Source organism: Erpetoichthys calabaricus, chromosome 11, assembly GCF_900747795.2.
Source record: "Erpetoichthys calabaricus chromosome 11, fErpCal1.3, whole genome shotgun sequence".
Taxonomy (NCBI): domain Eukaryota; kingdom Metazoa; phylum Chordata; class Cladistia; order Polypteriformes; family Polypteridae; genus Erpetoichthys; species Erpetoichthys calabaricus.
In genome coordinates, this window is record NC_041404.2 from 137,196,742 (window position 1) to 137,268,435 (window position 71,694).

At 43.9% G+C, this 71,694-nt stretch overlaps 3 protein-coding genes across 4 annotated transcripts; 1 reads left to right on the plus strand and 2 right to left on the minus strand.

The window, feature by feature from the left end:
- Window position 1: 1 nt before the first annotated feature.
- ndufb11 (NADH:ubiquinone oxidoreductase subunit B11) lies at window positions 2–9,847 on the plus strand. Its single transcript, XM_028814059.2, has 3 exons — window positions 2–246; window positions 3,344–3,477; window positions 9,638–9,847. The coding sequence occupies exons 1-3, from the start codon at window positions 61–63 to the stop codon at window positions 9,768–9,770; spliced, it is 453 nt and encodes a 150-aa protein (XP_028669892.1). The 5' UTR covers window positions 2–60; the 3' UTR covers window positions 9,771–9,847.
- Window positions 9,848–10,313: 466 nt separating this feature from the next.
- Window positions 10,314–21,241, minus strand: LOC114661393 (cytochrome P450 2K1-like). Its single transcript, XM_028814603.2, has 9 exons — window positions 20,989–21,241; window positions 16,486–16,648; window positions 16,141–16,290; window positions 15,783–15,943; window positions 14,905–15,078; window positions 11,759–11,900; window positions 11,467–11,651; window positions 11,234–11,375; window positions 10,314–10,602 (listed from the first exon to the last, which is right to left on the minus strand). The coding sequence occupies exons 1-9, from the start codon at window positions 21,184–21,186 to the stop codon at window positions 10,409–10,411; spliced, it is 1,509 nt and encodes a 502-aa protein (XP_028670436.2). The 5' UTR covers window positions 21,187–21,241; the 3' UTR covers window positions 10,314–10,408.
- Window positions 21,242–29,425: 8,184 nt separating this feature from the next.
- si:ch211-183d21.1 (uncharacterized) lies at window positions 29,426–59,315 on the minus strand. Of its 2 annotated transcripts, none has more exons than XM_051933367.1 (12): window positions 59,101–59,315; window positions 55,856–56,758; window positions 55,345–55,567; window positions 49,583–49,722; window positions 48,948–49,492; window positions 41,300–41,588; window positions 39,218–39,395; window positions 38,977–39,137; window positions 35,961–36,062; window positions 31,651–31,842; window positions 31,469–31,562; window positions 29,426–29,887 (listed from the first exon to the last, which is right to left on the minus strand). In XM_051933367.1, exons 2-12 carry the CDS (start codon window positions 56,715–56,717, stop codon window positions 29,824–29,826), a joined length of 2,850 nt encoding a protein of 949 aa, XP_051789327.1. In that variant the 5' UTR covers window positions 56,718–56,758; window positions 59,101–59,315; the 3' UTR covers window positions 29,426–29,823. The 2 variants fall into 2 exon arrangements, with proteins under 2 accessions (XP_051789327.1, XP_028669894.2); XM_028814061.2 differs by having other exon boundaries at window positions 55,345–55,570; window positions 59,101–59,307.
- Window positions 59,316–71,694: the final 12,379 nt, after the last annotated feature.

The window sequence follows — 71,694 nt, forward strand, 5'->3', positions numbered from 1 at the left end:
TGACATTTCCGGTTCCGGGGCCCGCTCGCCGTTCTGTTTAGCTTTCGCAGCCCGGCAGTGATGGCTGTGCGGTTGTTTCGAAATATTGGAGCCTTGCGAGCGTTTCGCAGCTGCCTGTATGGCGGGACCCGAATGGTTTCTCAGTCCCGGTCTCCAGCGGCAGCGGGCGCCTCTGCTGTCTCGAGCGTCGGCTCGGCGGGGCACAAGGACGACGACGGACACCTGGAGGTCAACGTCTTCGAGAAGGTAAGAGTGCGGCGCGTCATATAGCGCCTTTCACGAACTCGCTCGTGCATGTAGTGCCCCGTGTCGGGACCTCGCTCGTGCCATACTGAGATACCGAAAAGCTCGTGGGGTGGAGGAGCGGCGTAGGCTGACCGACCACTTAGCTGTGCGGCTTGACTCCTAATGTGAGCTCTGCAGCCGTAACTAGAAGAGAGAAGGCCCAGTGGACTCCACCGGCTGTCAGACTCCTCCCGAGAAGCCTGGCGCAAGTCAGGGCCATTTAATCCTGTTTAACACCAAATGAGCTGTCGGCGTGCAGGTACAAAGCATTCGTTTCTTTAATATAGCGCCTTTAACGAAGTCTGCACCATCGGAAGCAGCCCGGCAACTGATGCACTCTCTTGATTCCATACATCGGCCTCGTCTGCTGGGTACGCCTAGTGATGGACTGCTGGCCTGACCTTCAATTACTACTTTACCTTTACTTCTATTTATTTGTTTGGCTGATTCCAAGGCGATTTACAACATCGGGGATGCAATTGGTTCCATTTCTTTTGGTTTTCCAATCGGAGCACAGATAGGTGAAGTGACTTCCTCAGGGTCACAGAGTGTCAGTAGTGGGATGAGAACTAAACGGATGTTCTAGGCATACATCTGTCCATCTTCCTAACCTGATCATTCGGGGCCGCTGAAGCCTATGCCAGGCAGTGTTGGGCACAAGGAAGGAGCAATACCAGGACAAGGTGCCAGTCTATTGCAGATCAAACACACACATATACAGGCCAATTTAGCAATGCCAATTCACCAAGGGTTAAGTTTAGTGCAGATGTTTTGACGTTGGCAGAATGGTCGTGTGCCTTTATCTGTATGGAGCTTTACATGTTCTCCCTGTGCGTTTACAGATTGATTGGTGTTGGTGAGTTTTTGTCCTCCGTTCTTTTCTTACCCTGTCTTCAGCACAGGAATACTAAAGTCGAAGTCCTCAGTCAGAGCAGCTCATCATGCATTCAGAAATTCAGTAGTTGGTTTGTGGCACTTTAGTCTGCTCTTTGGCACACTCTACCTCCTTTGTTTTCTCAGTATTTCTTTTATAGTACATGTGAACGACACAACATGGGAAATGCTACATGTAGTTGGCTTGGCCCTTTCATAAATCGAAGGCTTTTATTAAAAGTACAATGCAGTGTAATCGTTTCAGCTCAGATTTATTGTCATGTGTATAAAGTGCAATCAAAGTCTTACATGCGCCCTTCACCGCGACTCTCACTCGATAGGCAGAATAATGAGATGGAATGTAACTGGTGAAGTGCAGAGCTCGGTGAGGGGACATCATCATCATCTGATCTGAGCACACGTATGTCTGTTATTACAAGCTATAGCAGGACATAATGGCTGAAAAAACAAAACGTAGGAGAATTAGCAGAACCGAGCTTAGAGAAATTGGGGTCTGCATGTCATTCAGTAATCCTACCCAAGGCACCTGCCACGAACAGACAAGCGAGCAAGAAACGTGTCCTTACCTCGAGAAATCCGTACCAAGAACCTGGGAATACGTGTATTGTTTCAGTTTACTTGTCACCAGCAGGCCTCCGAAACGCGGGAAGCGCCTCTTCTTCCTAAAACAGAAGCTTCTTCAATGTGGATGTGTTTGGTGGGTTTTAAGGCTTTTCCGTGCCCATTGGCTTCAGTATAAAGCACAAGAAAGGCAAGCTGTTCTGTTAAATGTATAAAATGTGCTTCACTTTGGGACACAATTTGAAGTGGCAAATTAAAATATATCCCTATTGTGACTTTGATACGAAAATTGCCAACCTTATCCTTTGATGTTCTTTTGTCACAATGGTGATTTCAAGTTTTGTCTGTCCTCGACATTGATGGGGAGTTAAACTGAATGCTGCGACGGATCTCGGAGGTTAAAGGTGGGTTTATACTTGACGTGTCCACATTGGGCGCGAGGGTCGTGTGGTCAAAAAGATGTCAGACTGGCAAACAGTATGTGATAATTCAGACATCATACCGTGTATCGAAAATGGCGAATTTCCCGGAGAGACCGGTTACATGGGTGTCAGAATGACAAACGAAGGGCTGTGTGTGACACAACAGGTCATCAGAATGCAAGGAAGACCTGCAAAAACATCTGAAATGCATCTGCTCGGCATGTTGGTCCCCCCACTCACAATAATATAACACTCACCCTTCCTTTGCCGGTTTTGGTCAGTTGAGTCTCCATCTTCTCCTTTTCTTCCTCTTAAAGTCAGGCTCAGCTCTTCTTCCATTAGCAGAGTCAAGCATCCTCTGCTGTGACATTGTTAGCTATGTGACACTGTCACTTACTGACTTGGAGACTGTCAACATGCCGATCGAGTGGCTCACAGCAAGTGTAGATGTGTTTTGGTCGCTCACCGTCTGTGCACTTTGCATTATGGTCCACGTACAGCCTTCATGTGGTAAGCATTACTCCGCCTTTGAACTGATTGGCCAGAAGAGCTGACAAAATGGGGTGATGGGGGGGTACAGCAGACGTTTCAGTCCAGCTGTTTGTCTGGGGCCCAGCATGTTGTCCTTCTGCTGATCAAGATATGGCCGTCTCGCTGTTGGTCAGCTTGGTAGACGCTGGAGTGTCTGTAGTAGCGTAAGCCTCATCAGACTGCACAAACACCTGAGGGGTTTGTTTTTCAAATGGAAACATCCAGATTGACGTCCGCACTGTCCACTTCCTGCGAATGTGAACAACACATGCAGAGCAGTTCAAGCCAGTGCTTGAGAGGGGACATGACTGAAGTGTTTAAAATTATGGAAGAATTGAGTCCGGTGGATCCTTTAAAACAAATTCAACAAGAACACAGGAGCCACAGTCAGAAACCTGCCAAGGGTTAATATCACACAAAAGGAGTTTTCTTCACTCAGAGAACCGCAGCTGCCTGGTAGGATTTTAGGGCCCTTTGAAACTTGATGTCGTTTGGGAGAAATTAGGTGATAGGATTGGCCAGCTTTGTTTGGCCCAGTGGCCTGCTCTTGTTAGAATTGTCCTTTCATGTGAATCCACCTCCACACCATATTCTCTCTTCACCTCCTGTTGTATTTCAATTTATTACATTTTTTTTTTCTCTTCTCCTAGAACCCAGACTTTCATGGCTTCAGCAGGGAAGACCCTAACGTGGATTCCTGGAATATGAAGTTGGCCTTTTTCTTCAGCATCTCCATCGCCATCGTGCTTGGGTCGACGTTTGTGCACTACCTCCCAGATCACGGGTACGAGTTTGTTTCAAGTTTGTGTTACATCCACACTAAGACATTAAAACAATCTGGATGAGAGCAGGCCATTCAACCCAACAAAGCTCGCCAGTCCTATCCACTTAATTCTTCTAAAGAAAATTAAGTTGAGTTTTGAAAGTCCTGAAAGTGTTACTGTCTACCACACTACTTGGTCACTTATTCCAAGACTCCCTAATGTTTGTGTGAAATTTCCCCTTAACAAGTTTCCAGCTGTGTCCCCGTGTTCTTGATGAACTCATTTTAAAGTCACCGTCTCGATCTACTGGACTCATTCCCTTCATAATTTCAAACAATTCAATCATGTCACCTCTTAATCTTCTTTTGCTTAAACTGTAAAGGCTCAGCTCTTTTAATCTTTCCTCATAATTCACCCCCTGTAGCCCTGGAATCAGCCCAGTCGCTCTTCTCTAGTCCTACTATGTCTTTTTGTAGCCCGGAGACGAAAACTGCACACACAACTCCAGCTGAGACCTCACCAGTGTGTTATAAAGCCTGAGCAGAACCTCCTGTGACTTATAATCCACACACTGTGCTATAGAACCTGACGCTCTGTTAGCCTTCTTAATGAATTCTGAATACTGTAAGGAAGTTGATAGCATAGAGTCCACTACGACTCCTAAGTCCTTCTCATGAGGTGGACTTTCAGTTTTCAAACCTCACATTTTGACTTCCTATGTGTAATTCTTTACATTTACTGACATTACATTTCATCTGCCCAAGCCTGTATGCTGTCCAAGTTCCTCTGTGATGATTCAGTGGATTCTCAATTATCTGCCAGTCCACCTATCTTGGTATCATCTGCAGACATAACCAGGTTTTTACTTACAGTATATATGATTTGGATAGGAATATATGTGTGTGTGTGTGTGTGTGTGTGTGTGTGTGTGTATATATATATATATATATATATATATATATATATATATCCATCCATCCATCCATCCATTTTCCAACCCGCTGAATCTGAACACAGGGGAGCCAATCCCAGTCAACACAGGGCACAAGGCAGGAACCAATCCCAGGCAGGGTGCCAACCCACCGCAGGAAACACACCCACACACCAAGCACACACTAGGGCCAATTTAGAATCGCCAATCCACCTAATGTGCATGTCTTTGGACTGTGGGAGGAAACCCACGCAGACACAGGGAGAACATGCAAACTCCACGCAGGGAGGACACGGGAAGCGAACCTGGGTCTCTGAACTGCAAGGCAGCAGCGCTACCCACTGTGCCACCGTGCCACCTCATACATATATATATATAAAATCAGTACGACTTCTGATTTCGAAGGGTAATAAGCTTGATGTGTCTTTCATCTGCTGCACTAAGTTTCCTTGGCCGACCACTGCGTCTACGATCTTCAACGTTGCCCGTTTCTTTGTGCTTCTTCAAAAGAGCTTGAACAGCACATCTTGAAACCCCAGTCTGCTTTGAAATCTTTGTCTGGGAGAGACCTTGCTGATAATAATAATAAATAATACATTTTATTTATATAGCGCCTTTCCCATGCTCAAGGCACTTACAGAATATAATAAAGAACGGCAGAATATACAGTATATAGCATTGTACAAACCAGAAAAATAAATAAATAAAGAAGATTAAGACAGTAAATTCTGAAGAAAAACAGACAACATAATTGATGGTCTCGCACACACACATACAGGTTACATTGGCATCTTGACAGAGAAGTAAACTGAGAGAAGGGTAATAAAGTCAAGTTGAGCTAAAAGCCTTCCTGAACAGATGAGTTTTGAGTTGTTTTTTAAAAGAAGTCATGGAGTCAGCTGACCTGATTAATTTTGGTAGGTCATTCCAGAGTCTGGGCGCTATACAGCTGAAGGCCCTGTCACCCATGAAGTGTAGATTAGTGAGGGGCACAACAAGATTACCAGAATCAGAGGACCTTAGTGGGCGGGCAGGCACATAGTGATGGAGAAGGTCACTGATGTAGTTTGGTGCGAGGTTATTTAAACCTTTGTAGGTTAATAAGTAGGATTTTATATTCGATTCTGTAGGACACAGGGAGCCAGTGGAGACGGAGCAGGATGGGTGTGATGTGCTCGCTGCTGCTGGTCCATGTCAGGACTCTTGCAGCTGAGTTTTGAATAAGCTGGAGCTGTGATGTAAGATTAGAAGGGGCACCTGCCAGTAGGGAATTACAATAATCGATGCGGGATGTGATAAAAGCAGGGACAAGTTTCTCAGCATTAGAGAAGGAGAGGAAGGAGCAAACACGGGATGTGTTACTGACGCAGTAGAACTACCTTGTGTCTTGTTGCTGTGCTCAATCTTGCCATGACATGAAACTGTCTTCCACAACCTCACCTTGGTACAGAGTTTGGCTGTTCCTCACCCAGTTTTAAGCTGTTTCTGTTTCAGTTCATGACTGTGTTTCAACCAACGTGTGACATTGATGATCATTATTAGCACCTGTTTGGTAGAATTGGTTGATCAAACACCTGACTAGAATCCTACAAAATCCCTGACTTTGTGCAAGTGGACCTATAAGAATTGATGCTGGTTTGAAGGCAAAAGGTAGTAACACCAAATATTGATTTGATTTAGATTTTTGTTTTGTTCGCTCACTTTGCATTTTGTAAATTGATAACAATAAACAATCATTATTTATATTTCTGAAAGCATTCTTTGTTTACAGCATTTTTTCACACCTTATATTATATATAATATACAGTACAGCCCCTCTTAACTGGCCTCGCATTAAATAGCTGACGGATTAACCGGCCTGTTAAAATAAAATAAAATTTAAAAAATGATTTTAATCCTGAGTTCTTCTTTATATTATATGTATGCACTTCCTTCTTTCCTGGAAGGTGAGAGGCTCCTACTTTCAGAGTGATTTCCGTTTATGTATTCCTTTATGAATTTTCAACGGTGCCTTCTTCTTTCTACCTGGTGGCTCCCCTGCTTCACAACAGGGGAGTCGCCCTACCTGCAGGTTCAGCTGCCTTCCACTGTGGTCCGGTAGCCCTTCGATCTCTGGCTACGTCAGGCTCCATCTGGACCGAGACTTGGGTTCTTTCCCCAGCGGCCAGGGTGCTCACGCTGGGGCTAAACCAGCCCAAATCCTCCATGATTGCTGCTGCCTTTTGATGGCCAGTCGTCTTCAATACCGGTCACTTCAGCTCCGTGATCGCTCAGCTGGAGCGACCGCTTTCTTCAGCCCCACCGAGTGTCGGTCAAACACTCATCTGCAGGGGTTCACCTCCCAGCTGCCTGCCTTTGCTCCATCGAATCTGCTCTCGCTCGCTCTTCTGCACCGGCTTTCCTCCGTCTGCTTCCTTCTCCATTAACCTCCCATTCTTTCCTGTTCTCCCCCTAGCCGCCTCGCGCTTCTGTTTATCACAGGGACATGGATCAGATGTGGCAATTAGCAGTTCCCGGGAACAATTACGGATGTGGACGACTCCTCACCTGTGCACTTAAGCTAGGATTGCCCGCATCACGAGTTCTATGGAAACTGATTGGCCACACATACTTGCTAAGCCACGAGTGCGGTGATTATTTATTTAAAAAGTGGCCTTTTTGACTTGAGCTGTGGACCCGTTACACCTCACTGTCCAGTTGTTGTACGAGAAAAAAACCCGTGTGCGAAATCGTGGATGAAGCCTTGTGCATATGGTTTATTCAGGAACGTCGAAGAGGTACAGTACATACCTTAGAAATATTTTTGTACATGAAAATAGGTATGCGTCGGATTAACCGGCCAAAACGGCAACCGGCCATGGGTCCAGTCCTGAGGTGGCCGGTTAAGAGGGATTGTACTGTGTATATGTGTTAAAAATAGCACTGACCCCTGCTGGACACCACTCTTAACGTCGGCCACTTCTGATGAGGTTACTCGCACCATCACCCTCTGCTTCTTGAGTGTGAGCCAATTCTGCACCCATCTACACACTACACCCTGAACTGCCACTTCTTTTAGTTTGATGCCCACCCTCTCATGTGGCACCTCATCAAATGCTTTCTGAAAGTCCAGATCAATAATATCTTAAGCTCCACTTTGATTGTATCTTTTTGTTGCTTCCTCACAGAATTGCAGCATGTTAGTAAAACATGACCTCCCTCTTCTGAACCCCTGCTGACTGTTCAGAAACACTCTTGTAATTGTACGTGTGCTGCTCAATCATCTCCTTAATAATTCCTTCCATTAATTTTCCTTTAACAATAGTGACATTAGTGTCTGTTTTTGCCTTCAGTCCACACTACCCTGCGATGAAACGTGTCACTTTCTATTGTCAAGTGTCGAGAGGTCGGGATGTGTTAAGTCCTGTCTTTTGATTGGTGAATGGATAGCATGGACACAAACCTTCGACCATCTTGTGGCACATTTATAGCAGACGTTCAGATGCAGACCCATGATGACAAGTTCAAGAGTTCTTGAATTAAAGTTGCCACTTTGCACAGAAATTCTAGGTAACTTTTTCTTAAGCTCATATCTGACGCACACAGTCAACATCTCTGAGCTGAAGTGTGAGCCGCAGGATTCCCAAGCCAAGCAAAGCACATATGGCCACTGTGGGAGATTCACCAATCAAAAAGCAACACTCGCTAGAGCCCGCCCTCTCGGCTTTGATGAGTGAAAGTGACAGCTTATTTCATGTTGCATGCAATGTCACCGAAACAAATAAAGAAAGAAATAATTACATTAAGTAACATTTATTTTGTGACACGTTTAATTTCTTTATCATCACATTTCATTTTACTATTACGTATTTATTTATTTGTCTGGTTTCTTTTGTTTTGTCCAAAAACTTCAGAGATCTTTTTTGTTTTTCATTTTTAAATGATATCCGCCAAACCTGCCTTCCTTGTTACCATGGCACCAGTCCACCCCGTCTAACAGTCGGTGACGTGGACATGCCACCCAAGGCACTACCGTGATCAAGGTGTCCATGACTGCTCCAGTCCTGTGTTCAGTGCCATTTGGTCCAGTCAGGTGGTCCTTGTAATTCATGCAAGAGTCTTTGACACTGTCTTCAGGTGTCGCAGTATATAGCGCCTTTCAAGGCATGCACTTAAGTGTGGTGTGCAGTGGGGATTGTACAGCACATTTGCTGCTCATGTCAGTCTTCAGATCTTATTGTGTATATATAGTGCCTTTCCAGCACTATATCTATCTAAACAACACGTGGCCTGCTGTGTACAGTACGGTTATGCAGTCGTTCTTCTACTGGACACATTATTGTAATTTATGGGTCTGTTTCTGATCACGGTCTTAAATGCTTTCCGTATATAGCGCCTTTTCAGGGCAGCACCCATTCCCATGAACTTGAAATGTAGTGAACAGTGCGGCTTGTGCAGCAAGGTAGGAATTTATCAAGCAGGAGCATTTCAAGTGAGGGTCTCGCTCCGTCTGTTTATAGTGCCTTTCACTACAGACACAGCACTTTGAATACTGTGTGGTTTTGGCTTTACCTGGCATCACTTTTAATTAAGATAAGGGTATGTTCCTTATCTCTGTCTTCATCTTAGTGTATATAGTGCCTTTCAAGGTGACAGCCATACCCCAGCAATTAAACTCCATTGGTACCACAAATAAAGTTATCTGTCTACCTGGGGCACTGCCGAAATTCGTATAACGCATGGCACCTTACTTCAGATCTTCAGGTATATAGCGCCTTTCTAGGTAACACACACACACACACAGTGCTTTGCATACTCTGTACAGTATGACTTTTATTTACAGTATTTAGTTATTTCTCTTATTGTAATTCATTCATGCAGGGGCCTGTTCATCACAGTCTTTAAATCCTATTGCCCATATAGCGCCTTACAAGCTCAGGTGCATGCAGTACAGGGGCCAGTTTATAAACCAACTGTGAAAGGCGCCACATATAAATAAACAGAGGTGTGTCACCTCACGACCAGCCTGGTCAGCAGTCTCTGTCTTTGAATTCTACTGCATATATAGCGCCTTTCAAGGTAGCACCCGTGCTGAACTGAATGCAGTACAGAGGCCAGTGTATCAGCTAACGGTGAAAGGCGCTCTATATATGAATAAATAAAGAGCAGGCTGCTCAGCTCCATATTGGAGTGTCCATCTTTATGTGAATTTCCTCTTCATGTTTCACTTTTGTTTGTTTGTTTATTTATTTATTTTATCTCCCCGGCAGGATGCGGCAGTGGGCCCGGCGGGAAGCCGAGAGGCTTATCAAGGATCGAGAAGCGCGGGGTCTGCCCGTCATGATGGAGAATTACTTTGACCCAAGCAAAATCATCCTGCCGGCGGAAAGCGAGGACGAGTGACCGCGCCAGATAATCGACTTCTGAGAACCTTCTAGAGAGACATAATAATAAATAAAAAAAAAAAGGATTTTGAAGCTGGAGTTTTTTAGTTTTTTTTTTAAATATTTAATAATGTGAAAAAAGAAATGGGCCCCTCCCCACTGAAAAAGGAACCAATGGAAGCCCTGTCCAATTGGAAAAAGTAGCCAATGAAATCCATGCCCCATTGAAAAACAGCCAATGAAAGGCGTCCACCCCTGGAAAGGAGCCAATGAAAGCCCAGTCCCATCAAAAATGGACCAAAGACCCCACCCTTACTGAAAAATGAGGCAATAAAAGTCCCACCCTAAAAGGGGCACCCCCCCCCCACCAAGTAGGAGCCAATGAAAACTCTACAGTCCCTGAAATAGAGCCCAATGAAGGCCCCACCCCCAGAGAAAAAGGAGCCAATGAAGCCCCTCCCTACCGGTGAAAGAAGCAAACAGAACTCCACCCCCAGCACTGGCAGCAACACAGAGACCCCCATTTCCCACCTAGGAACCAAAAGAACACGGAGGCCAACCACTGGGCACAATGCTGACCTTTATTTAACTAATCGGAGAAGGGATGGACCCAAGGGGCACAGATGGTACGGCGGGCGTCAGGCCACACTCTCATTTTCACTTCTGGCTGCGCCTGATGGCACACAGTTCCTGGGGCGTTGGGCTCAAGAGCAAACCAATGGCCGGTGTGAGGTCCAGCTGGTCAGTCGTGACCCCCTGCGGTGGCGTGAAGGTGAAGTTCTGTAGGAGGGCCGTCAAGGACAGGAAGAGTTCCATCCTGGTCAGAGTTTCACCCACGCAGACCCTTGGACCTGAGAGGACAAAGGATGAGGATTAAAACTCAATGAGTGGTCCTGTGGAATCGGTCACTTAAACCCACCCATGTGGCAGTTAAGTAGACACCACGAGGCTGTGAGTCGAGCCATCTGTGTGTGACTTCAGAAGGCAGTTGTCTCTCTAAATGTCGTGCCCTTCATGGCAAGCGGGCTCTCAGGGCTGACTGAAAACACCACAGGCCCTCGGAAGTGACATCCCAGCTGGTCAGCTGTTGGCATGGGATCTGACCAATCAACAAGGGCAAATGGACTCGGCCACAGAGCTGCTTTTGGGCACAGCCGGGGCCTGCTGGTCACTCGTTGAGATCGTTCACCCCGAGATGTCCACGCTGGTCAGGTGTGGTCATCAGAGAACCACTGAAAATCTGGATGTGTCCTTCAGCAAAGCAGCTACTGCTTGGTAACCGGTCACTGGAGCTGTCACTGGTGCTTATCTACAGCCAGTGGTACTGGGACATGCAAGAGGCCACTGCTGGGCTTTCAGAGAAGCACCTCTGGTCACATCTGAGACCACACATCTAAAGCAGAAGACAACCAAGACTGACTGGACTCGGCCCCCTAACTCTCATGAAAAACATTTGTGGTGGGCGCGGTGGGCAGTGGGTACCTGCAGAGAAGGGCAGGAAGGCCTCGTTTTCCACAAAGTTGCCGTCAGCATCGAGGAAGTGGCTGGGGTTGAACTCGTTTGGCGTCGCCCAGTGGGCTTCATCCCTCAGGACGGAGGTCAGCAGCGGGATGACTGTGGTGCCCTGCAATTAAAGAAAAAAAAAAAAGCCTGCCAGTTAAGCAGATGGCCAACCTGCCAGCCGGAAACAGGGCGCAGCACACAAAGAGCCTCACTTTAGAGATCAAGTAGCCTCGGAAGTGGACATCGGTGGTTGCTTGGTGAGGAAGGTTTAAGGGTACGATGTTGGAGAACCTCTGGATCTCATGGATCACCGCCTTGGCGTATGTCATCTCCTTCTGATCCTCCATCTTTGGTGGCCTTGTCCCAATCACGCTGTCGATCTCCTGCTGCAGTTGTACTGGTTGGGACAGAAGACAAGCTTGGTCATCAGTGGTCAAGGACAGAACTCTCGGACAAACTAAATGAGAATGGGAATCAAAACCCCCACCAGGCCACCCTCCTTACGTTGGACCTCAGGGTATTTCGCCATCAGAAGGAGACACCAGCAGATGGTCATCGCAGTCGTGTCCGTCCCGGCGACAAAGAGGTTCAGGACTGTAATCACCAGGTTTTCATCGTTGAACAGCGAGTTGGGATTGTGAGATTCCTGAGAATTCACAAAAGAACAAAAAAGCAGTTGGAGGCTCCTTAAACAAGAATGCAGGCTGTCCCCTGGTGGCCATGACTTGAATTACAACTTGACGTCCAAAGCCTACCTCTGGGAGCCCAGTTTGCCATCGACACCACATATTGGGTGCAAGGAGGCATTTCATTACAGGAGAACTTTTCATAGCATCTCCTGACAAAATGTAAAGTGCCCCTTAGTGGTAACATCTGGGACTACAGGTGAACAAGGTAGCTACCTCAAGCCTTGGGTACAGGAATACCTTATAAGAGAGCAGCAGCGTTCAAGTCACACACCTTCAAATACAAACTGTAGGGTGCCCCCTAGTGGCCATATCTTTACATGCATGTGAATAACACAACTGCACAATTCACACGAGGAAGGTCAGTATCTGAATGTCATGTCCAGTAAGCAGGGGTGCTGGTAGATGTTGAAATCGAATGAAAACCACAGTCCATCAGGTAAACTTCAAACATGATTTTAAAATGTTGTTGGGGTAGGTGCCAGCTTCCCAGTGATATACCTACAGGAACTAAAGCAGTAATACATGTGCTGCCCTCTTGTGGCAACATCTTGAATTAAAAGTGAACTAAATTTATATACAACTTAAAGCATTAACGTGTGCTGCCCTCAGGTAGCCACTTCTGGAACTACAGGTTGACTAAATTTATATAAGATGTAAGGCAATGACATGTGTGCTGCCCTCATGTGGCCACATCGGGAACTACACGTTAACTAAGTTTTATAGGATTTGAGGCAATGATATGTGTGCTGCCCTCAGGTGACAATACCTTGAATTTAAAGTGAACATTTTTTTTTTTATCGGACATAAAGTACAGTATTAACGTGTGTGCTGCCCTCATGTGGTCAAATTGGGAAGTACAAGTTAAATGTTTTATAGGATTTGAAGCAGGAATGTGTGAATTACCCTCATGTGGCAATATCTTGAATTAAACGTGAACTAAATTTATATAGGACTTAAAGTATTAATATGTTTGCTGCCCTCAGGTGGTCACATCTGGAACTACAGGTTGACTAAATTTAAATCTGGGACCACAGGTTAATTAAGTTATATTGGATTTGAGACAGTAATATATATGCTACTCTGAGATGTCCATACCTAGAACTGCAACTGGACTAAATTTATATATGACTTAAATCACTGATACATGTGCTGCCCTCAAGTGGCCACATCGGGAACTACAAGTTAACTAAGTTTTATAGCATTTGAGGCAATGATATGTGTGCTGCCCTCAGGTGACAATACCTTGAATTTAAAGTGAACATTATTTTATATCGGACATAAAGTATTAACGTGTGTGCTGCCCTCATGTGGTCAAATTGGGAACTACAAGTTAAATGTGTTTTGAAGCAGGCAAGTGTTCTACCCTCATGTGGCAATATCTTGAATTAAACGTGTAAATTTATATAGGACTTAAAGTATTAATATGTTTGCTGCCCTCAGGTGGTCACATCTGGAACTACAGGTTGACTAAATTTAAATAGGAATGTTAAGGCATTAATATGTGTGCTGCCCTCATGTGGCCACATCTAGGACCACAGATTAATTGTTATATTGGATTTGAGACAGTAATATATATGTGACTCTCAGATGTCCATACCTAGAACTGCAACTGGACTAAATTTATATATGACTTAAATCACTGATACATGTGCTGCCCTCAGGTGGTCACATCAGGAACTACAAATCAACTAAGTTTTATAGGATTTGAGGCAATAATATGTGTGTTCCCTCAGGTGACAATATCTTGAATTTAAAGTGAACATTATTATGTTGGACATAAAGTATGAACGTGTGTGCTGCCCTCATGTGGTCAAATTGGGAACTACAAGTTAACTAAGTTTTATAGCATTTGAGGCAGTAATATGTGTGCTGCCCTCAGATGGCCATATCTGGAACTGCAACTGGACTCAATTTATATAGGATTTAATAAAGCATTGGTACGTGTGCTGCCCTCATGTGGCCACATCGGGAACTACAAGTTAGCTAAAGTAAAGTTAGTTTAGGGTTAGGCGCTGGTTGCTACAAGCATAGACTCCACTGAGTTATAGAAAGTGCATGTTGTTATCTCTACCCAGTGGTCTACCTCATGAAGAGTAGCAAAGTGGCACAGTAGTTAGCACTGCTCTCTCACAGCCCCAGAAGCCCGGGTTCAAGCCACGGGCAGATCTCCATGGAGTTTGAATGTTCTCCCTGTGCCCGTGTGAATGATCTTGATGTCGCCATGTTGGCCATGTGTGTACTGGCACTCAGTTTAGGGTGGGCACCATTTCCGTGAACCCCTAAACATGGATGCAGAAAACTCAGTGCAGCGTATTTTGTATAGCGCCTTTCACTGAGAGCAGGCGCAGGGTGCTGTGACAAGTTCTCAGATGAAATGCCACTTCAATTGTCTAATCGCACAATGACTACACAAAATGGAAGGAAGGATGGTGTACACTGCACCCTAGTGGCAGCATCTGGAACTGCAAGCGGAGAGCCCATTCACTCTGTCATTCTCCCAAACCCCCCAAAGTGTGAGGTGTCCCCCCAGAATCATTGGGTGCAAAACAGGACCTGACCAGGACAGGACGCCAGTCTTTTGGAGGTCTTTGTCATTCTGTCCAGTCCCCCTCCTGACATATCCACATATACCCAATGTGCCAGATACTGAAGTTGGTAAGGGGTGCATTTGAGGGGGCTCTGGAGTTTTACTTCCATGTACTGTCCTGTATACATGTGACAATACTGACCTCGTCACCCTCCTGTATATCCGGTTATAACGATATGCTGCCTACTAGTGACTGTATGTGGAACTGCAGGTGTCAACAAAAGGGCATAAGACGGACCACCTCCCTCTGCTGGTGTGTCCCTGCACGTACATATAGCGCTCCAAGTTCACATCCCAGTCACTCGGTGGCCCCCCAATCCCCCCCCCTCCCATTGTCCCACTTGTCACAACACGTGAGGACGCCGCCAGCTCACCTGCTTCTGCTTCTGCAGGAAGGCGTCGATGAATCCTTTGACGTCATCTCCTTGCTGGCACCGCTGGCTCTCCCTGGCAAAGCTCAGGATCTCCGCCTTGTTCTGCTCCATGTTCTCCATGGCTTTCGCTCTCGATGAGATCAACGGGCCCAGAAAGGGGAAGCAGTTGTAGATCTGTGGGAGAAACGAGACGAGGAAGAAGCCGTTTAGATTAGTGCCAGGCTGTGCCACCTGCTGACAATAAAAAGCCCCTTGTGCTGGAGTCAATCAGCGTCATTCATTTTATATCGCGCCTTTATAAACAGTGGCAGGTGGTGTGGCACAGTGACCCTGAGCGACTCACTTCACCTGGTGGAGCACCTGAACATGGCGGTCAAGTCAGAAAGGCGCTATATGCACTACAGGCCTCGTGTTATTTCATAGTCATATTGACATTCAACTAAAAATAATCTAAAATGGGGGGCAAGGAGAAGGGGGTACCCAGATGACCTATGAACACATGCAGCTGGCACCAGGCCTGACCTCTGCACAGTACCCTGCAGGGGGCGCTGCTGGGTGGGCTCTCTGATTGGTCCCACTGGTGCAGAAGAAGCACCTTCAGAAAAATAAAGAGATGAAAAGGCGCATTTTTGAAATGACTTGACCTGCCGGTGTTGGCGTGTGGGCGAGTCGCAGCAAGTCGGGTCCCGGGGTGACGCACGTGTGAACATCATCTCCAGGCTGCCAGCTGCTCTGGGCGCCGAGTCGTCTCAGCTCTGGCACTAAGCATTGGTTTTGTGTTTCTGCCCAAACAGGCTGGCATGGCCTGGGCAGACTGGCATGAGGAAGGTCCGGTCTGGCTGGTAATGCCAAGGGGCTGGGAAAGAGGTACCCCTTACCTGGATGCCTGGCGTGCCAACTATCTTGGTGTTTTCTGCCGCCCTCTTGATCATCTTCACGAAGTTGGGGTCGTTGTACTCGAACCTCTTGCCGTAGACGATGGAGCAGATGATGTTGGAGACGGCCACGCTGATGTCCTGTCTTGCTTCAAATGGCTTACCTGTTAAGCAGAAAAAGGAGACGGGTGCTTTACGCCAAGCCAGCAGACCGGTGGTCCTGAGTTGGCATCCCACCTGCACCCTTCAGCTTGGGTTAGGGTCATCTCACAGGCTCGTTGGTCCTTTTGCCCATCAGAGGCTTAAAGGAACAACAATTGAAGGACCCCCTCAACCCCCCTGCCATCTTCAAGATGCCCACCATTCTGCTCTTGAAACACCTGCGTCAGGTGGCCGATCTCCTCCAGGATCTTCTCCTCCAGGATCCTCTTTCCCATTCCAAAGTCCTTCAGGGTGGACAGGGTGAACTTCCGCATGGTCCTCCAGCACTCGCCATTAGCAAAGGCAATGCCTGCAAGCAGCGGGGGTGACAAACAAAAAAAAGTGAGTGACACCGGGGGTCCCCTCTGCTTGTCCAACTCAGTTTGTCTTCCTGCTGACCCCAACAGAAATACACAGCTGGCACCTCACTGCTCTTCCCAGCTCCCTACCAAAATTCCAATTCCCCCCCTTGCTGCAGACCCCCCAGGATGGCCGGCTGCCTTACCGTGCTCCTTATTGGTGTCCCGGAAAATCGGCCAAATATCTCTGGCACCGAACTCCTCCGGGTAGTTCACCAGGGCGTCCATCACCGTCTCATATCCGGCCAGCACCACGACTCTCCTGGGGCCCAGGTACACCGTGAACACGCTGCCATATTGCTTAGAGAGCTGAAAGAAGGCAAACGTGGGCTTTGTTAGGCTGAGTGAGTCGCCTCATCACGGCGGAGCTCCGTACTCTTTGGTTTCACAACATCAACTTACGGTGATTCCTGTTTTTTAAATATCCCGTGGGGGCGAAGGAGGTGGGACCCCTGGAATCGAAGCAGACGTGACATCAGCAGATTGCGTCATCCGGGATGTCCATTGGCAACTCGGCCCCCCCCCCCCCCCACCAATGCTGGTGTCTGTGTCCTCAGCAATGCCATCGGGATGCTCCTGATTCGCTCGCGTCGGACCCCGTCATGAATGGTCGCTTACGACATAACGGAAAGTCACGATGTAAATATGGCGGCAATCGCTGCTGGGATGTCCTTCAATGGATGAACCTTCATTATTGTTGTTGTTGCGTTTCCCTCATTTAGTTGAGCTTCTAAAGTTCAAGTGCTGCGGCTCTTTTTGGGTGCTGACCTCGGCTCCATGTTCCCCTTTGGGTTCCTCGTTTTAGTTTGTTGCTCAGCCGTTCCCAGTTTCTGCCTGCCTGACGACGTCTCCTTCCAGTTCTTGGCTGATCATCTCTCGCTCTGTTTTCAGACTCACAGTCATCTTCGTCGTACCCTTTATCGCACTCACATCAGTTTTGGGACAAAGTCCATCCCACCGTCATGTCCAGCATATCGATGACGCCATCTTCTTTGCTGGATCTCCACCTCTTCATCCTGTTGTTGTTCACACATGATGGCCTGCTCCTCTTTGCCTGTGCTCATGTTGGTTTCTCGCTCCTGTTTGTCAACTACCCAGGACTCCATTTCTCTCTCTGGCTTTTTCTTGTCCCATCACCACCCATTCCTTTATCCTTCTTTACCCCTTTACTCCTTTGCTCTGTTGTAACATCCCAGTTGTTGATCTCGCTTTTCTTCCATAGATTTTCCACCACAACACCTTCCACATCCCATTGTTTGCCTGCTAATGGAGCAAATCTGCTCTCCAACTGTTCTGCCATGTAACTCCTGTCCTGGCGTCGTGACACTCGCTTCCGGTTAAGTTTAGGGCTGATTTCAAAATCCACCTCCTTGCATATAAGCCATTAAATCAGCGTTTCTCAACCTTTAAGTATTTGTGACCCGAGTTTTCATAACAGTTTAAATCGCACCCCGCTAAGGTTTTTTTGAAAGGAGCCCACTAATACCAATTTGTTCTTTTTTAATTAATGATATATCATAGATGAATATTTTATTATACCTACTTAACTTTTATCGACGTTTATCTAACTCCGTATTTATTTTTCTAGTATCAGAATGTAGTTTAAGTTAATTTGTTTTGGTTTCAATAGATGGATTTTTTATATTTTCGATTCACATCTTTGCGCCCCCCTTTTTGTTACTTTGTGCTCCCCCCCCCCCACAGATTGAGAACCACTGCCTTAAATGGCTGTGGCCCCCGCTTACCTACAGTACACGAACTTATCATTACTTACAAAATGGTGAGAGCATTATGGGAGTTTTCCTTCCAAAATGTTATTTTTTCATATGTCCTTATATTTCAATCAGGCTTCCTTCCCTGGCTGGGGTTCAAATTCCGTTTCTGTGTCTATTGTGTTCATTGTTTTTGTTTACACTGTTGATTATTTAGTTTCTTTATTGTGTTCCTTGTCTTTTGTGGGTGGTCCACCTGCCCATCACATCAAGGGTCTGGCCTCAGCCTTGTAAAGGTGGGGTCAGCCCACAGTCCCTTGCGGTTCATTGTGAATGCGCTCGTGGTGTGGTGAGTCCTCTTGTGCTTTTGTCAGTTTTTCTGGACTTTTGAACCTGTGCTCTGGTTTTTGACTTTGCCTCTTGGCCTCTGCTGGCAACTTCTTTTTTGTGCTTCATGTAATTATATAAATCTTTTCATTTTATAAAGATCTTGTGTTTGCTCTTATTACTAGCCGGTGTTTGATGCTTCCTGCTCATTCAAGCTGGGGCAGCCACAATCCACTTCAAGGGAAGAAACCCGAGGATGAAGGTGCCCTCGTGTGATGCTCTGAAGGTGCTTTGAGACCCCAATGCTAAATGGAGGGGCATTGATGACACAAGATTGTTTGTTTTACAGGGACAAGCGTCAAATGCAGAAATACGTCAGTTTCCTTCCTTTGATGGTGCAACTTAACACAGACAGCCTGGAATTTTCACAAAGCCGTTAAATCCAAAGTTGTGGGGCACAGAAATGAATTTGAAAGAAGATTCTAGAAGATCATTGTGGTGAGACAGCAGATGTCTTACGTGTCTTTATCCAAGGCGCCGTACAACATTGCAGACTTACAATTGGTGGGACTTCTCTTTTTGATTTTCCAGCTGAGGCTCAGGCAGGTGATGTGACTTGCACTGGTGTCAGTAGTGGGATTTGAACCAGCAAGCTCAGGTTTTGAAGTCCAACTACTGTGCCACACTGCCTGCGAGGTGCAGGGGACACAAACGACATTCTGAGGTCCAACCCGCAGGCTGAGCTTCTGGTTGAATTCCAAATTGAGGTGTGCTCCCAGTTTCACTGATCTCATAGGTGGTCTTTGTAAAATTCTGGACTGTCATGGCAGCCACCCTCAGGGTTTTGCGTTTTTCATACTGAGAGGCTTTGATTTCAGTCCTTGAACTAACATGACTAGAGTGCTGGTCAGTTTGTGGGGCATAGTGGCAAAACAGTGTGCCAAGGGGACGCCCTCACGAGCTGCAGAGGGGTTCTCTCCTAATATCTTGTAATGTCCCTCCTTCCCCCTTTCATGTTCTCTTCCAGTCAGTGATTTTGGGACAAATAACACTAAGCATTGTCTACTCTCTGGTGACACTTGTGGGGTCCTCTGCTCCTTCCCGCCCACTCAGGTGTGGTGATGTGGCACCAAATCTCAATCCAGACACTTTTCACATGTAGCTCTGGTGGAACGAGCTGCCCACCTCAACCCACCTCCATGTGTTTAAGAAGACCTTCTTGGTTGGAGGATTTCTGTCTAACTTAAGCTGCTACCTATTTGAACTCCCTGAACTCGTCACCTGGGACGCTCAATTTTGTCTCCTTGTCCCGTCACACTTGATCCCAGACTGATCATTACCCAGTTATGCTGACCTGTTTTGTAAGTCGCTTTGGATAAAAGCTAAGCAAATAAAAGTAAATGTCAGTCGCATATTTGATTTCTTCTTCTTCTTCCTCACGTTCATCACTCACTAATTCCTCCCCTGACTTCCTTGACCCCCCACCTTCTCTCACCCCATTCTGTATTAGTAAGCCTTTCCAGTTTCGGATTCTTTATCTAGAAAGGCCTTGTCCGTATCACCGACATTCCCTTCTCCATATATTTAAGTAATCCCTCCCACCTCCCTCACATTTTTTGGACTTTGCCCTGTCTGTGTATACCTTCTGAATATTTTGGCTCTCTTTCCATCGCTTCCCTGCCTTTTTAGGGGAGGCTGTCCTGTTCTTATTGTTCTACTAAGCACACACCTTGGCTTTGGAATTTGATGAGTTTTTGGAGCAATGGTGGCCCCAGCCAGTGTCCAGGGTTCAAATCCTGCACTCAGTCCCTCCGCTTGAGAAGGGTCTGTGAGCTTGTTGGGCTGAATGGCCGTCCTCATCTAATGATTTCCAATGTTCACCAGTTTTCCTTCCACATTGCATTCCAGTCATGCTGGTTCAATTGACTGCTGTTTCCAAATCGGACGTAATGCATGTGTTGGGGGGGCCCATCTTGTTAGAGGGTCCTGCTTTGTGTCTGGTGCTGCTGGCATGGAAGATCCTGAATTGGATTCATTAAGTTTGAAAACGCTTATATTAGTTTATGAAAATGTACGGATTAACTACTGGGTGGCACAAAGCTCTTCCCTATTCCACTCAAACCCTCTCCCTGAAACCAGACCCACGTGCCAATTTCATGCTAGGCAAGGCCACCCAAATAAAAATAAAAGGAAGAAGCCTTTTGTCCCATAGAGTGGTCACAAAGGGTGACAAAGACCAGCCACTGTGTCAATTATGGGGTCTGCTTCTCATACCAGTCAGTGGACCCTGTTCCTCTGGCTCAGCCACCACATGGCTGACTCTGAAAAGGACAGCAGATGCCCAATCATCACTTGGCACAGTACGGAGCACCCATCCCGTTCAGGGTCACGGCGAGCCCGAGGAGCTCCTGCGTGTACCACCGCACACCCTGGCGCTGGCGGTCCCGGAACCCGACGGTGAAACCTGGGACTTGTGGAAAGAAGCGGAGTTCCAGCTTCCGCCGACACCAACGCCCACCGACCCCCTCCCCACTCGCACCCACTCCTCAAATCGCCCTGTCCCTCCGTATTCACATCCAATACCATCTCCTCCCCGCCGACGTTTCTCACCTGCAGCAGAGACTCGTGCAGCCTGCGAGTGTTCAGCATGTGCAGGTTCCCGATGATGGGGAGCGCGCGGGGACCAGGTGGTGGCCGGGCTCCGGGAGGCGTGCGCCTGCTCCATGCCAGCAGCGCCAGCAGCAGCAGAAGGGGGACGACGAACGGCCAGAGCCCGTCGACTTGGAGGAAGGTGTCCAGCACTCCCATGGCAGTTCCTGTGCGCCCGCAACTCAACTGTCTTGTCGGGCAAGTTTCGGCGCGTTCTTGTGCGCGTCCCCGCGGGTCCTTCGTTGACGTCACGGCAGGGCACAAGGAGCCGGAACTGCGCGACTGAATCGTGAGCCGAAATACGGGCGGTGAGTGTCACCCGACCGCACTGATCTGGACACAGACAGTGGGCACTCCGCGCCGCCACACCGCAGCCGTGGCCATTACAGTAAGATCACGGCGGAGCTTCTGCAGGCTCCCGTTTCACGGTGACGAGCTTGACTGCCCAGTTGGGCAGGGCGGGCAACATTTTTTGGTGGCGGCAGATTGAAGTTTCAACAGTGCCTCGTTGAGCGGGTCGTATAAAGGGGACCAGTGTCTGAGAAGCCAGGCGGTCTGATGACAAACGTTTACTTAAAAAGTTACATTTAATTGTAAAACGTTCATTAAAACCTTCTAAGAGCAGACTCAGTGCGAGCCTTTTGAAAGCCAAGTAATTTCGCTCGACATGAAACTGCGGGCTTCTGCACGCGGCTGTGAACATCAGCAGATGTTCATTCCGATTTGGACCTGTTTGTCTGACCGCTTCCATACTTACGTTTAGGAATTTACCTTTCCAAAAAGTCCTGCCGGCCACCACTCTCCGTCGTGTAACGAAAGAAATCCCCCCGCCAGGCTGCTGTTCGGTCGCCTTTTAATTTAGACGCAGCCGAATGGGGGGCAGGAATAAGATGACAAGAAACAAACTGCCACCCTGCCCTCCTCAACCGAACTTGGCAAAGACTCAGAAGGTCTTCAGACCCCCCACTGTCTGAACGCTTTATTGGTGTTGTAGATTTCAACCGAAATGGAGGCGTCTGTGCACTCAATGACCCACAGTGAAGACATGTGACGTGAAAGGTTTGTAAATGTATTAAAAATAAAAAGCTGAAACCTCGCCTTCATTGAAGGTTTCAGATCCATCATTCAGTACTCTGTAGAAGCCCCTTTAGCAGGACATTCCAGCACTGAGTCTTCTTGGGTAAGTCTCTACAAGCTTTGCATACTTGGATTTGCTCCATTAGATTGGATGGGAAGTGTCGGTGAACAAGTGGGCGCATCACTAAGCCCCAAATCCTGTCACAACTACACACAGACAGATGGGGTTCAAGTGAAACAGAGTACCTTTCCACAAATCTTCTTTCCAAAATCACAATACAATCCTTCCTTCCTTTACTCTTCCAGTCGAGTGTTGTCTCCTTCCTCCCAACTCTGACCCCCTGAGTAAATGGAGGTGGCCCATTTTATGTCAGACCCAGGAGCACTTCCGGTGTTAGGACACTACATGCAGGTAGTACTCCAGGGTCAGCCAGGAGCCTCGAAACATGGTGGACAACCCTCCCTTGTAGGTCCCCCTGGTGACACCCACGGATGCTAACAGGGATGTCCCTGGGACTGCAATTTCCAGCATGCTCTGTGGGTGCATGAATGGGCATCCTGGCTTTGGACATCAGACCATGAGGTTGTTGATTCAAATCCCACTACTGACACAAGTGCAAGTCACTTCACCTGTCTGAGCTCCAACTGAAAAAAAACAAATCCCACCAATTGAATGTCTCGAATGTTGCAAGTCACCTTGGATAAAAACATCAGCCAAATAAATCATTGGCACGAGTCTGGAGTCCTGCCATGATCTCATGCAGCTCTCCCTGGTGGCACCTATGAAAGCCAGCAGGGCCGCCCCCCTGGGACTGCAGCTCTCAGCATGCCCAGTGGGTCCAGGAATGCCATCCAGTGTGTTGGGGGGGGGGGGGGGGGGGGGGGGTGGGGGGTTTCAGGGGGACCATCTTTGCCAGTGCGTCCCCGCCATCCATCACACCAGTCTCCCATACATACCTGACTGATGGACAGGCTCTGTCAGGTCCTCCCATCTCAGCAGAGAACTTCTGAAAGTCTATGATAGAGTGGCCATTGGGTCCTCAGTCACCTTCACACACCCCTGCCTTACAGTTTTTGGGGTGTCTAGACTTCTGCCATTTCACAGTGATTGAGGCTTAACTGTTTATCTTGCAGTGTCTTTGACGGGTATGTCCAGCTTGTACTCTCCACTTTACCCCGTTCTCTGACTTGACCCTTCCCAGCTTTCATGACAATGGTGTGGTGTCCAGTTTGTCACGTTCACAAATAGTAGTGCCCTCCAAGTCCAGGACCCTCCTAGCTCACTAGCATGTCCACCTTACTTTATTAATCTTTACTTCTCTCTGTTTTCTTTTCCAGTTCTTCTGTGGTGCCGTCCTGCACCACCTCCGCCTGTGTGTCCACCTGTGGTGCTCGAATGATTGAATGAAAGTGGAGACCCCAACCTGGCATGAGGCCCACTGGGTCAAAGTTTGGAAATAATGAGGGGCGACTTAAGGGTACTTATGTTGGGCAGAATGCCCAGTGGGGGTTCCTTTGGCCCCCCTTGAACTCCTGCAGATTTAGTTGTTTTTTTTTAGTCCACTCAGGCCAACTGACCTCATCACTGGACCGTCATTTAGAGACTTTTAACAACCCAACCCGACTCTGCTTCTCTTAATTGTCTACCTTATGTATGTCTGTTTTATTTATTTTTGTATTATTTTTCTTACCTAATTTGAGTTGCTTTTTCTTTGCACGTAGTGACGTCTTTGACACCTTTGAGCTTCATTGTTTGAATGAAGTTGTGCGACAGGAAGATCTTCTTCATGATGGCCCTTCCTGCTGTAGTTCCAGAGCCTTACTGTGTAGTTGGTCGCAGCGTCTTCTCACCTGGCTCTTCTCTCACAGCGTCTTCCCTTCCTCCAGTCCAGGACCCTTGTTTATCTACCCGGTGTCCCCCTTTGTGTGTGGTCGTGATATCCCACCTGGTGTTTACAGCGGTGAGTAATCCTGTCCAAAGCTGACCACAGTGCAGCATATAGTAACATAACAGTATGAGAAACATCTAGAAGGTTCTGGAACTTTTTGAGAAGGAAATCGGCTTTACCTGAGGACCCCGAGATCCCAGCCCTCCAATACAAGAAGACAAAAATAAAATTCATTCAGAGGTGTGGTGTGAACGTAAACTAAAGGTTGTGAATATCAGGCAGACATTTGCACACCAATGACACAATGGCAATCGGCTTCCTAGTGATCGCCTCGCCACCTGGAGGGTGACATTAGCCTGGCTCTGCCCGTCAGGGCACGTGGAATTAGGGTGATGTTACTTTCCACGATAAGCAGTGTGGGGCTTTACTGAGTTTGCGGACATCGAGCACTGGCCTCTGCTGTTTCGAGCTTATGCAACGGCATGGAGTGTTTCGGCTTCAACCGTCTGACGCTGTTTATCTAGAGGGTCCTTTCAGGCTCTCGTGCAACTGGCTCTGGCGGCAATCCCTGACCACATCCTGTTGTTGCTACAGTGTCATGATCCCCCCATGTGCACAAAGATTATCTCCTTCCTCAACCACCTTGGTCTCCTCCTGCAGCTCAGAATTATTCTCAGGGCAACGCCACTCACCTCCAAAGCTGTGCTAAGACACCCCAGAAAGGGTAAAGTTGGGCCTCCTGATGCTGGAATTCTCATTTTCCAGGCACTTCACTGACCCCCTTATGGCTGCAGGTCCATTCAGCTTAACGTGGTCTGAACTCTCACATCAAACCCAGTCGCTTAATCCTTTTTCACACTTTTGTCCTTTTCCTTCAAGGAGGCCTCATTGCCGGGTAAGCTTTCTTCTGGTTATCCTAAGGAGTGGCAGGATTGTGGAATGAGACGGTGTTTCTGTCCTCAAATAACAGTGGCCTGACTTTTTCACAGCTTGCAAACTAATGAAGCCCAGCAGAGACGATGGATGGAAGCCATCAAAAGGGATGAAGGACCACATTTTGTGATATGCTGTGGCACTGTCCACTGTCCACAGCACTATACACCTCAAGTAATGTGCCTTTTTAACAGAAAAAAATTTGGTGTCCTACTGACTTGGGAATCGGCTTTTGAAAAGGCAAATGTCCGTCTCTAGTGTTGTTTGGACAAATTTCGCCAAAACTGCAAAGTATCCACATATAGAGCTGGGAGGTTCTTTCCTTGTCATTACGACTAAGTGCTCCATGTGCTGCTAATGTAAAATTGATCTTCTTTAGCCTGCCGCTTTGTGGATTCTGTTCTGTGTAGTGCTTGTCTGGGGCTGCCTGCCGGTTTAGGACTCGTTCCGCCTGAGACAGGCAGATGCGATTGATCTTTGCGACTTTCGATTGTGTGACAGATATCTCACTGCAGTTTCCGGATTCTATTCTTAGAGATTCTTGTGAAACCTGATGGAGAAGAAGAGTCGTGGGCTAAAATGAGGAGGGTGTCAGGCTACGTTTGAGGAAACAGTGGCTCACCTGGATTCCTCTGCCCTCAGTGATCACGGGGAACATCCAGTCTCTGAGGAACAAAGTGGAGGAACTCCAAGGCCGATGTCCATTTTCAGAAGGCCTTCAGAGACGGGCCGGTACTGAGACATGGCTCACTGAGCACAAGCAGGATGGTGACTTGTTTAATCGATGGTTTTGGAGCGCCATGTTGGCTGGATGGAAGGGCTAAAATGATGAGGAAAACTCGAGGTGGTGGCGCATGTTTGAACTTTAATTAACGATACTGTAGCTCTGTGACTGTCAGAGAACACACTTACTGTATACGCCAAATGCTGAACTTTTATCGGTAATGTTACATCCTTTTCACCTTCCCAGTGAGTTTCCACAACTTTTTATCACAATAGCGGACATTCACCCAAAGGCAAATCCTGCCTCTACCTGTAGCACAAAAACTGCCATCAATTTCACCTCATGCAGCACACTTTATATTGGGTGATCCTTTAAAAAGACGCTTAACCAACGAGGTGGGATAAGACATCCAGCCTTTGTTATGGGTCAGTAAAGGACACTTCTAAATCACTCCCATTATCTCCACTGGGCTCAGTGTGTCACAACTGTGTGTGTTTATTGTCCACATAAAAAGAGAGGGAAAGCACAAAGGACATAAAATAGCAGACAGATAAATCTGTGCTCTGCCTGCATTGCCCGGGACGTCTCTAAACAGTCTTGTGGTAACGACTTGGACAGACTCGTCGATGTTACGTTCTCATGGGATATGATCATTCCTTGTAAGCGACTTACCATTTACCCTAATAACACACCATGGGTGACCAAATCAGTTAAGTCCAGCACACACAAAACGCTACTCGTTTTAAACAGGGAGTTGCCTCTGATCTTCATATAGCTACCAAGGAGCTGAAAATAGAAATCCTCCAAGCTAAACAGAAGTATAAAATCTGAATTAGAGAACAAGATGGCTGCAAGTAAACTTGGCCCAGCTTGGTTTAGTATGAAAACCACAGCAGGCCTCTGGAATCTAAAAATCACCAGTCGGGTCGCCTCGGATGGTTTCAGTTCAGATACTGAGCTTGCTAATGTTTTCAATTGCTTGTATAAATCCCTTTGATACTTTTGATTTTAGTAATGAAATTTACTACACTTGTAAATCATCACAACTTTGATATACGCCAAAAGGATGTAGAATAGGCCTTCCCTATCGTGGACCTGATAACATCTGTGGTCATTTACTTAAATCTTGTGCAAAAGAACCGAGTCCCTTATTCCACTAAATTTCTAGTAAGTCTTTACTGGCACAGCATGTACCTCTGGTTTGGGAGGATGATGTGGTAGTCCCTGTCTCCAAATCTAGTTGACCCAAAACTATTTATGATTACAGACTGGCTGCTCTCACATCTGTTTTAATGAAAACCTTTAAAAAAATTGGTAAGTTCAGAAATCTTACGGAATACTCAGAGTACATTTGACGTGATGCAGTTTGCTTCCAGGCCACGCAGAGGATGCCACTGTCACTTTGCTTCATTTACTTGCTAAACTCTGAAGGGAAGTGGAGGTGTTTTAGTTTGAAGATTTGCACTGCTAACTGTTGGCAGCGAGTCACAAAACCACCATCGCTGGCTCAGAGGTGAGCACTTTGTGGCCTGAGCTAAACGGAGAGCTCCATCCGTCAGCTGCGCAGAGCCCACCTCTGAACACAATGAGCGGTGCGCGTCTCTGGCAACGTCAGACTCCACCTTCTCTGCGCAGCGTCGTCACTACAGGAGGGTCCCATGCTAGACTTTTATTTGTTAATTTTTTTTTCTCTGCTTTTAACATAATTCAGCCCCATATTTGAACCAGGAGAGTTTTAGAACAATTTGACTGGAGTGGTAATCTGGTGGGCTGATTTCCAGACTTTTTCAATAGAGAGGGATAAATGGAATTCTGTCTGAACCAGTTTGCTCCTCAATGGGCTCCCCACAAAGATGTGTGCCTTCGCCCCTGCTATTTATCATCCACATAAATATGTGTCTGAGTAGGTGGGAAAACAGGACCACCCTAAAGTATGCAGCTAACTCTGTCACTGTCAATCAGCTTCAGGATAATGACAGCAAGCCACAGCCCCGTCACCAACGACTTTTGTCATGTAGTGTGAGGAGTCCGATATTCCATTTAGGGGTATCTAAGGTGAAAGATAAGATCGGTGATTTTAGAAGACATCCCTACACGTGTGAAGTCGCATTCATTAATGTTCAGACAGTGGAATGTGTGCAATCTTACAAATATCTTGGGACAATTACTGACTCAGAATTGAACTTTGAAGCGAGTTGTGAAGCCGTGTGCAGTAAGGGGCGCCAGTGTTTGTTTTGGTTGAGGAAACTGTCCTGTTTCCATGTTGAAAAAAATCATGATGTGCTTTTATTGAATCAGTTTAATCATTTTCACCTAATGATGTTCTTAATCATTTGCTCCTGATTCTAATTTAAGGTGCTCGACATAGTGATAAATGGAGGGATGAACAGTACTTACATTTTCTACATGCGAAATTTGCATTTACAGTGCCCTCCATAATGTTTGGGACAAAGACTCATTTTTAGTTTCTCGTATATGAAGTATAGAGAAAGTATTGTATTCGACCTTGAGATTTTGATGAATCTCATTGTTTTAGACCTCCCAGAGTCCGAAAATAACATTATTGGAATTATGTCTGTCTGTCTGTGAGTGAGTATGTAAACACAGTAACTTGAGTACGCTTTCAGTTATGTCAATCAAATTTTGCACACAAGCATTTGGTACAAGACGTAAATTTCCAAAAACTTCTGAGCTATTTCCACTAATCGGAAGTGGTACTTTATCTTTTATTCATGCAGCTGCTGAGTCCGATTTACTGAACGTTACTTTTATAATAATTGTTCAATATATTATTAATTTGATTTGTTGTTGATGTTTCTTTAATGTACATAATATATAAATATAACCCTTGTCTTGCGGTTTACTCCTCAAATATCCATCCCCATATCTGAGTATACGAGAAAGTCTAGGGGAGAGCACTCACGATTTTTTTCCATCCATCCATCCATTTTCCAACCCGCTGAATCCGAACACAGGGTCACGGGGGTCTGCTGGAGCCAATCCCAGCCAACACAGGGCACAAGGCAGGAACCAATCCTGGGCAGGGTGCCAACCCACCGCAGACGATTTTTTTCCTCTTGATTTATCCACAGTTTAAAATCAGAAATGAAACAATTTAGCTGTGATTAAAGTACACATCGCAGACTTTCATTTAAGGGGATTTGCATACATTTCAGTCACACAACACTTTTTCTACATGGTCACCCCACCCACCCCCCCCATGATAATGTTTGGGACACAGTGGGTCCATTAAAACCGTCATATTTAGGACTCTGTCGCATATCCCTTGCATGCAGTGACTGCTTTAAGTCTGCGACATCTCCATGTAACATTCAAATATGCTGGGTATATATGCAGACAGTGAGACGGGGCAGAGGTTACAGGTAATGGTGGTTTAGCTCGTTTTGAGAATATAACTTAAGAGGTTAGTTGGTACATTTTGTGTTTGGTTCCTCTGATAACACAATAAAACCCTGCCAGTGTGTCACTTCTGTATTTTAATGACAAGGCCTCATTCTTTGTTTTTTTCCTCGGGTGTCCAAAATGTGTCTTGGTGAAAGGTGCTTTGATAGGTTACAGAACTGGCTTTACAACTGCAAAAGGTTCTGTAACCATGTCCTGGCACCAGGTGTGACACCCACCCACCCCAAATCTCACTATAGAATTCAAAATCATTGTCAGATTTAGGATTCTAGAGAGGCAGTTGGGATCAAATGAGCCACACATTTCTATCAAAGAATTTGACTGACACAACTTCTACTATTACTCATATGAACTCATCTCATCCATGATTTATTGCTTAAAAAAAAGGAACAAGTGGGCGCAAAAATAAAACCAGTGGCCAGCACATTTTAAAAACCTGTGTATTTTGCTAAGTGGACTTTGACATTAGCAAAAATAATTAAAAAAAAACATCCAGACACCCTCCCTCAACCCTGCACCCCACCAACATTTCCCCTCCCCAAGCACTATTCGTTAACAAAATAAAAAGTCATTTGCATGCAACGTATTAAAAACAAAAATAAAAACGGACAGTTTATCACTTCAATTGCCCAGCAGGCCCATGGCAGCATGTCAGTCAGAGTCTCATTAAAACAAGGCATCCGAAGGAATGTGGAACAAGTGCAGTAAAGAAGGCACATGGCGGGTAGCGTTTCGGCTTTTTACAGAGTCCTAGAAGTCGGGACTTCCCTCCCCATGGTAGCTGAGCTCGATTGTGGAGTAGTTCCTTGGATTCCTGTAAAAGACGTGGGAACAAGCTGCTTAGACAGGTGATTATTATTATTATCGGATAAGTCCGGGGCTGTGCCAGAAGCTTTTGACAGAGATAGCTGTGGGGGTGGAGCAGATACTGCATAATTCTACGGGATGCTGAGGAAAAACAGCCAATGACAAAGGATGCACTCCCGGAAAAAACACTTTTATGTTGCCGTGATTGGCTTCATTATTTGATTTTTCTCATGCCTCCCTGGGGTGATTGGGACAATCGACACTTTAATTGTGGGGTTTTGATACCCAAGGAGTTAAATTTGGACGTTTATTTTACGAAAGCTTATTATTGGGTGGTTTATTATCCTGGGGTTGCACAGCATGTGGCATCATCAATGTGACCACATGAGGGTCAACGTGGACGTTCTAAAAACTGGGTTACTTCTAGTGAGTGTTTCTTTGGTACATTTCTGGTTAAAAATACTTATTTTCTGATTTCTTGACTTCAATTCTTGTTTAGCCCCCCGGCCTGACAAATAATAAGATCATTAACCAGCAATCAAGTCTAACACAGGTGGTTTACTTCTTTCTCCTGGTCCTTTACAAAAAAAAAGCTTTAGAAAGAACACATTTCAAAATTAAACATTTATATTTAAACTAAATAAAATACGTTTGGTAGACGAATAACATTATACCTAGTGGTTTTCTATTTTTTTGGAGACGGTAACTCCCATTAATTCTAGGAGTGACTTAAGCCCCCAAAAAGCCCTCTATGGCTTCATGCCCACTATGTATATTTTGTTAATGCCTAAATCCAAGGTGACCAGGACATATACAGTATGCCATATGTTTTTCCTCACATTTGGAGCACAGGCAGTTGAATTGTCTCACTTGGGTCTCTGAGTGAGGCACAGATAGGAATTGAACTGGTAACCTTACCTCTAAAGTCCACCACCTTTACCATGTCCAAGTAGTTTGCTTCTACCTGATGACAAGACCAGGGCTGGTCAGGATCAATGCAGGTAGAGCAGAACTGACTTTTATGAAGTTGCTGTTTCCTGACCTGAAGTAGTAACTTCTGGTGTGTACAAGGGCTGCTCAGAGGATTGTGCAATGTTATTTTTGTTGCTATTTGTAGTAGCTATTCTTCCCTATATTTTAAGTTTTGCAGCTCAAGGATGTCTTACAGTAAAGAAGAAATATTCTGCTTTTAGGATATCGGATTCAGCGAGATGTCATCACAGACTTTTAAAGACTGCATCCAGATGAAGGCATAGAGCCTTCATTTATTATTTTCTCCTATTATTATAAACTTAGGCGCATCCTATAATATGTATAAATAATACTCGGAGATGGTGGGCGGCATGTGTACAAGTGCATGTGGGAAGATGGGAGTTATGTAATGTGGAGCTCATAGTGACATACTGTACAAATACATCCTGGCTAAAAATCGGAAAATAATGCAAAACGATGAAAATGTAGGTTGATTAAAGAAGCCAAAGTAAAAGCAAATTGTTACAAAATACTATGGCTAGAAGAGGAGGTGATATCAGATGCAGGAGACTCAGCCTCAACAATGTCAAGTGCAGCGGCCTTGCTCATTCCTTACCTTCTTCTGTATAAGTAAACTGCAGCAGCAACCGCAATCCCAGTCACCAGCAACACACCAATGATCACTGCAATCTCCCAGCCAACCGATGTATCTGAAGGAAAGAGCGGGGAAAAACGAATCATAAGGACCAAAGAGGGCAGACTAGGAGGTCACTTCTAGGTGTCTAGCTTGAGTGGTACCTTTGTTTCCAAACTGGTTGGCTTTCGTCTCACTGCAGTTTGTAAAAGCGAGCCTTCCACGAGTGTGCAGATGGGCTTTTGCTGCTGTTGCTTCCCAGGATGCAAGGCGGATACGGTTCAGTTGCTCTTCATCCTGGGCCTGAATGCTCCCTCTCACGTATACCAGCCCCCCATCACAGGTCACATTTGCAGCTGCAGTAAGACAGACATTGGACTAGATGACTACCTACTGAACAGCTCAGATTTTCTGTGCATTTTCACAACTGCATTTCAAAACACAGGAGGTCCTAGGGGATAGGCTTGTTCCACATATACTGTATGATGTGAATACTTTGAAACAAGGTCTTGCTATACAGATATTCTCCTGAAATATGTCTTGAAGTAAAAAGATATTAAAAATATTTTTTCTGTAAATACATTTTTAAAAACTAGGCTGTATGTGAATATGAAATGTAGTTGATGAACAAGGAGTGATGTGGTAGGACTGTTCAGGACTGCACAGTAAAATAAACTAAATTAACAAAGACAAACTGAATGAATTATACTTCCCATTCAAAGCTATGTGTATATAAGGCTTGACACACCACTTCTCGTATTGCTTCAGCATTGCTCCAGTTAGCTATTGGCAAACTCTACAAGAACTGCCTGGCATTTGTCAGAAGGACAAAATGAAAATCCATTCAATCCTGCTCATCACTCCCCCACTCCCTTCCAACTGAAATATCCATCTTTTCCAGGAAGCAAAAACTGCACCACTAACTATCTAATGCACTTTACTATATTAACTTTGATCAGTAGGTTAAGAAGTTGCATTAAGCAGAAGATGAGAGGCAACCATTTCACATTAACAATGATTTCCATTATTTTTCATTAAACCATCCAAAATATTTTGATGAAAACAAGCCATTCAGCCCAATAAAGCTCTCCCATTTTATCCCCATGATTCCTCCAAAATAACACCAAGTTGAGTTATGAATGTTCTCAGAGTCCCTCTGTCTACCACAAGACTTATTCCATATACTGTATCTAATAGTTCCATCTGTCCATTCTGTTAAATTGGAAGAATCCTAACTCTCCTCTGATAAGTCAGTGGGAAACCGATGTTTTATATTATTTGAAATTGGAAAAAATCAAATTCTCAGTTAGAGGATCTGTACAAAATTTTTTCAAAACCTGGCAGGATCTGATCAATATTATTTTAGAATAAGAGAAATAACCATTACCGCATTTAACTCCCTTCTTTATCTCTTTTTTACATATATATTTATTTCTCCCTTTCCTTTGCTTAATGTTGTCTTATTAAAAAGCCCTAAGCAGCTCTCCTTCTCAGGGGTGGGGTTTGATTTGTTTTCAATTTGTTTGGTTATAAATTGATCTGTTTGTATGGAATGATTACAATAAAAATTAATAAAAAAAAAAAAAAAAAAATAGTTCCATCTGTGAAGAAAAACTTCCTAATGTTTGTGCACAATTATTCCTTAACATGTTTCCAACTGTTGTGCCCATGTTCTTGTTGCAGAATTTATGTTAAAGGAAAAGCTGGGATCTACTTTACTTAATCTTTTCATAATGTAAACACTTTAATCTTAATCTCCATTTACTTAAATTGCAAAGGTTCAATTCCTGTAATTTTTCACTCATACCCTGCAGTTCTGGAATTGACCTAGTTGCTCTTCTCTTGGCTGTTTCTTACTCTGCTATGTCTCTTTTATAGCCCGGAGACCAAACTGAGCACAGTATTTTAGGTGCGGCCTCACTACTGCATTATAAAGCTTAAATAAGTTCTAAATAATGCAACATTATGTTAGGCTTCTGAATGACTTCTGAACACTGCCTTGAGGTTGACAGTGATGAGTCCACTAAGACTCCTAAGTCCTTTTCATAAGCAGTACTTTCAAGTGTCAGACCTCCCAGTGTATATTCAAACCTAACATACTGTATTTACTTCCTGTAACTAATACTTTATATTCACGTACATTAAATTTCATCTGCCACAAATCTGCCCAAGCCTGTATGCTGTCCATGTCTCTTTGTAATGATTCTGTTGATTAACGGTTACCTGCCATCCCTCAGAGTTTGGCATCATCTGCAAACTTAACCAGTTTGTTGTTTATACTCCTATTTAGATGATTTATATACTGTACATTAAAAATAGCAGCGGCCCTAGCACTGACCCCTGTGGGACACCACACTTAACATCACCCAATTCCAAAAAGGTTCCTCATACCATCACCCTATACATCCTGAGTTTTAGCCAATTTGGCACCCATCTACACACCACGCACTGAACTCCCACCTCATTTGGTTTAATGCCCAACCTCTCATGTGGGACCTTATCAAATTCTTCCTGAAAAAAATTCATATACACCACACTGATCATATTCTTTTGTTGCTTTCTCATAGAATTCCAGCATGTTAGTACAACACGACCTCCCCATCTGATCCCATCCTGACTGTTCCCTAAAGCTCCTATTTTTGCCATGTGCTGCTAATCTACGCCATAGTAATTCCTTTAATTAATGTACCTTTGATGCATGTTAGCCTTACTCTCCTGTAGTTACTTGGGTCAGCCTGATCACCTTTTTATACAAGGATAGTATTTTCTAGTCTCCAGTTTTGTGGAATTTCCCCAGTGTGCAGAGATTTTTGAAAAATACGTGCCAATGGTTTACGTATGTACTAACTACCTTCCTTAAGTCCTAAGCACAAATATAATCTGGTCCTGATGATTTGTTAGACTTCAGACTAATGGGAGATGTAGGTCTGTAACGCGTTGTGTTGCTATACTTAACACTTTCCATATCAGCACTGTACAGCAGTGACTGTCTACTTAAACAATTTATTCAAAACAAACCAACAGAGCAGCACTGTGGAAGAAACCGGCTTCATTCTTAGTTTAGGTGGGACAATGCTACTTCTTTCTTAAGAATAATAAAAAGAACCGCTGCGGGGGATTCACACACTATGAATGCATGAATCCCATTGTGTGAATGTCATGGGATGATTTTTATAACAAGGCCCAAGTTGGTCCACAAATAGACCCCCCTCAGGCAAAACTGAAACACTACACTTCCACCCAGTCTAGGCTTTTAACCTGCATGTGGATGAGAATTTATTTTAAGTCATCTGTATGTTGCAAATGTCACCATTTTGGGCTAAAGTATTTTGTTGTATATGTGGCCACCTTGTCCTATCCTGTAGAAGTATAATCTCTCTTCCCATTGTTATGCAGATGATATTCAGATTTATCTTCCACTGATATGGCCACTATGCCCAGTCTTCTCAAATGCTTTCAAGGTGTTGAATGTGGGATTGCGTTCAACTTCCCTGAGCTGAACAAAACCAAAGACCTGGGACATTCTTTTCTGGCCCCTTTACTCACACCACAATCATTTCTAGTAACCTGGGTCTGCTGTCTTCACACATTAAATCATAGGCCGGGAATGCTGGTGGTAGTTTTGATGCTGACACTGTTTATTGATGCCCAGAGGGGGCTGGGTGGTCTCATGGTCTGGAACCCTTGCAGATTTTATTTTTTTTCTCCAGCCGTCTGGAGTTTTTTTGTTTTTTCTGTCCTCCCTGGCCATCGGACCTTACTCTTATTCTATGTTAATTAGTGTTGTCTTATTTTAATTCTTACTTTGTCTTTTTTTTTCTCTTTTCTTCATCATGTAAAGCACTTTAAGCTATATTATTTGTATGAAAATGTGCTATATACAGTAAATAAATGTTGTTGTTGTTATTTTATCAATCAATGCAATGCTGCCAGACCAGTGACATTTCTTTTCAAAGTTAGTCTCACTTAGCAAGACGACATTCCACAATCATGTATCCACCTGTCTTACATTTTTAACACTGTTCAAAGATGACTGAGTGACTCATGTATTCAAAACAAAGATCAATCAGCTCTGATTACTGACTGATTGATGGGTGGATGTCAATTTTTAAAGCCGTAAAATGACATCAACTTCTTTCTAATAGTGTACAGTAAATGCAATGTCTGCTGCGAGGTTCACTCATCACTAAAAATGTGAATCTGACTTCTCTATACTTGTATATTCCTTAATCCTACATTGTTCTATCGTGTATGAGTTTAACAATTGCTGAGAGGTAATATTGTAAGAAACATGGCCTTAAAATCCACACATTTATTAAAATAAATGAACTGTCCATACCATCCACACATCCACTGTCTGATCCCATTTACTCCATCATTAGGGATGTAGGGAGCTGGAGGCTAAATCACTGGCACCGAATCCAAAGCAGTAGTTAATACAAAACATATTCAGATAAACATAAAATAAACTCACTTTGCAGACTGAGAATTGTCAAGCCACACTGGCAACGATCCTCCAGATGCACAGTCACCTCATTCAGCATGTCATTCTCCTCATTTTTCCACTGCAGGCAGGCTAAAATATAATAAAAATAACAGGCTGAAAACATCAGCTACAGGCAGCATGCTCAGTTTGCAGTGTAATGAGCCATAGCATAGAATTAAAAAAAAATGCAGTTCAAACCCACTTTACCTATTTTGAGTACATTTTAAAATGTACATTTTTTGGACTAAAAGCTTGTATTCTACTCAGGGTTAAAGGCACAGATTAGGAAATGAATATTGAATGACTGGAAAGGCCTTTAATATTATCAGGAACACATCCTGATCCAGATGCAAAACTGCCAAAGAGGGTCAGTACATCAGAGTCCAGTTTACAGTTTGAGAAACAGATGCCTCACAAGTCCTCAGATGCCTGCATCCTTAAATAAAAGGCAAGCACCAGTGTCATCAGAAGATGACCCTGAGATGCTGGCCTTATTTGAAACTGGCAAATCTGTATGTTTCTTAAACTACAGACTCTGATGTACTTATCAGTCAACTATAAAGTACTGTAGAGAGAACATCTGTATATTAAAAAACTAATAAGTGTTATTTCAGTGCTGGGTTTGTCTGCTTATACTGTACTCAGAGTTTGAGATACAATGCTATTTTAAAACCTTACTATGCAAAACCATGCAGAAAAGAATCAGAATTTTAATTGCACTAATAAGGCAGAAGGTTCTGAGTAAAGCATTAATACTTACTGATCATGGCACTGGAGAGTGGTGACATGCTGCATATTGATTAACATAAGCAAGTAAGAATTTATCTCGGTTGTTTAAATGTGACAGCATTCACTTTATGAACCTATTCAGTGAATTAATAAAAATGCGCTGGAAACAGGACTCTTTTGACATCCATATGGTCATCTATCAGTGGCTGTAAAAATTACAATGCACATAACAATCACAAAGTAAGGTCTTAACCACAACTTGATAACTCAACCACAAAGTGGCGGCTTTGAGGCTAAGGATCTGCTCTGGTATCCGTAAGGTTGCCGGTTTGAATCCCTGTTACTGCCAAATGAGATCCTTCTCTGCTGGGCCCTTGAGTAAGGCCTTTAAGCTGCAATTGCTCCAGGTGTGCTGTACAATGGCTGACCCTGCACTCTGACCTCCAAGGGGTATGCGAAAACTAACAAATTCCTAATACAAGAAATTGTATAAGGTGAAAATAAATAAATAAAGGTCATCACCATAACAAATTTAGCAGGGGGTGCTGGATTTTCACAGGTTGGGGTGCTGAGATATGCTTACATGTAATGCCCACATTGTTTTTAAATCACTACAAATTTGCCTGTGAGTGCATAAGTACAACAGATTACAGCAAAAAGAAGTTCATCCTGCTCAACACAACGCCACAGGATGACATCATATAACAAGGCAAATGTAAGGTTGTATAAATTTGAGGAAGGCAGCACCAGTAGTTTTTACTTTTCATTTTTCAAGTTCATATATAATTTCATTCTCTCTATGAAATGAGCCCCTAACTGGCACAACAAGCACCAAAAATTTTAATACAATGCCTTTTGAGCTGCCTTCACTATTTTTGATGTTGTTGGGTAACACCTGACTACAGATATTCTGATACTGAAAATTGCGATGGGAAACTGCTGCTGGCAGAGGTCTACCTAATGGGGTGGCAAGGGGGGACATCTGTCGCTGGGCGCAGCATCCAGGGGGCGCTGAATTGATGTTCCCCATTGCATTTTGGCAAACAGGAGGGGGCGCGAAATCTTCAGTTGTCCCCGGGCGCTGAAAACCCTAGCTACACCTCTGGCTGCTGGGTTCACACTACTTCTGTTAGAATTCATTTTTCTTAAGGAGGGGATGACATTAAGAGCTTTTCATCCAGACATCTTGGTAGAGCACAAATATAAGTAAATATATGGAAAATATAAGGAAAAGAGGCAAGCAGGACCAAATGTATATGGGCTACAACTAGGCAGAGCTGTTCAAAAGGAATTAGGAATGGAATTCAAGCAAAAACCTGCTCCTAAGACAACTGTGTACACGGACACAAATCATTGCTCAAGTTTTTAATTCTGAATTTTTGGAGATTAAGTGTGTGTGTACAATTAAAGTCTAAATACATTGGATTTTTTGAAACCAAAATAATATTTATTAGTATAACAACTAAAATCTGGCAGCAGGCTACATAACACATACTTGAATGGTACAAGGGTGAATGAGAGGCCGTCACCAGTTCTGAGTAATTTCAGCACTCACAGTCATTCTAAATCAATGACTAATTCTGCATTAACACACGGGCACAAACAACAGCCAAGTCTTATCACTTACAGTAAGTATGTGAGGCGGATTGAAAACAACAAAACAGAGGCTGTTTCACAGGAATTCGGAAATAATGATCTTAAAGTGACAAGCTGGATTTTATTCAAGTGGCCTAAACGTTTGGACATCTAAAAAAGGATTGAAAGATTTGTACAAGTACATGATCAGGTCTGTGACATTTGAATTACTTTGGCGTCACAAGAATTAATGTCTCCTCCATATATTGAGGTAAACATCAGTCTCACAAAAACAAATGTCACAAAAGGTGATTTTTTCTGACAAACCCGGTATGAAAAGTGTAGTGCTGCAAACGTTTGTTTAAGTGAAAACATCCTGAATTATCTTGACATTCAGTAATTTGTGTGACATTATGTAATACTGAAGTTTTATTAATACCACTGATTATGAGCAGTATTTATTTTTCAGCTACTGGAGAGAAAATGTCAGTGAATAAATGTATTAGATGAACATGTTAAGGTAAATCAGGTAGTCCATGTTGACCAAATCAATCTTTATATACTTTGAGTGCCAACTGCCTCCCATTTGTTGCTACATGGAGGTGGAAGCTCCGTCAAGCATCAGTTTCAAGCTCTGTACAAAATAGCATGAGAGCACAGCTTTTGAACTCATTATCTATTTCTCTGCTAAGTCCATTACCTGTTTCTGCATTTCCTTGCACAGTTAAACAGATCCAAACTGGGGTGGTGGCCATTTCAAAATGGCAATGGTTCTTGGTACCTGGTGAGGGTCGTGAGATGGACCATACCATGGAATGCTCCTTAGTACAAAGGCAAAAAGACACATTTTGGGCTTGATACCTAAAATGTACAGAAAAAAAGTTGTGTGTAAGAACTTGTCACTGGTCAAAGTGGAAATCTGTACAGCTGACTAGACTCACATCATGGTGGTGTCCACGGATGGCTTCTGTAGATTAAGTTTCTGCAACAGCTCCTCGTTTTTGGTAAACACCACAGCATCCACAATAGTCAGGTTCAGCACAGATGAGTTGTTAAACAATGCCACTCCTGCCAATGGGGTGGATGGGAGGCTAGCAAATGTTAGTGGCCACTGCTGGTCTGCAAATACATCAAAGGCACGATGATTCATATTGAGCAATTCTGCACAAGCCACAAAACCCCTCAAGTTCATAAAATGAGCCAAGATTAGTACGAGTATGCTGGTAGTGTAGACATGTCTGACCCTGGTCTGGAATTCTGTCCCTCAATCACATAGTACAACTAGTCTGTGATTACATTGGCTATAAAAATGACCATTTTCATTACACTTTGACATTACAAATTTTTTGTTTCTATGTGATCAAAAAGTTCGAAGCCTGATCTATCAAGATAAACGCTGGTAAAAATAAACCAAGTTTTCATTCCCAAAGCTTTTCTGTGCTACTCCAATGTTATCTTGCCTTTGTAACCACTGTCCCACAGCTCTGACCCATGGGTGTGGAAATCATATTGGGCCTTGCCTGGTGAATATGTAGGGCTGGCATCTCTATGAATCCATGGTTTTTATAGAAGAGTCTTTGCAACCCATGAAATCTGTGCAGGGTACTCTTGAGAAGCAGGAGAAGGAAAAGTATGGTTGACAGCTTTCCTCACCGCTTTTCCCTAACTGGTGCCACAAACTCCAAAGGAAATCACTTTAATATTGTCCAGATGTGTGTGTCTTTTGAGAAATATCACTGTATTGATTATATTCTCAACATTATCAAAAACTACTGTGCCCATGATCTTGATGGCACTGGCTTGGAAATTACATTTCATGGATGTTGGATATTCACTAAGCTTTCACCAATTGTTCTTTTTTGGATTCTGGGTCATAGTGATGTATTCCCAGTTATGAAATGCTTCTTAAATTTCATTGGCCGGAGTTATGACACAATGGATCATTTTAATAGTTAACATTTTGAGAATGCAATGTGTGGAGACCATGCTCAAGTTTAATTATTTATGAAAAATGTATTCAACTGACCCATAACTACAGTAACACCTAAAATGTCTGATATCTCGTCCAACATCGCTCTTCAATTCTCCATTACAATTTTTGCCATGGTGGTGCCATTTTCTTCTATTATCAGTGACAAAGGCTAGCTAGACTTTGGGTCATCTCCAAGAGATGCCTCGTCACAATGCAATTCTGCATTCCATCTCTTGGCTGCCACATATTGTACTGCTACTTTGAAAACGGTTTAAGAGGAGACCAGAAGACAGACAGATCTACAACATAGCCTAAAGATGTGCCGAGTCAAAACCAACAAAACAGTCAACAGTGGACACAGAGCCAAAACGTTAACCAGAAGTCATTGTGAAAAGCATGCTCATGAATGGTCTAAACCAAGAGCTCTGAGACAACATGTAGAGGAATCACCAAGTTTGCCCACAAATTTGGACAATGACAATGGCTATGTGCTGTTGCAGTATACAGATGCTTGACGATGATGTCACAATGAGACACACTGTCACACCATCGCCATAGAACTGAGCCACGGCCAAAACAGTGATGAAACACAACCATAAAGCAAACACAAAGCTGCAGTGTAAATGTCATATTTATTTCAAAATACTATTTTTGAAACGGAACAAAACAGCTAAAAAAACATGTGTGAAACCCCTGATAAATAGTCCAATAGTGTTAAAATTGGACAGTTCATATTAAACTTTCAATTCAATTTGAAATTCAATGACAGTATCATAGTTGATTTTGTAGAATTTGGCATCCATGTTAACATGATTATGAAACAAGGAACATACACAATAAACCACAATTGTTAGAAACTTGAACTTCACATATTTTAGTACACAGGAACTAATGTTTGGCCACTTTTAAATCAGTATAGGCTCAAAATGTTTTGATAACCCCTTGCAGAGATGCTTGCAAAAACAATAATCTAAATACAATTGTTAAATCCAATCTTTAACTTACTTAGCTCATTCAAGAATACATGCAGATAATAATACTGATTTCATACCTGAGCCGTCATTACTTCCAATAAGGAAATAACCCGTGTCCTTGGCCTTGCCTTGTAAAGGTACTCTAGCAAACTCCTGTGCGCCCTCCTTCTCAAACAGGACCAGGACAAACCCAACCAGGCTACTAAATGGTTCAACCTGCAGCTCCACAAAGAATGTCTGACTAGTCCAGTTGGAGCTGCTGACTTCACTGATTACATATGAGGCACTGGGCAGGGGTGTCGGGGTGGCAGGAACACTGGTACTGGCGTTGCAGGCATTTGGTTCCATTGGTGTCAACAAAGCTACCTGTAAGGAGGGCAGATTTTTAACAACATGAGTGAAAGAAAGCAAACATCACCTCACTGAATCTGAATACAAGGGTCTGTGGCACTGGGCTTTAAGGGGAACTGGTTTTCCAGAGTGTACCCTTAATGAAACTGCTCTTCTAACTTTGCATTTGGTTTCCTTGATGCTGTTTATGTTGTGCCAAAAAATGCCCAAAGGCATTTTAAAGATGTATATTTTTTCAAGAAAAAGCATTTTTTTTAATATACAGAACTGGCTTGGTGTGTTCCTGAAATTACTGGTTAAGATTTTGCTTTCATATTTCCTTTCAAATCCTTTCTTAGATTTAATTGCCATTGTCACTTAGCGATTGCTCATTCAGCAGGTTTAGTTTAGTTCAATTAGGATAAGTGTAAACCCACCGGGTGGGTAAGTGGCTTTGTATATATTATGATGGGCACCAAATTAGCTGGCAAGAGTTTATCATACAAAACACTATCAGATGTGCAGAGGCTTTGAAAGTCACACTCTGCAACTGATACCACAGGGGAAAGAATGAAGAAGAGAGCCATCTACGACAGCACAGAGCAGCAGTTCTCAAACTTCTTTAGAATTTCTTGCGTGGCGGTCCCTTTAAAAATTGTTCGATGGCTCGCAGACCCTTTAATTAAAAATTAAAAAATCAATATTATTTCAAGAAAATTGGGGGCGCCAAATATTTTGCCCAAGGGTGCCACATACCCACTGCACGGCACTGCATAGGTACAGGCTGCTGTGAATAAAACATTTTTTGACAAACAATTATTTATTCAGAAAATATTTCGTACATCTTAGTTATTAAATTTAAGTTAAAATTTTAATGGGATTAATCATGGTAAAATATTTCAAATATGTAACACCATATTTATCCCATGAGAGAGTACCCCAGAGAGTAACTTCTTCGGAAAAAAAGACTGCTTGTACAGGCATTTTAACCTTGTCTATCTTTCTCTTCTTATATTGTGGTACAGTATTCATTTTTCGTTCCGTATCACAATAAAATTCAGAAATATGTCGCGTTCAAGTCATGTCAAAAAATAAGTACGCATGTTTACTGTCAGCGGGCGATTGTTTTCCTAGAGTTCGGGTAGTATGAAGTTCCTAAGCTTAAGTATTTTTCCTATTTCTTTTTAGCAACAAAACACTATTTCACAAGAAAAATTTGGATCTTATCTAATTCTATCCACTGTTAGATGTCATTCTGCTTCAATGAGACTTTAAAATTATATTCAAATCAAAATCAATGGAACGACCAGATCATCAAGACACTTTTATTCATTGTTGATTTTTTAAACCGCCTCTTAGCAATCGCTTTATTTTGAATTGTCTCATTATGAACACTTTTACTTCGTTTGCGTTGTGCGGGCAATTTCACCACTTAAAAACACAAAAAATGTAAAATATGTTGTTTGTTGATTATCAGTATCCAACCTTAGCGCTCTTATTTGCTTTGAAAATATACGAAAACTGTTTGCGAGTGTTTTGATTCTACGAAAGAATCGATAAATTTTGATTATGATAAAAATAATAAGGGCTGGTTTGTGCCGAGCGACAATGGTGGGAAAACAATGTAGTGGCAGCGAATAACGGAACAGCAGATTAGTGGTCGGGTCTAGGTGGTGGGGGGGTAATGACGGAGCTCAGTCACTTACTTCCCCTCGGATAGTAAAGGTTAATAATTATAAAAATATAAATAGTATAAATATGCAATCATTTCTCACAGTCCCAGGGACTGCGGACCCCAGTTTGAGAACCACTGGCACAGAGTCTCCAGACTCTGCATCAAGAGAGCAGATCTGCAGGAGACTGCTGCTAGGGCACAAACGAAGGCTTGATGAACCTCAGCTGGGTTTTCTGGACAAGGGTGTCCAATGTTTAAAAAACCCAAAGCACCTGATAACTCCATGTAATGAAACTGATGAGGTGCCCTAGCTTAACAAAAGTTGATGGATCAGTACAACATACACGTATCACAAGTGGTCACCTATACACACACACACACACACACACACACACACACACACACACACACACACAAAAGGCAGTCTTGTAGTCAGAAACAGACTCCTGAAGAAAGGAGAAAATGGCAACTCAAAGCACTGACTCTAAGAACATAGGGTAATGTGCAGACCTGGATGAGCAGATAGGACAGTGGCAACAGGAAGATGAAGATAATGTTTTGAGGCCCAAAATACAAAATAATAGGCAGAGGTCGAAAGACACAAGCCAGCAAATACAGATAAATGTATCCAAAACACTCAACAAAAACAGAATTCAAAAAGGCTTGGTAAGGATCAAAAAACAATGAACGCTGGGAGTCAAGCACAAGACACAGAGAGCTCAGCCCAAGACTTTCATAAGGCACAGGGCTCCCTGTTTTAAGTCCCTGGCACCTGCCACCACGTGAGTGACACACAGTTAGTGTTTCTAGGCAACACATATCGATTGGGGAGAGGGGGGTTGTACAAGGGTAAAGTTTAGGGAAAAGGAAGGGCTAGGGGCGCAGCTGCTGCCAACTCCTGATACCCATGTCTTGTGCAGATTAGTAAACTGGATCCAGTCAACCAACTAACAGCCAAGTATAACAGTGATAGCAAAACAAGGACATCAGTCAGAAAACTTCAATGATTTCCAAATTTGTCAGCAGAAAACAATGTTAGGGAAAACAAAAACTGAAGAACTGGAAAAACATCATCTAGTTTGGGTCACGCAGAACCAAGACATGACAAAACCCCCTGTGGGCAATGATGTGAGATATAGATAAAGAAAGAGATTATGCCATTTGGAGAAAAGATCTATCACCAACAATCATGGGACACATCAAAATGAAAACTGGAGTTAATGTGGGCCATCTCCTATGTCAGACTTGTTGAGCTGTTCAGGTCAATTCACTACAAGACAGCTGTGCCCCATTAAGTGGCCACTCTATAGAGAATATGGCCGTTAATTTCAACAATTTGGCTCCCGCAGGTAAACTGGTATCTTGTGCTCACTGACTAATGCATATATTCTGTAACTCTATGATGGCCAGTGTAATATTTCTACCCAGTGAGCTGAACTGGTAACATCACAAAAGAGAGGGCCACCAAATCAACAAACTAACTAAAAAGGTGGGCTGAGTTATGGAAAGCACACAAGACCCTCCTGGAGATTGTAGTAGAGGGGCATATGAAGACAAAACTGAGTGCCATTATGAACAAAGTTGCACATCCTCTCTGTGTCACACTACAACTGAGGACTTCCAGCCAGCAAATTATTCAGCAGCAGTGTGTGAAATGTTGCTGGAGTTCTTTTATACCAATTACAATTCGCCTTTATAGTGCTTCCCTGGGACTGTGACTGCTCTTTTTATCTTTAGCCAAGTCAGAAATTTTTCTTTTGTTTTTAATTGTTCTGGTGTGTTATTCAGAGGTTTTTTTTTTGCTTGTCATCATCTTTATATATAATATACTACTGTGGCTGTTCACTTGTCTGTCCAGGATTTTGAATCACCTGTAGCTCGCAAACGATTTGACCGATTGACCTGAAATTTGGTACTCATATACCACGTGACATCTACCACCAGGTTATTTCTCTTTTTATTTTTACTTTATTTTATTGTAAAATCAACTCTCAGCAGTGGCCAGCAGGGCAGTTGTGTGGCACATGCATACGGGTGCCGTTCTCATTCCCTACCACCTTTGCCATCACTTCCCCTGCCTCTTCATATCTTAAATCATTCTTGAGGTAGATTGAAGACTTAAGTGCCAGCTTAAGTGAAAAATTAAGGAAAACGTACTAAGTAATTGCAACACAAACGCTGACTTAATCAGTTTTAACGCAAAAAGATGCTGACGGAAGAAGAGAAGAAGCGGGCCGCTAGGGTGGAGAGAAGAACAGCTGCTCAGGAAGCAGCAAGCACATCAACCTCTAAGCAAACGAATGCTAAACGTACAGTGAAAGAGGATGAGAACTATGAATGCTCAAGTCAAGTGTCAACGTGCAGTGCGCCGTTACTGGTATAATAATATTTATTTACTGAGCTTCTGTAAAATGCCGCATTTCCCCCTGAGGACAAATAAAGTGGTATCTATCTATGTAAAGAGAGGACCCACAAAGCTCAAGGTCTGAGTGCTTGGACTCTGGATTAATTTCTAGAGAAGATGTCGTCTATGTAGATTATACATGCTGTTCTCACGGTGTTCATGTAGAACAAATCTCTGTTGTCAAACTGACTGGAGACAATTATCTGCCTTGGTGTGACCATGACCAACTGTGAGAACTTGCTGTATGATGGACTAACTTTCCAACTAGGGTTGCGACACTAACTGTTGGATAAGCTCCCAGTAATCGAATACTAGATAAGCAGGTTCAGAAACTGAATGGATAATCACTTATTTAAACCAGGAACTAGAAGTGGTTTAAAATCACCACCCTATTTACAAAGTCATGCACACTTTCATGCCAACATTATGACAGCAGGAAAATGTGATGTGGTTCATTTACATACAATTTTGTTTTAAAATATTTTTGGAAGCCAAACTTTATCTTAATACCACAGACTTCTTTCTAAATAACAGTCAAGCATCACAGCCTACATGGCTTTTTTTTTTTTTTTTGCTTTTCTCCACCAAACTGCACACACAGATCTTCTTCCAAACTTGTTCAGGCATCAACTTTATCTTCTGCTTGTTCTGGCCTGCATACCCTTTATGCCTTTATGTTTATTGTGCAACTGGCAAAAGGGAAGGATGTGCTGTACTAAGGCATTCTGCAGGGGTGTGGCAGTACAGCTCGGTGAGTAATCATGCCATGTCACAGTATATTATGCCAGGTCTTGATACTTGGCTAGGAAGGACTGTTCAGTGCTGTCTAAGAACACTGGTCCTGTATGAAGTGATTCAATGACTTACTTTTAATAATTGCCTTTATTTTATATAACATTTTTCAACAGCAAAACAACGTTTTTCTGTAATACAATAAGTTCCATGAACATTTCACATATTGAGCATGGGCAGATTAAACGATTTCTTTAGGGTCACATAGTGTTATGGCACAGACAGAGGTTTGTTACCTGGCTCATGTTTATTTGTATGCCTTTATTTTAAATTATTTTTGATATTTACTGTAATCACATAATCAATATTCTTCTGTTTACTTATTATTTAGCACTGTGCTCTTATGTTCTCTTACGATTCTTGTAGGTGGAACCCCAAAAGGCGTGACCACCCCAATGTCACTGCTGAAGGATCACCCTTAAATTTTCTGAAGCCGGTGCACTGACTGTTTTTGTGAAAACAAAAGCCTGTAGTGGTGACAGTGTGAAGAAAAGGTGGGGGGGCTGACCGAGAAAGAGATCAACTGATATCACCAGGAAGCACACTGCCTGCAGTGTTCAGAGACGGTCTCTGTGCCACTGACTAATGGAATTACTCCTTTAGCTCACGCTACAAGGAGATCTCTACTGAGACAGATCTTGCAGGTTTGCGGTTGACCACCATCAATTCACCACAGTGCAAATCTTCGAATGGAGATGCTTCGTGTTGTGGGGCCACAGAAACCCACTTGGTGAGAAGGATGGGATTTGCACAGTGGATGGGTGGAGTGTAGTGTTGACACTGCACAAAAATAGGTGGGGGGTCAATAAAGTGAGAGATCAGCTGAGGTCACCAACAAGCGCGCCGCTCACAGTGTTCAGAGGTCTCTACACAGCTGACGAATCGAGTTACTCCTTTAACTCAAGCTAGATGACGATCGCTTCTGAGCCACTTAGTGCAGGTTTGCAGTTGACCACCAGCAGTTCACCGCAATGAAAATCTTTGAACTGAGAAGCTTTGTGATGCAAGTCTCCAGTAATTCAAAACCCGAATTTTTTTATAGGAAGGACCAGGAGAAAAGACAAGCAAATAGCATAGCAAAAGTTAAAACCAAAAATCAAAGAGAAAAAAGACAAAACTAGAAATACTAACCCAAAAACAAAAGTCGAAATACAAAGCAAGTGTTATCCTAAAAATTTATGAAAGAAAGCAAAAAACGTAGTTTGCAAAAAAATTCAATCTCGGAGCTGCCAAAAGGTTTGGTTGAGAAAACCTCAGAAAAGAATGCATCACTTTTAAAGCTTCAGGAAAGCTCAAGAAAAAGTAAATATAAACATGAATTACAACAGCTGGGAGTGGATTCTTTAGTGGTTTATTAACGTCCGGAGAGTGCTGTTGTTTGTAAGTATTCATTTTCTGGCTTCTTGGATTTTTGCTTCTGTACTTTGATTTTGATTACGGGATTGCGGATTAAGATTTGTTACTGTGGGTTTCCTTGTTAATATAATTATTTGCCATTTTTTGTTTACATCAATTGTATCTTTTTAATAGAAATATTTTGTGGATTTCTTTCTCAAGCTAAAGTTCTTTTTGTTTTACAGTTTTTGTTTCCCTTGAGAGTTATTTTGATATATTTTGGGACTTTATAACTTTACAATCCTGCTGCCGATTTTTTGGGTCTGCCTGTAGAGTTGGGAGTTCAGGACACCTAGCGTGAGGCCTTTGCTAGACAGTCTAGGAAATGCCATGGCCTGGTTTTGTAGGTCTTTTAGGGGCCTACAAAATTTATATTATTGTTATACAGTATTATAATAGAATATATCATATTATATTTCTATTTTGTTTGCTGCTGCATTATGGAGGTGGAGACAGGTTTAGGAGTACAATTCTTCAAAAGCTACATCACAATGTCTATGGAACAAGACACAAGTAAATATTTAAATTACAGACACCGGCTTACTTGACAGTACACTGTTCAGCGTCTCAGGGATGACCAAGTCATCTGCTAAGGCATTTCTCCACTGGCCTCTATATAGACTATTTTCACCTTCCTTCTTCCTGATGAATCTCTGTTATTTGAATTTTGCTTTTATTGCCTACTTTGCATTTGTCCTTACCCTGCATGCTCTCAAAATCTTATTCCTTAAAAATGTACTATCATGTTTAACAACATTTTCATTTTGGATTTACTATTACTTTCGGTGGTCTTGTGTAAAGTATGCCATACCACAATGAACAGTAGGTCAATATTGGAGACTGGCTTGTGCTATATTAGCTCAAGCAGCTAAGACTGGCTATAATCTTGCATGTACTGGCAACAGACAGAATTCCCTCCTGAACTTTTTCTGCTAAAGATGGTATTTCCAAATGCTACATGTGAACCTTCTTAATCTCACCGAGTAGAATTTCAGCAAAGCCCTCATTTACTGCTCATCTTCCCCCTACCAAGCCAATGTTCCCTCCAGGTCTGCACAAGTTAACCTCCTTTCTTATCAAAAACAGCATTTCTAAGCCACAGTATTAATTTGGGCTCTGGATTAGTTACCTTAAAGGCGTCCAAATTGCGTGGATATGTATTGTGGCAGCGGCTCAGGGACTCATCTTCAGCACTGAAGCTCGGGTCTTCAAGGATGTGACTTTGTCCTGGGGTTAAGGCCTCCAGGAGGGCTTGAGCCCCAGCAGCAGAGTAGTGGGAACGGTACACCACAGCATCCAGCAAACCTTCAGTGGGAATTTGGCTCTCCTGACTGGAAGGCGGACCTTTGAGACTGCGGTACAAGGCGATAGCATCAGGGCCATTTTGCACAATATTGGGAGGTAAGCTATATTGAGGTTTAGGGGTCACCTTGGCACCTCCAAGGAGGAAGAAACCCCTCTCATCAGTATGGTAACCAATCAAGTGAATTTCCTTGTAGCGTTTATTGTCCTTGCCATTAAACAACAACAGCCAGATGTTTTCCAGGCTTGCCTGTTTTCCTGAGGTGTGCCACAACTCAATGAACTCTAAGTCCTCCTCGGAGCCGGGGCTATCCGTGTTGACCTCATTCAGAAGAAAATCCACATAGGTTTTAGGAGGAGTGGGGGAGGGTGCTGTAGAGCATCAATAAAAAAAGAAAAACCTGTAAGACTGACGGGTGGTTTATGGTGATACCCTCCCCTTAGCAGAACCACTGAACTTACCCACGGTCTTCGGGCAAAGTGCCACTCCACTGCAGCTGTTATTCTGACCTGGAGTGGGCACCGTCTCTACAAACAAGCCAGAGTCTTGTGTCCAGTTGGCCATTCCACAGCGACTCAGGGAGACACTGCCATCTACGGACCTAAAGAAAATTGACAAACAAATTAAATGTAAAAGATGTTAAAGAAATAAATCAGTTAAAAATTCTGGGAATGGGTTGTGAGACCCTCACACCCCCAATCTCTCTCTCTCTCTAGCAGCTGGTGGTGTCCTTGCAAATCTGAACCCATCTCACTCTCTTTTATAAGACCAGGCAACCTCCAGAACACCTTCTCAGAACAGGAGGTACCAGCTTGCCACATGGGTCTCCCTGCTGCCCCTAGCACACTGTGGGTCTTCTATTCATAAAAGACCCCTTCCACCTTTCGATTATTCTAGTGTTCTCATGTGATGTTGCTTTAAAAAAACAACACGACCCCTGAAGTTATCACGGTTACTGCAGTGCTTAAATGGATGATTTATAGCCTGACTCCTGTCACAAATTCTCTGAAATAATCTGTGACCCTGACCCCAACCAGGCCTCCCTCTAACACACAGACATAATGAAAGCTAATAAAATAAGACAACAGAGAAAAACAGACCAAAGGAGACAAACAGCTGACGTGGCCCACCTAAATTCCAAGAAATATGCAGAGATGAAATGATTGATTGCAGTAGGGGAGGATAGATAACATGTTGCTGAAGGAAGTTACTGTGAAAATTTACCGTATATGACATATATGTATATTAATAAGTATACAATATATATATTTTTGAAGTCTTTCCTGAAATTAATGAGATTGACTGAAAACATACCATCCAAGAAGCTGTGACCAATCTTCCTTTGTCAGAAAAAAAGGTTGTTTAAAAAGAAAATCAACAAGAGCCTACTGATTTCCATTTGTGTTACATTTCCTTGCTTTTCTTTTTTACATTCAAAAACTAAAAAGCCACTGACTGAGAGCCAGGCACCCTGTCTTACTTTTTAAATGTACAAACACTTAAAGCATCTCAAATCTTGAAATAAATGCAGTACTAAAGGAATACTACTTTCAAAAATTAATGTTTTTTTTATTACTTACCCCATGTAGTTTGTGTGGATGCCTGAGAAAAAAATGTTAATGTTAAATTTTCTTACAGAATGGAGATAAAGTTTCTAATAGAAAAAGCATCTATGTAGACCAAAACTGGACAGCACCAAACAACATCAAAACCATCCATTAAAAATGTCACGATTTTTCAGTATACTTTTATTGTCACCTTCAAGAAGGTTAAATTCAGTTTAGACCACCTTTTGTTGACCAAACACTAGTTTCAGGATTTCAGGACTAAAACACATGTATGAAAATTCTTGAGACTTTGGACCATCTCCTTGTTTGACATGAGGGCAAGAAATAGCCACATACAGCGAAAACTAAGCTACACTGAAGAAAACATCTACAGCAGCAACCATGCATAATGTAGGTATTTGTATTATTGTAGCCACAGGGGTCATGAAATATTGAGGGAGTGGAATTGTGTAAAACATTGGCAACTCTGTGAAGTAGTAGGGAAAAAAAGATAACATCAGTCGAGGACACTCAGACTGAATTACAAAAAAAAAAAAAAAATCACATAATCAGCTGCAGTATCAATATCCTTTGAAACATGTTTCCTTTCTAAGACTTTAATGTGTTGTTAAAAGGTCCTGTCTAGGCACTCTCCACCCATCATGGTGATTTCCTATTCAACATGTCAACTAGGGACAAATTGACCATGCAGGCAATTTAGATTAAGAACTCATTTGTCAGTTTACAGTACTACTTGTGTAGAGTCACCTAATGGATTCTAAAAATCAGCACTGAATGTGTCTCTAATGAACATTAAGTATAAATGTGAGTATAAATATTAAATGAACAAAGAGTAATGAGTGTAAAATAACAATGTCAGCCCCTAGCAGCTAAATAAATCTGCATGTGCCACACCTTCAGAGGAGCTCCTCTTACATCTCAGAAAAGGTCTGAGTCGTTGAATCTCAACTGACTTTTGAAGGGAGGCACTCGCAAAAACCTGTGGCTAAAAGATAGTCCATGACCGAAATGGCAGCCACCCTCTGCCCATTTCACAGCTGTCAAGGTTGCCCCATCACCTACAGTGTTTCATCTGAGAATTTGTAACATATCTGGAACAGGCATGAAAAGCTTAAGGAAGAGGAAAAGGATAGCTGTATAAAAGCTGCTTTATTTGAAAGGAAAGGGAATAATAATTAATGGGAAAATTGTGTTTTTCCAAAAACAAAATAGGAGTAATTGCTGTCAAAGGAGCAGCTTAACAGGGTTGTATTTTCAGCTTTTGATGTGCCAATATAGAGTATACCAAGATTAATTTGTATGTACAATGGACTCAGAAAGTCTTCAGAACTCTTCATTTTCTGCACATTTTATTGTGCTGTAGATTTCCTTTGAAATTGATAAATTTGGTATTTTTGCTTAATAATTTACAAACAATAACACATAATGACAAAGTGAAAACGTGTTTTCAGAAAGGTTTGCAAATTTTTTAAAAACCAAAAACTGAAACCTCAAATTCCTTGAAGTACTCAGACCCTTTGCTGTGACACTCCTAATTGTGCTTGGGGGCATCCTGTTGGCCTTAATTTTTCTTGAGAGAGAGAGAGAGAGAGAGAGATAGATGTTAACGTTTACCCCCCGAGTGGAATTGACAACTCGCATAGTTTGGGGCAGGAACGATCTCCTCAGTCTGTCAGTGGAGCAGGACAGTGACAGCAGTCTGTCGCTGAAGCTGCTCCTCTGTCTGGAGATGACACTCTTTAGTGGATGCAGTGGATTCTCCATAATTGATAGGAGCCTGCTGAATGCCCGTCGCTCTGCTACGGATGTCAAACTGTCCAGCTCCACGCCTACAATAGAGCCTGCCTTCCTCACCAGTTTATCCAGGCGTGAGGCGTCCCTCTTCTTTATGCTGCCTCCCCAGCACACCACTGCGTAGAAGAGGGCATTCGCCACAACCGTGTGATAGAACTTCTGCAGCATCTTGTTGCAGATGTTGAAGGACACCAGTCTTCTAAGGAAGTATAGCCAGCTCTGTCCTCTCTTGCACAAAGCATCAGTATTGGCAGTCCAGTCCAATTTATCATCCAGCTGCACTCCCAGGTATTTATAGGTCTGTACCCTCTGCAAACAGTCACCTCTGATGATCACGGGGTCCAGGAGAGGCCTGGGCCTCCTAAAATCCACCACCAGCTCCTTGGTTTTGCTGGTGTTCAGGTGTAGGTGGTTTGAGTCTCACCATTTAACAAAGTCCTTGATTAGGTTCCTGTATTCCTCATCCTGCCCACTCCTGATGCAGCCCACGATAGCAGTGTCACCAGCGAACTTTTGCACGTGGCAGGACTCCGAGTTATATTGGAAGTCCAATGTACAGTATATATTCTGAACAGGACCAGGGAAAGTACAGTCCCCTGTGACGCTCCTGTGTTGCTGACCACAATATCAGACATGCAGTTCCCGAGACACACATACTGAGGTCTGTCTTTAAGATAGTCCACGATCCATGCCACTAGGTATGAATCTACTCTCATCTCTGTCAGCTTGTCCCTTAGGAGCAGAGGTTGGATGGTGTTGAAGGCGCTAGAGAAGTCTAGAAACATAATTCTTACAGCACCACTGCCTCTGTCCAAGTGGGAGAGTGATCAGTGTAGCATATAGATGATGGCATCCTCTGCTTCCACCTTCTCCTGGTATGCGAATGTGATGATAATGAGATGTGTCCAGAACTTGACTGGTGCCCACATGAATGGAATGGACATCGTTTAGAAAGGCACACATGTAAATGTATATAGAAGGTCCTACAATTCATGCCGCATGTCAGGAAAAAAACAAAAACGAGCCACAAAGTCCAAGGAGCGCTCTGTAGATCAGAGCAATCAAATTGTGGTGAGCACAGATCGGGGCAAGGAGATCAATCCATTTTTAAAGCTTTCAGTATTGCCAAGAGCACAGAAGTCTGGAACCACCAGGACTCTTCCTAGAACTGGCAGTCTGGCCAATCTGAGTAACTAAGCAAGGAGGGACTTGGTTAGGAAGATGACCAGGAATCCAACTGTCACTATAACAAAACTACTGAAGTCTGCTGCTGAGATGGGAGGACTTGTTTGAAGTGCGATCACCTCAGCAGTACTCCTTAAATCAGGCATTTCTAAACAGAAAACACTTGAGTAAAAGGCATATGACAGCACTGAAAGGACTCTGAGAACATGATGAAAAGCATCTCTGCTGTGATGAGAAAAAAATTAATTATTTGGGAAGAACTTCAAGCACTATGTTCGGCAAAGACCAGGCACTGTTCATAACCTGCCTAATACCATCCCTGAAGTGAAGCATTGTGGGGGCAGCATCATGATGCGGGTACAGGACGACTGGTCAGACTTTAGGGACGAATGGATGAATGTAACCAAATACAGGCAGGGGCTTAAAGAAAACCCACATCCAGAGTGCATGCGTTCTCTGATTGGGGCAATGGTTCCACTTTCAGTACGACAGTGATGTGAACCATACAGCCAAAATAACACTGGAGTGGCTTCGGGACACATCTCTGTCACTGAGTGCCCCTGCCAAAGACACGACTTACACCCCATAGAATATGTGTGAGGAGGCCTGAAAATGATAGTTGATAAACTCTTCCCATCCAGACTAACAGAGCTTGAGAAGATCGGCCAGAAAGAATGAGATAAACTGCCTAAATCCAGAGCTTGCACAGACTTAGCCAAGAAAATATAAAGCTGGAATTCCTGTCAAAGGCACTTCTATAAAGTACTGCATTAAGGGTCTGGAGACTTCTATGAATGAGAGATTTCAGTTTTCAATGTTTAATAAATCTAAAAAACCTTACTGAAAGGTCTATCTGGGAAAATTATGGGTTACTGAGAGTAGATCGATGGGCCTCATTGGGATTTTTTGGTGCTTTTTTTGATTTAGTGTAGTCAGAAAAATAACCTCCAAAAATGTCTCTTGCAGCTGAAATAAGATTTTGTTTTGTAGAAAGTACAAGGCAGCAAAACTCTCTGGTATTGATAATTTTCTTATCACATCACGTCCTGACTAGTTTTCTAGTCTAACAGGTCTGGGGTCTCTTTAAAGGGGGTGTGACTGCTGTCTCCTGAAAACAGTATCCTTGGATACAGTGACAAAGGAAGAGCTGCATTAGAATCACCACAAACATCTCTCTCAACATATTATTGCAAATCATCATAAAGGTGCCCCTGCTTTACATATTGCACACAGTACCACGAGTGTTCAAAGGCATGTGCTTCCATCTTGCTTTTGCACTTGGTTAAAGTCATCTTGAATCTAGAATGATTATTATTTCCAGCTGAATTATGAACATTTTGCCAGCAAGTCTTTGTAAACACACATTGACTCCTTAAATTAGCTTTTGGTGATGGTGGAGCTAAATTAAGGGCTACATGCACTCAGAGTTACAAGTGTAAGTATGAAAACTGCAAGAAATTTTCAGCCATGGCTGGCAGCAGTTATATTGTCTGGCTTTTTTGTTAAATCAAACTGCATGCATAAGACAGTGGTGGGCAGAGTGGCACTGATATCAACAGCTGCAACTTGGCCTTGAGGGCACTACACCTAGAAAACATCACCTCGCTAATTTACTGTTTTGTTAACACTCTGCTGCTCCTTTGCTTGCTGTTCACAGACACTTGCAGGGGACTTACCTGCTGCTAAGGTTGAAAGGCTCTCTCCCATGAAGAAGAGTTTTGGAAAGCTCTGGATTTAAATCATTTTCCCCCTTGTAAACAACGGCATCCAAGAGTTCTTCCTGGCTTAGCAATGCTCCTACGGGAAAGGGTCCTGCATCCTTCGAGTATAATGCTATGGCTCCTCCAAGTCTAGCCTGCTTTTGGAGGAGCGTTGCTGCATCAGGGTTTAAAACCTGATCTGCTGCTGCTGCAAAAAAAAAAAAAAAAGTAAAATAAAAAACGATTAATTCAATGCCAACAAAACATTTTGAAACAACAGTGACAGCACTGTGCCCACATTTCATCCAGAGATCAATTTACTAATTAACAGAATGCCTGAAAGATGTTAATCTAATTGTGAGATTAATGGATATATGGTGATAACCTGCCCCCACTGCAAACCACCCTAGTCTGTGAGGGCCAGCATGGTGACCCAAGACTTGCTAAAGATATTAAATAATAAAGGCTACAGTACTTTCCTCCTTACCTGGGCTACCACTCTCTGTTGTGGCAATAAGAAACATTCCCCTGGTGACACTCAGCACATGGATGTCAAAACTGAGGCTCACTGTAGCAGTTACTCCATCAATAAATACCAGAGACAAAGAGGCAGGGGAATGTGGAAGAACATGGAGCTCCACAAAAGGCCCTTGGTCTCCACCAAAACCAACCTCACTTATTCCAATTGGAAGTTCTGCCTGACTGATACAGGGGTTCCTTTGGCGAGGCGATGGTGGTCCTGCTTGAAAAGTCCACTCACGCCCAGACATCAAACACCGCTCAATGGATTCATCTCCCATCCTAAAAGAATCATCTTCCAAGAAAGCTGGAATGCCAGGAGTCAGTGTTGCTTGCAGGACTTCGGCGGTGTCTGAACGGTGGGATTTGTAAACTATGGCATCCACCAGCCCCACAGCTGTAACAGTCATGCCAGTGTCATACTTTTCTTCACCATAATAGAGTGCAATACCATCTGGCCCATTTTGAACAGTATTATGTGGCAACAGGTATTCTGGCTCTGTCGCTACCCCAGAGGAGCCCACAAGGAAAAAGCCTTCCTCATCAGTAGTATAGCCTGTGAGATTCAGTACTTTGTAGGCCGTGTTGCCATTTCCATTGTAAAAGACTAAGGTGTAGCCATCAAGACTAAACTTCTGACCACTACTGTACTGCAGCTCAACAAACTCCCTTGTGTCCACCTTGGGGTTGTCAGCATTCACCTCAGTAATCAGCAGGCAACCACTGGCTGCTGTGGTTATCGGCTCAGTCCAAGTCACCAGCAGAAGGCAGAACCAGAGATGGGCTGGCAAGAGACTCTTTAAGCTCATTGTTATACTGAGAAGATGCATGGGTGTTTGTCTGCTGAGGTTAAGGAAGACGAGCTCTGCATCTGCAGGGTAAAAAAAACAGGCATTAACAGTTAGCCCCAAAAAAGCTTGCCAATCCTATTCACTTAACTTCCCCAAAATAACACCCATTTGACTTCTGAAGGTCTCCCAATTCCTACTGCTCACCACACTACTTGGTCACTTGTAGCAACCCTTGAAGAGAGGCACACCAAATCAAAAAGATGATTAAGGCAGCAGGCACAGTTATGGGGCTCTCTCTGAACTGGCTGGCAGTGATAGTGAAGGAAAAAATGAAAACAAAACTGAGTGCCATTATGAACAATGCTGCATATCCCCTCTCCGACACACCAACACTGAGGACTTTCAGGCAGCGAATTATTCAGCAGAAGTGCGCGAAGAAACATGACTGGGGGTCCTCTATACCAACAGTAATATGCAGGCATAGTACCTTACTGTGACTGCTCTTTTTATCTTTAGCCAAACAGGATGCTTTCTCTTTCTTTTCAGTAATTCGGGTGTGTATGTATTATTATGTATTTATTTATTGCACTTTTATAAAAGCTAAATTTCACCCCTTGGAATGGATGGATGGATGGATGGATGGATGGATGTTCATTTATTTAATCCAAAGGTTAGGCTCTGTTATAGGACGCACTCTAGACACCCTGTAGGTAGCAACAAAGGACAGAATTAAAAGAAATGCTATATATATTGTATCAACAGAAATATGCCTGTATAGTGCCTCAATGTGACTGTGAAAGTAAAAAAGTTTTCTTTACTTTTTAATTTTTGTGTTTCTTTTTTAGTCATTCTGGTATGTGTTCAGGCCACAGTGTGTGTGCATATATATTTACTTATTTAAAGAGCTTCTGCTAAAAGCCAACTTTTCCCGAGGGGAAACATAAAGTTCTATCTATACTGTAGATAAACATTACTACACTGAAGCACTTTAAAGGTCGACAAACTGACAAATTTGTTAACCAAGCATAACACATTACATTTTCAAACCCACTTATCCAGCTCATGGTGCCAGTTGCCTACCCCATCCACAATGGGTAAAAGTGCAAAACCACCTTGAAAAGGGCGTTGGTCTATTCATAATCCTGTAAATGCCAACAGGGACTCTGCTCTGTTGGGCCCTTGAACAAGGCCCTTAACTTGCAATTGCTGAGCGCTTTAGAGTAGTGAGAAAAGCGCTATGTAAATGCAAAGAATTATTATTTACTATTATTAACCGAGTCCACTGCTAACTTAACACAAATGCAGTTGCAGTGCAGAAGAAGAAGTACCCTGAGAAAACCTATGCAGAAAAAATGTGCCTTTATAGTAAAATGGGATGGACTTCATAAGATGAACAAATGGGTGTAAATAGTTAAATGGATGGAAATGGCGTAACAGTTCCCAATGCTTTAAAGTTAATACTTGCCAGGAAACAACATTAGCCATTCCTACAACACTATCGCCATCTACTGAATGAATGGGTCAGTGACATAAAAGGGATTTTTTTTGCTATGGTCTGGTACTTTGTGACTTTCTTGGTGGGGGGATCTGCGATAAACTAGGTGTGAATCGTTCAAAGACATCCATGCATCTAGTTTTTAGTTCTTTCTAGCTGGTGTGACGTGCAGTGGAGAACTTGGGCTTGGGGTTTGGTTGGGCTTACTGACATTTCTTTACACTGTATGAATATTTATAGCCCTTGTGTGATTATTAAAGACCCCACTTTACTAACTCTCCTATAAAGCATTTAAAACATCCATCCATCCATTATCCAACCCGCTATATCCTAACTACAGGGTCACGGGGGTCTGCTGGAGCCAATCCCAGCCAACACAGGGCGCAAGGCAGGAAACAAACCCCAGGCAGGGCGCCAGCCCACCGCAGGGCATTTAAAACATGAGAAGCACAAAGTGATCATTTTTACAAGAAAAGGACACAGGATGAGGGAAAAATAGATTACAACAGAGTCAAGTCTTGAACTTGCTTCCCTATCTGGTCGGTGCCACCGCTACGTCGGGTGAGCCCTCCTCATCGTCGATCTCTTTCACAATCTGCGCGGTAACGGGGCATGCGCACGTTGCTGTATGAGGCGTCCCCTTAGTACTTTGGGTGAGTGAAGGGAGCACGGATATGGCGTGGACACGCGTGTGCGTGATGCAGGAGATAGGACGGGTTACGCGAGTCCTAAAGCTACTCTTTCTTTTTCACATGCACACACGGCACGGACAGGGCAAACCAATCACGAAATCATCAGGACCTTCCTCCGCCTGCCTGACGCATGAAAACTTCACTGCATGCTGACCACTCCGCTGGGCACCTACTTCTTCTGATCCTTCGGTGCCCAGGAGCCTTGTTTTAAAGTTTCGCGAAAGCGGACACTCACCTCCAACAGGGCCCTTTTTCCCCCCTGAACCCTAAGCAACGTTTATAGAATCGGTCGCTGAGAACATCGCTGAGATTGAGAGCGGCCGAAGAAAGCACCAGCGCGGGTCAGTCCACGCCGAGTCACTGCGCATGCACTCAATCTCGCAAAGCGGCGGAGCCCTGCATCCCGGCTTCGGGCATCGTCGAGTGAGCATGCGCGAACTCCGGCAGGCTCCCTTTCCCGCGTCCCGCCCGTTTTGCCGGCTACCCGCAGAGGTCGATTCGATTCCAGGGCGGGCATGACGCATTGCCTTCTAGTCAGACAGCGGGGCGCTTCGAGGTTTAAAGATCCTCCTCACTGCCGAGCTTTCGGCGCATCCTAAATGTATGTTTGAACATGTTATTGGCACCAAAATGTGTTGTAATGAGGAACAGTTAAGAACTGAAGGGAATCAACGCTGCTGGCGACTCGTTTATAGATGGCGGATGCGCGTTGCCCCAGTTTAGGTTCCGGTAAAGTAAGGCCTGGAAAAAATGCCAGTAGCAGGCTGTTTAAGCTATAGTGACATTCAAAGACCATCATAAACCAGTTGCTAGTAATGCAGCTGAAGGTAAGCTTGACTAATTGGAACACATTTTACGCTACAATGCCATGTTCATGTTGTTGGGTCGTACTGGGGCTTGGGAGTTAGAATTCAGCTCCAGGAGCACACTTAGCACTTGTTTCCTTTTTGGCCAAACGAGCGACTGCCATCTGATTCCTGCACCAACCAACAGCACAATTAGTTTTAAGAAACTGTTTTTGTAGTTCCTTTCTAGTGGCGTTTTTGGTATGGCAATTCAGGTGAAGCCATTAAAGAACTTTCCTACATGTGTGAAGGCTTCCCTGACTCGCCCAAGGGGACCCACAGCAGCTGCAGATTTTTATTCCAGCCAACTTTGTTTTTATTTGGACTCCTAACCTAATGAAGTGAGCTGTTATTTAATAGTTTCTGTGTTTTAGGGTCAATGTTGAAAATTATAAAACTAAGGTAGGTGAATGGAGCGTCAGTCAGTGTAGTAGGTGTTAACAGCAGTCACTTTTTTTTTTTTGTTTGTTTGCATGTGACGTTTGGAAACCATATAGAGAATTTAACTTTACGGATTAATGAATTCTCAATTAAGTTAAAGAAAAATGTACTGTGTTAGCTTGCTTTTGGTTTAAAGAGTTAATTATTAAAGGCTTATGCCTGTGTAGCGGCTTTAGAATGGCTGCTGGTGATTTGGAAGAAGACAGACACAGCAATACCCAAATTCTGCCGTTTATTCTACAAAAGCGTCATCCACTTTTTTCTACAAGACAAGCAGTAAAGGGCACAGTCAGCACATGTAACGTCAGGCGCTCTCTGTCTCCTGCAAAAGCGTCCTCCAGCTTTTTTTTTTTTAATTAACCATATATACACAAATACGATAAATACAAATTTAACAATTGAATATAAACAGCAACAATGAAGGACAATAATTAACGTTGCAACATACCTACAAGACAAGCAGTAAAGGGCACAGTCAGCACATGTAACGTCAGGCGCTCTCTGTCTCCTGTAGCAAACCAAACAAAATACCAATGAGGTTGGATCTCCGCTAAACCAAACACTTTTAAAATCCACTTCTGCCGACCAAAAGTGACAACAGACCCTCAAAACACATCAACAACCACGTGGTGTGATGTTTCCACTCAGTTTCAGACAGAAAAACACTCATTTAAAACTTGTCAGCTTATACAAGAGACGGAGAGCATTGAGAAGCACCTTACCTGCAAAAGCGTCCTTCAGCTTTTGCCAGGAGCCTGCTGTACGTCACATGTGCGTCCTATGGGTGTTACATTAATTAAAGCCCCCCCCTGCTACAACAGACAAATAAGAACTATATACAACAGATACAATGATTACATTCACATTAAACAAAATTCACAATATATAAAACAGAAGAATTTCAGTATAAAAAAATATAGTTTTGAGAATGTTCACAATAAAACAAACTAACTCAGCCACATACTCCCCTCTGAACTTCTCAAAACACTGAGGGTCAGGTAATGGCAGAGTTCTGAATAACAGTAACATAACATAACATGTCATTATTTTCTCACAGTACATCACAGTACTCTTATGTGCGACAAAACCGTCTCCCAACCAAAAGGGAAAGTGTCAAAAGGAAGCTGGCCAGACTTCCAATGTTCACTTGCTTAAGAAGGTGCCTTATACACAATCTCATCCTAATGAATAAATGACTGTTACTCCAACATTGAACTTAATTAACAGAATTATACATATTATACACATTGCTAATTAACTTTGAACTATTCCAATAGGATAACTGACGGTTGTTCACAAAAATAAAGTTTTGGCTAACCCACTAACACCACCACTAGCTTGTTTGTTTCTCTGCGTCATGTTCTGAATCAATCTGTTAACTGGTTTTACTATCCTTCCTACTCTTGTTCTGATGTGCCCTACTGTGTTACTTGGTGCTCTATCGTGTATCAAAGTGATCTCAGACATTGATCCTCTGGCTACTTGGTCCTCAGGATGACTGTGGTTCAGTTCTGGCACTTCTGCACCATGCATACTATCCGTTTCACTGTTGTTGGCCCTATCTGTCTCAACCCCAACACTGTGACTCACAGCACATGGTCCAGCATGACTACTTACATCATTACTGTCTGCTTGGGAGTTGTCAGCCTCTGGCACAGCATTGTCAGGGGATAGATACTTCAGGAGGTTCAGATGATGCACATTCTCTTTCTGGAGGAACCCCTGAAGGGGTTGTCTCTGCTACCCAACTGGCAGTATGCTCTATAGGGTCAACTTCTGATCCAGTCACAGAGGCAGTTCTATCCACATCACACTGGTCCCAACTTGGTTCAGAGCCACTATCAAAGGAAGGCTCCACTTCCTGTTCGATTACCACTGGCAAGAAGCTAGCTTGCAAGATCAAGTTCCTATGAACAATCTTCTCCTGTCCATTAATGGTGTTTTTGATGTGGTATGTATGGCACTTTGAATCTTTAGAGACCACAGTGTACAGTGTAGAGTCCCATCTGTCAGCCAACTTCCTGCGACCACGTTCACCTCTGTTTGCCAAGAGAACTCGATCTCCTTCCTCAATGTCTGCACCTTTTGTCTTCATGTTGTACAAGTCTGCCTGGCGCTGCTGGCTGGAATCAGTGTTGACTTGGGCCAAGATGAGAGCTTCCTTGAGGTCATCCCTCATTCTCCTGACATAGCTATCATAGTCAATGATATCACTGTTCCTCTCCACATTGTGGAACATAACATCCACCGGCAGTCTAGGGACCCGCCCATACATCAGGTAGAAGGGAGCATACCCAGTTGACTCATGAGCTGTACAGTTATATGTGAAAGTCAATGTCTGCAGCATTTGCGGCCATTTAATCTTATCCCTGGGCGGTAAGGCTCTGATCATGTTCCCTAAGGTTCTGTTGAACCTCTCAGTGTGGCCATTCCCCATTGGGTGATAAGGTGTTGTTCTGGACTTTTTCACACCTGCAATCTGTAACAGCTCCTGGATCAGTTGGCTCTCGAAACTCGCCCCTTGGTCTGAATGGATCCTCTGGGGGAATCCATAGACACAAAAATATCTATCCCAGAGCTGGCGCGCAACTTGTTTTGCTGACTGGTCTGAGCAGCAGAAAGCATGGGCCATCTTGGTGAAGTGGTCTGTCACCACCAATACATTCACACTCCTTCCTCTGGAGTCCTCTGCAGACCAAAAGTCCAGACAAACCAGCTCAAGGGGGTATGTAGTCTTGATACTTTCGAGTGGGGCTCTCCCCTCTGGCTCCAGTGTCTTGCTGACTACGCAGCGTTTGCAGCATTTGACATAGTCTCGGACGTCGTGCTCCATGGTACTCCAGAAAAATCTCTGCCTTGCCAGGTACAGTGTCCTACTCTGACCCTGATGACCGGCATCATCGTGGACACCACGAAGAACATGTGTGACTAGGGAGGAAGGTGTCATATACTGGTGGCGCTTCTTCCCAGTCACTGAGTCTTTACATACCCTGTACAGGATATCATCAAGCATTTTCAGTTTCTCCCATTGTTTCAGAGTCTTAAGAACCTTCAGCGATAGTACAGCCCTTTCTCTCCTTGATGGCCGCCTCCCTCGGGTGACAAATGGGATGACCTGGGACAATATAGCATCTCTCCTTTGCTCATCCTGGAGCTCTTGGAGTGAGAAGACAGGCAAGGCATCTTAGCCAGGTGGGATTAGCTGTTCCAGGTCTTGAGCCAACCAAGTGACCACCCTCTGGTTGGCTCCTTGGTCCCATTCCATATGACCTGAAAGGACCGCAGACACTTCACCGCTTGTCATAGAGCAGTGTCTAAGGCTCTCAGGTGGGAATGAGCACTTGATACTCTGGTTGTTAGCACTGACTCTAAATGCCTCCTGGACCATGCCCTCTCTAACCTGCTCCGACTCCTCTAACAGTGCTTTGTACGGCTCTTTAATGAGCCTCTGGCAAACACGATTTCGGACAAAGGGCTGCCTGCTTAGGGCGTCTGCAACAATGTTCTTACTACCAGAGATGTACTTGATGCTGAAGTTGTATGGGGACAGTTTTGCTACCCATCTCTGCTCGCACGCGTCAAGTTTGGGCTTTGTGAGGATGTAGGTTAGCGGATTGTTGTCGGTCCAGACGGTGAAGTTGTGTCCCTTTAGCCAATGGCTAAATTTATCACAAACAGACCATTTCAGTGCCAGAAACTCTAGACGGTACGCTGGATAGTTGCTCTGAGCACGGGTGAGAGCCTTGCTGGCAAAGGCAATGGGGCGTGCCTTACTCTCACCCTCTTGGACCTGAGATAGCACAGCACCTAATCCATCCTGCGAGGCATCTGTGGACAAGATGAATGGTCGACTGAAATCAGGGTGTGCAAGGACAACAGAGTCTAAGAGAGTAGATTTTAACTGTTCAAATGAGTCACGCTGCTCTTGCCTCCAGTCACTTGGATGTAATTTCCTGAACGAAGCAGCACCTCGTGCATTCCCTTTCCTCCCCTTAGGTGCAGCAGTCAGGGCGAACAAGGGTTTAGCTATACTGGAACAATCTTGGATGAACTGCTGATAGTACAGGACCATGCCCAAGAATGACCTGATCTTCTTCTGTGATGGCGTTAAGTCCAGCCTCTTGAGGGCTTCAGCCTCATTGGGTGCATACACTAGCACATCATCCAAGTAACAGAGCATCGTCAGGAAGTTCTGGTCACCAAAAATACCCATCATGAGGCGCATGAAGCTTGCAGGGCTATTACAGAGGCCCTGCGGGAGCCTGTTAAACTCATACAGCCCCATGGGTGTGGTGAAAGCTGTAAGTTTTTTGTGTTCCTCTGCCATTGCGATGTTATAAAAGCCAGAGGTAAGGTCCATGGCACTAAAGATGGCACTCCCTCCCAGAGCTGTGAGACAGTCAGACTGGTGTGGCAAGGGATGTGCGTCCTTGACTGTGCGCGTGTTCAGCCAGCGATAATCCACACATATCCTGAGATCACCATTCTTCTTCCAAACAAGCACTAGTGGGGAGGCCCACTCACTGTTAGACTTGCGGATGATCTCAAGCTCTTCCATCTCTGTGAGCGCTTGACGGAGCTTATGATATTGCCCTGGTGGGACACGTCGATATGGAAGTCTGAAGGGTCGATCATCAGACAGATGGATGTGGTGAACAAAGTCTTTAGCCATCCCACAGTCAAGCTTACTCTTTGAGAACACATCCTCATACTTTTGCACCAGCTGCAGCAACTGAGATTTCCAGTGGTGGGACACCTCACAGGAGTCAATATCCAGATCTTCCAACCCCAGCTTATGTAGGCTATCATGAAAACTGGGACAAGGAGGGCAGCCTGGCTTGCTGACCACTTCATCACACAGCGTCTGACTCTGCAGCTCAAGCTCCTCAGCTGGTGTCTGTCCAGTGGTCACATCCAAATCTTCAACAGCAATGCAGGGTGACACATTTGCAACCTTGGTGTTGCGCTTTAAGATGATAGGTTTGTCAGAGGTATTCAAAATCCTTATTGGGACCCACTTATCACCACTCATGGAGCACACCGACCTGCAGACAATGATGATTTTCTTGTGAGTTTGTGCCTTAGATGGTTCGATCAAAAAGGCACTGCCCTCAGAAAGAGGTGAGGCTGCAGGTAATTTGGCCCAAACCAGGTGTTCTTGTTTAGGGAGAAGAGTCACTGCCTGTGCCAACCTGGCGGTTCCAATAGCATCTGGGATTGTTTCACCTCTCCACCTGTTAATGCCAAACAGCATATTAAGAAACTGCATTATTTCAGGTGCTTTAGTGGACTCAGGTTTGCTTACAACTTGCCAGAACTGGGGAGACTGCTTGAACCACTTTAGAAGGTGCTTTATAACATTTGTGCCCAGGATAAGCTGGTCTTTTTGCCCAGGGACCACCAAGGCAGGCACACTGAATGCACATCCATACACCTCCATCCTTAAATTGTAAATGCACTTGGGCCTAACCTGAACTCCACCACAGCCAATGAGCACAACATCAGTCTGGATATTGTCAGTCTCCAGTGCCAATCCAGCATTCTTTAGCACCTGCTCAGCCTCTGCATTAATGATGCAAGCCATAGAGCCGGTGTCGAGCAACGCTTGTAGTGAGACTTTACCTGTGCACTGGTATAAAACAGACTGTCAGCTTTATCAAGTCTAATCATGTTCTGAAACAGTACAGTACTTCCAGGTGGGGCAGATTTCAGGCACTTTGTATACACAAACTGCACATCTTCATCAAGGTTGAGGGCTTCAACATTTTTACTCACACTGTCCCCTCCCGAGTGTGAGCAACTCAGTTTCCCTGATCAGATGAGCTAACATTCTGTGCAATAACGGCTTTGGGGCAGTCTCTCCACTGATGCCCTATTTCTAGACAGGTTAGACATCTCCTCTTTCGCATACAATGTGTTCGTGTTGAGTGAGAGGCGTCCCCGCAGACTTGGCATGGAGGGAAACGTGCTGGGGTTGAAGCCTGTGATCTAGCTGTAGCGTGAACAGGCTGGCTGGTGCGCTCTAACACTCTCTCCAGCATACTTAGCACACGTTCCAGAGCACTTGGCTCTGAAATGACTGCCTCACTTGACTTGGTTGGATTAGGCGGGATGCACCTGGCTGTGTTCACATGAGCACATAAAACTTCAGGTTCTGGCACACTGCTACTTGTTACAGCAGTGGCGACTTGTATAGCATGTGACTTCATCATGTCTGCACCTGATCTTTTAGCTCGGCATTCTCGCTGATGCTCATCTACAGCCTCTTGCACCTCTGTAATTGACCACTTGCTTGTAGGCTTACACTTGAAAACACATGCGAGACTACGGTCAGGACAGTTTCGGATGAACATCATGGCTATTTCTGCATCCATATTCTCTAATTTACTACCCTGACGTCCCAAGTGCCTATTGGCCACTTCAGCAGCTGTGTTCAACCTGACCCAGTAATCTATTGGCGTTTCTGTTGCTATTGGTTGGGTGGCATAGAAATCGGCCAGTGGTAGACATGAAGCAGGGCTCTCACTAAAGTAGCGTCTCAATATAACATAGATTGTCTCAGGGTTAACAGTAGCACCAGGTGAGGGGTTGCTTTTCAGTCCCACTTTGACTATACTTTTTGCCTTACCAAGGAGGTGGTTCAGGACCTCATCTCCCTGCTCATGACTTGGAAGGCCTTTTTTATGCAGGTACACCGCCATCAGCTCAATCCACTCCTGAATGGAGTATCTGTCTGCACCATCGCCACGATACATCGGGGGCTCTTTGATATCCGGCCTCACTACTAAGTTCACTTTGGACAAGTTTAGAGTTGTGTCAGGTGGTTCAACCCTAGCTGACTCAGCTGGTGGAGGCTGGCTTGGAGTGAATGGGTGCTGACTAGCCAGCAAACAGCTGGCTATGGATTCACCTATCTGGCTCCCCAACTCACCAATTAACACACGTAACTGTTGTACAGTGTTGTCATTTGTAACAGGAGTCAAGAATTGAGGTTCAAGGACAGGTATGTCATTTACGCTTTCTGATTCAAATGGTTCATTTAAATCATAGGTTAGCACTGGGGTCCTACCAACTTCTCCATCTATATTAAACAAACCCCTCCCCCTGCCTGAAAGTTGTGTAGAAATATTAAAGGTATGCATCTGGCGCCGCCGTGAGTGGCAGCCTTTTCAGCAGCTCCGTGTATGACTGTATATGTATGTGTACTTTTCTACTTTTATTTTTTTTATTTTTCTATTTTTATTTATTGATCACTCCTACCACTTTATTTTATGTGGATTCCTTCCCTGGACACACTTACTTTTACAACGTGGGCATGGATTTTAACACGCCGAGACTCGCCTATTCAAGTACTCAACTTCGGGCGCTGAGAACAAATGCCAGTGCCGGTGTGGTTCCATATTTACCCGACGAGGTAAGAAGGCGATATCGTGGCAGCAGAGCTGGCACTAAGCTAAAAAAGAAGCGGCTTGCGAGAAAGTGGCGTTTCAAGCCTTCGGTGCCTTCTGTGATTCTGGGGAATGTAAACTCAATCTCAAATAAGATCGACGAACTGGCTGCGCTGGTGAAAAATGTAAGGACCTACAGAGAATGCAGTTTGTTGTGTTTTTGCGAAACCTGGCTAAATAACACCATCCCAGATGCCAACATGGAGCTACCCGGGTTTAGCACAGTTAGAGCGGACAGAGATGCATGTACCTGTGGTAAGCACAAAGGAGGAGGACTCGCTCTCTATGTTAATACACGGTGGTGTCACTCTGGACATGTTAACGTCAAAATCTCCACTTGCTGCAGGGATATCGAACTGTTGGCCGTAAGTTTACGTCCCTACTATTTGCCCAGAGAGTTTGGACACGTCATTGTTGTTATTGTATATATTCCTCCTCGGGCAGACGTGGAGTCAGCGAGTGACATCATCCATTCCGCTGTTGCTAAGTTACAAACGCAGCACCCTGAGGCGCTTGTGCTAATCGCTGGAGACTTTAACCATGTAACGCTGGACAAAACATTACCTGCATTCTCCCAGTATGTGCACTGTAACACCCGGGGAAATAAGACTATTGATTTACTTTAGGCAAACGTTAAAGATGCATACAGCACCACCCCGCTGCCTGCGCTTGGGAAAGCAGATCATAACCTGGTTCTGCTTCAGCCTCACTATAAACCAAAAGTTAGAGTCCTACCTGTAACCACACGATCATTCAGGAAGTGGACTCCGGAGGCTGAGAATACTCTGAGAGAATGTTTTGGAACTACAGACTGGGATATCCTGCAGGGATCTCATAGTGAGAACATTGAGGAAGTTGTTGACTGCACTACTGACTACATCAACTTCTGTATGGACATTGTAGTTCCAGTAAGAACAGTACGCTGCTATGCTAACAACAAGCCATGGATTACAAGTGACATCAAGGGCCTTTTGAATCAGAAGAAAAGGGCTTTTAAAGACGGTGATCAGCATGAGCTCAAGCGCGTGCAGAAGGAACTCCGAGTCCAACTCAGGGCGGCGAAGGAGCAGTACAGGAGAAAGCTGGAGCAGAAGTTGCAGAATAACAGCATGAAGGAAGTGTGGGATGGGATGAAGATCATCACTGGCTGCAGCTCGAAGCGGGGTACCACCATTGAGAGAGACGTGAAGAGAGCAAACCAAATGAACAACTTTTTTAACAGGTTTGACCACCCTAACCCACTCTCACCTCGGAGTACTGCACCCTCCACACATCCTTCTGCTGATACCAGCATAGGAAAGACATCCCCACCCATAATTACAACAGCGCAAGTGAGCAGAGAGCTGAGGAGACTTCGTGCCAGCAAAGCAGCTGGTCCAGATGGAGTATCACCACGACTGCTGAAGGTCTGTGCATCGGAGCTGGGGGGTCCTCTACAGCGCATCTTCAACCTGAGCCTGGAACAGGGGAGAGTCCCGAGGCTTTGGAAAACATCTTGTATCACCCCAGTCCCAAAGGTATCACGTCCTAGTGAGCTGAATGACTTCCGGCCTGTTGCTCTGACATCACATGTGATGAAGACCATGGAGAGGCTGCTGCTTCACCACCTTAGGCCACAGGTTCAACATGCCCTTGACCCTCTGCAGTTTGCATATCAGGAGAAGGTGGGAGCGGAAGATGCCATCATCTATATGCTACACCGATCCCTCTCTCACTTGGACAGAGGCAGTGGTGCTGTAAGAATTATGTTTCTAGACTTCTCTAGCGCCTTCAACACAATCCAACCTCTGCTCCTAAGGGACAAGCTGACAGAGATGGGATTAGATTCATACCTAGTGGCATGGATCGTGGACTATCTTAAAGACAGACCTCAGTATGTGCGTCTTGGGAACTGCACGTCTGACATTGTGGTCAGCAACACAGGAGCGCCACAAGAGACTGTACTTTCTCCGGTCCTGTTCAGCCTATATACATCGGACTTCCAATACAACTCGGAGTCCTGCCATGTGCAAAAGTTCGCTGATGACACTGCTATCGTGGGCTGTATCAGGAATGGGCTGGAGGAGGAGTATAGGGACCTAATCAATGACTTTGTTAAATGGTCCGACTCAAACCACCTACACCTGAACACCAGCAAAACCAAGGAGCTGGTGGTGGATTTTAGGAGGCCCAGACCCCTCATAGACCCAGTGATCATCAGAGGTGACTGTGTGCAGATGGTGCAGACCTATAAATATCTGGGAGTGCAGCTGGATGATAAATTAGACTGGACTGCCAATACTGATGCGCTGTGCAAGAAAGGACAAAGCCGGTTATACTTCCTTAGAAGGCTGGCTTCCTTCAACATCTGCAATAAGATGCTGCAGATGTTCTATCAAACAGTTGTGGCGAGCGCCCTCTTCTACGCAGTGGTGTGCTGGGGAGGCAGCATTAAGAGGAAAGACGCCTCACGCCTGGACAAACTGGTGAGGAAGGCAGGCTCTATTGTTGGCATGGAGCTGGACAGTTTAACATCTGTGGCAGAGCGAAGGGCGCTCAGCAGGCTCCTATCAATTATGGAGAATCCACTGCATCCACTAAATAATGTCATCTCCAGACAGAAGAGCAGCTTCAGTGACTGACTGCTGTCACTGTCCTGCTCCACAGACAGATTGAGGAGATCGTTCCTCCCCCAAACTATGCGACTCTTTAATTCCACCAGGGGGGGTAAACGTTAATATTTAACATTATACATAGTTATTGTCTGTTTTTTTTCACCTGTATTATTATCTTTCTTTAATTTAATATTATTTATTGTATCAGTATGCTGCTGCTGAAGAATGTGAATTTCCCATTGGGATTAATAAAGTATCTATCTATCTATCTATCTATCTACCCCTGCCTGCCATATCTCACACAGGAACAAAACAGTTACAATAACAGTGAGCAAGAACTATTAAGCAGTTTACATTAAATATTTCAACTTATGTCACTAACTCTTAACATGAACTTATATTAACCACAGTTGCGCTTATGCAAAACACCAAAAACCATCTCAGCAGCTACAAAAAGATCCACACTTCCACCAACTTGATATCCCACGATGTCACGAGCACACAGCTTGACCTCGGCGATCGGCGGTAGCTGATCAGTGGATCCGGGTCACGGCACCAGTTTTATGTAGCGGCTTTAGAATGGCTGCTGGTGATTTGGAAGAAGACAGACACAGCAATACCCAAATTCTGCCGTTTATTCTACAAAAGCGTCATCCACTTTTTTCTACAAGACAAGCAGTAAAGGGCACAGTCAGCACATGTAACGTCAGGCGCTCTCTGTCTCCTGCAAAAGCGTCCTCCAACTTTTTTTTTTTTTTTTAATTAACCATATATACACAAATACGATAAATACAAATTTAACAATTGAATATAAACAGCAACAATGAAGGACAATAATTAACGTTGCAACATACCTACAAGACAAGCAGTAAAGGGCACAGTCAGCACATGTAACGGCAGGCGCTCTCTGTCTCCTGTAGCAAGCCAAACAAAATACCAATGAGGTTGGATCTCCGCTAAACCAAACACTTTTAAAATCCACTTCTGCCGACCAAAAGTGACAACAGACCCTCAAAACACATCAACAACCACGTGGTGTGATGTTTCCACTCAGTTTCAGACAGAAAAACACTCATTTAAAACTTGTCAGCTTATACAAGAGACGGAGAGCATTGAGAAGCACCTTACCTGCAAAAGCGTCCTCCAGCTTTTGCCAGGAGCCTGCTGTACGTCACATGTGCGTCCTATGGGTGTTACATTAATTAAAGCCCCCCCCTGCTACAACAGACAAATAAGAACTATATACAACAGATACAATGATTACATTCACATTAAACAAAATTCACAATATATAAAACAGAAGAATTTCAGTATAAAAAAATATAGTTTTGAGAATGTTCACAATAAAACAAACTAACTCAGCCACACCTGCATTGTTTATTTCTTTTAAGTAACTAGAAAATCACCAACACGTATCAGGACAAGGCTGCTTCGTTTTACATGCAGTGGCCAGGCCCCCCTTTTTTACTTGCTTGCTTAAACACCAGTATGAGGTAATGAA

Excerpts from the sequence above, each read along its gene's own strand:
- ndufb11 (XM_028814059.2), top strand. The coding sequence starts at position 61 with ATGGCTGTGCGGTTGTTTCGAAATATTGGAGCCTTGCGAGCGTTTCGC. Across the intron at positions 247-3,343 it reads AGGTCAACGTCTTCGAGAAG|AACCCAGACTTTCATGGCTT; the intron begins GTAAGAGTGCGG and ends CTCTTCTCCTAG. Across the intron at positions 3,478-9,637 it reads CACTACCTCCCAGATCACGG|GATGCGGCAGTGGGCCCGGC; the intron begins GTACGAGTTTGT and ends TCTCCCCGGCAG.
- LOC114661393 (XM_028814603.2), bottom strand. The coding sequence starts at position 21,186 with ATGGGAGTGCTGGACACCTTCCTCCAAGTCGACGGGCTCTGGCCGTTC. Across the intron at positions 15,944-16,140 it reads GGTGTTTCAAGAGCAGAATG|GTAAGCCATTTGAAGCAAGA; the intron begins GTGGGCATCTTG and ends TCTGCTTAACAG. Across the intron at positions 11,901-14,904 it reads TCCTGCAGAAGCAGAAGCAG|GAATCTCACAATCCCAACTC; the intron begins GTGAGCTGGCGG and ends GTGAATTCTCAG.
- si:ch211-183d21.1 (XM_028814061.2), bottom strand. The coding sequence starts at position 56,717 with ATGCATCTTCTCAGTATAACAATGAGCTTAAAGAGTCTCTTGCCAGCC. Across the intron at positions 49,723-55,344 it reads CCTTTCAACCTTAGCAGCAG|GTCCGTAGATGGCAGTGTCT; the intron begins GTAAGTCCCCTG and ends AATTTTCTTTAG. Across the intron at positions 41,589-48,947 it reads GCAATTTGGACGCCTTTAAG|GTAGCTTTGTTGACACCAAT; the intron begins GTAACTAATCCA and ends CCCTCCTTACAG.